Source organism: Chenopodium album, chromosome 22 (assembly GCF_948465745.1).
Source record: "Chenopodium album chromosome 22, dcCheAlbu1.1, whole genome shotgun sequence".
NCBI lineage: Eukaryota > Viridiplantae > Streptophyta > Magnoliopsida > Caryophyllales > Amaranthaceae > Chenopodium > Chenopodium album.
Window position 1 is genome coordinate 14,202,184 of NC_137855.1, and position 71,840 is coordinate 14,274,023.

A 71,840-nucleotide genomic window follows, 5' to 3' on the forward strand; every position below is an offset into this window, starting at 1 on the left:
ATCCACTAGGGATTGTGCATCCGACTGTGAATGTAATTGTGGCCAATAGAGCTGCTACCACAAACAATGATGTTCGCACGTCCAACAAATTCGCCTTATGTTGTAAGTATGTTGTTTTTATCATTGGATCAAGTCCATTTCTTTTGCACATGAGGCCCTATAATTAATGATTTCAAAAATTGAAAGTGTCATTCCATATTGGTCAAAATCAAACGAATAACTGAATATATATATACGAAGTAAGAGATTTCCCAAAGCAATTACCATCATAAGGTCATGCTCATTTTTCATAATTTTTTTTTTAATTTTTTTTAATAAGGTCATGTTCATGTAAAAGGTCTTATGCATAGAGAAATTTTTTATTGTATATAGCTTAAATAAACCTTCATGATTGATCATTTTTGCATAGAAGTGTCAAAACCAACCTAATGCGGAAAAAAAACCATTTGTTTTGATTTGTTACCGACCAATACTCAACCCGACAGTCCGACACCAGGTTAAACACGTATTAAACACGTCACTCACAAATTCAATTCAATTTTAAATAGTTAACTCGATGCATGATTGATTAAAAAATTGGATTATAAGTTAATTTTTCCATTTTATTTACTTTAATCTCATTTTAATTATATTATAAAACTCAACAAAATGGGTCAGCCTATTCCTTAAATGGTACTCCGTAGTATCAAGGCTAAAAAAATGACACTAAATACAAATACGTTTGGCTAATTAAAGGGGTAACTGTTAGGCTCATTCTAGCTTATACAATTTCTAGACATACACACCCTAATCATTAAAAAAATTGTACAAAAAGAGCTTTGTTTTGTTTAAGAGAGGTCATCAATCAAGAATTCAATTTCATGTATTAAATTTGAATACGTGGATAAACATTAAGTATTAAACTAGTAAAATATCACATTTTGGTTATTTTATTTAACTAAGTTAAAGTTCAAATTTAATTACTGATTAATCTGCATTTCACTCTGCTTATATAATATACAGTTGCTAAGTTTAGCTTACCCAATAGGCCAATGATCAATAGCGTATTATAAAATGATTTTCAATCGAGAAAAGTTACAGAAAAGAGTTCATACCCATGCTATATTATTATTCTCGAATGCATGTGCAAGCAGGTCCATGGCAGATACATTTTGATTGTCGTTGATATTATAAAGTATCTTTTTCTTGTTGAGCAACGTTTCTGTTAAGAATATGTCTTCTTTTCGTATTGCTTTGTGTAAAGGCGTTTCTCCCAGAGAATTTTGAAGGTTTATTAGATCTTTCATGTGTCGAATCTTGAGGAACTCTTCATACTCTGTTAAACTTGAAAACTTAATATGATGCAAAGGAGAATCCTTATGTATTATGCAAAGATCTCGACATGCTCCAGGATTATGGCCGATGAAGGCACGCAAAGCTAAAACATGACCTTTCTCACATGCTTTAATCCAAGCCAAGGGTGCTTTATGAAACACATCTTTATCCTTTATCAATACAGCTTTTATAAACCATGCAGGACCAATTTCATATGCTGTATCCCAAGATGTTTTTTTTTGTTTTTGTCTTTTTTGGTGATGAACTTCGGTGCTTCATTAACTAAGAATGTCCCGAACTTTACATCTGCATGCATATTTTACAAAAATTACTAAAACCCTTTACTTCGTGAAAAATTTACAGTAGTCTTTTGAAATATGACTACCATAATGTTTTAATGATTATATAGTTCATAATTGACATTTTTCAAACGACTGTTGTAAAATCATCCTTTACTTCGAACATCCTTTAGTTCGGCCCCAATAAAGTTCGCATTTCCTATTAAAATAAAATAAAATAAAAAATAATCTCATTTCTTAATGAAACTTATAAAACTAACACACTAAGCTACTCGGGTATTCGCTTTTGATGACATGCTTGTTACTTTTCTTTTTTTTTTTTGCTTTTTTTTTTGATTTTTTTTTACAGGGACAAGCTTTTTTTTTTTTTTTTTTTGAAATAAATCAATTCATTAATAAAAAGTCATCCGACATCTACAAATGAAATCTAAATTAACAAATACATAAATTTGAATTAAATTAGGGTTTCCTTCATCAAAGCTACGATCGTTGAAAAGATCTTACACTGTGGTACATCTCTCGCACACATCGCTGGAATATACAACCTTTTCGGAGAGACGGTCTAACGATTTGTTGTAGCTGTAAGGATGATTTTCATCTGATTCGCTTGAACGCATTTGAAAACTTGACAACCGTTGTGATCCCGAACAAATCTTTACCAAAAAACTGACAATAGGGCAAAAGATGATCACCTTTTTGATAAACCCTAACACACAAACAAACCCTAAACATAAACAAACAACTAAACTAACAAAAACTAACGACTCCACCATAGGGAGACACTCCACCATAGGGAGACGGACGAATATCTACACTACTTGTGTAGATTTATTGAAACCTAAATTGCAAAACTAAATAAAATTTAGGGAAAAGGGTCGGAAATAGTCTAATAATTTCCAAAGAAATTAGACTATTTCCGGCCTAAATGGCCAAGATTTTTGAGAAACCCTAGAAGAGAGGAGAGGCGTAATTTTTTTAAGCTTTCTTTATTTAACCAATCCTCCACATGTATAATTTTTAGGGACAAGCTTGTTACCTAGCTTATAGCACAGTAAAACAATTTATGAACGGAAAGATGATTATTATTATTATTTCCAATTTGTGGCAGTAAGTTCAACTATTCTCTCCTTTTTTGAAATGTTACACTTATTAAATGCGGCTATTTATTTTACCTGTTTTTTTTTTTTTTTTTTTTTGGTTAAAAAAAAAATTTATAGTGGTCACTTAAAATATGACTACCATAATATTTTACAGATTATGTAGTTCTTAATTAACTTATTTTTCTCCAAGTAATTAATTTAATTACTTTATTTTTGTACAAAATATTATTATCAACATTTTTTTAATTTATCAAAAATTTAGTTTTATTTATGTAATTTTTATTCTTATTTAATAATTTATCGAAAAATATATATTTTTTGTTGGATTAAATTTTTAAAAATTACATATTTGCATTGTAGATATTAGAATACTTTGTACTGTGTCCATTTTATAGTGTGAAAAATGGATCTCTGATATATTTATTATTAAAATAATATGGTAGTCATATTATTTCAAACGACGCTGTACAAACATCCGTTACTTTTTTTTAGGCAAACTAATATAATCTACATTTTTTTTAATAATATGTATCTCTCCGATCCTCTCATGAAATTTACACTGTACACCAGGGTGTACCATGCTCATGGTACACCTGAATGAATATGGTGTACCATGCTCATGGTACTCTAGTAGCTATTAGAAATATACTTAGTTTTGATCTGGGTGTATCATGCACATGGTACACTCGGGTGTACCAACCAACGATTACTCCTCTCATCCCCCACCCAAACCGACTAATACTTTTTGTTTTAATTATTTCCAAACCTCTCACATCCTTAATTTACATTTTAATAAATGTTAATCCCACTTACATCTTTTAATACTTCATTCGTATTGAAATCAATCAATCTACTTAAAATTATGTGTCACTGAAAAAAAAAAAAAAAAAACTAAGTATTACAAATAGCTTAGCTTACTTAGCAACATAGCATGCAGTTGATAGTCAAATACTGCATAACTGCAATAACATTATGTGCCATGATAAGTGCTAAACATATAATACGAGGGAAGGAAATAAATTGCATCTATCTACTAGAGTTTATCAAATCTTACCTGTCAAACTTGTGGCAAGATGCAGTATATTCCGGCCATCAGAGGGATCCTTTAGATATTTGGTCCACCTTTCCCTATCCAATCTAGACAATATCTTTTCGGCTACTTGAGGGCAATTTTTTTGTATAGCAAGAAACAAAATAGTGTGCTCTGGCTTATAAAAATCTAGTAATTCATTAAATATATTCATCCTCATGTATATATTAATGACAATATATGTAATATATTCCGGCCATCAAAGGGATCCTTAGATATTTGGTTCTGCTTTCCTTATTCAATCTTGACAATATATATTCGGCTACTTTAGGACAATTATTTTGTATAGCAAGAAACAAAATAGTGTGCTCTGGCTCATAATAATCTAGTAGTTCATTAATATATTCATCCTTATGTAATGACAATATGTATAATGCAAGTTCTTAACGTTGGCTGCGTATTGCCAAGTGCAATGGTCCTTCCTTTTCTTTATTCTTTGTAAACCATGGAAAATGGAAAATCTTAAATGTTGACATATTAAGACATTTTTCGTTGTAAGCTTCTACAAGGAGCTGTACAATTTGAATTGTTTCTTAATGGGTGGTAGTTGCAGCAACATGAAAATGATTGTTTTGGTCATTATAACCCTTAGCATCAATAAGTTTGACGAACGGAACCTTCCACTTACACTTTAGTATGAAGTCAAATAACCACTTTTTGTCACTTTTTATCCAACTATGAATTATTGTGTATCCTTCTTTATCAACTCCTTTGATTAACTCAGGATGTCCTTCGATCAACAGTGAACAAAAGTTTTCTGAAATTGATATTCATAAATCAACCACTTATAATCTAAAACATTAAGTAAAGTACCATAACTACTTTAATATTATTATATTATTTGAGTTAGATGTTTAGGCTCTGTTCTATTCACCTTATTTTCACTTATTTCAGGTCTAATAAGTTCAGTTAAGTTCAGGAAAAATAAATTCTGATAAGGGTTGCTCAAATTCAAATTACAACTAAAATAAGTTTTAATAAGGTCTAATAAGTTAAGATAAGTTAAGATAAGTTTAAATAAGATCAAATAAGTTCATATAAGTAAAAATCAGGTGAATAGAACACACCCTTAATCCATATAGACTTATTTTAATGTGAAGACAAAATGTTTTGACTTTTAGCATCTTTTAAGGCTTTATTTATTTATTTATTTATTTTTTTTTAATTTGGCACCACTGCTTAACATGCTCCCTCAATAAATCAATTAATTGGTGGCAAAATAAAAAAAAAACAAATATGGTGGTAAATTACAAAATCGTAATAAAAAATTGATAAAATAGTTTTTTTTTCTTCTTTGTACTTTACCACTGTAAGTAGTGGAAAATCAAAATGAATGATATTTTAAGGTGGTAAAATACAAAAGGAAAAAAAATTAGGTGGTTTTTAAGGCACCAATTTTTTTATTTTTTTATTTTATTTTATTTTATTTTTTTTTTGAGGGAAAAAGTTTATAATACTTAAAGAAAAAGGAAAAAAAGCTTTAAAAAATGATACTTAAATAAAAAGGAAAAAAAGAAGGATAATAACTCACCTGTGCATAATGGTGCAAGATGTAGGACGTTCAGATGTTGATCATTAGTAAGAAGTTGAGTTCAACCTTTGTTATCCACTATCTTTAATATCTCTTCGGCAACTTTATGACAATCATTCTCGATAGCCAAGAACAAAACATTCTTCTGATGACAGATTCAAGTTTAATATGAAGAATGTTGTGTAAGAGCGGTAAATAATGTGGGGAAAGATTGAGTCTTTTCTATTTCATTCTTATTCTGAAAAACATAAGCTGCATGCGTACATCACATTCACCCCCTATATATACATAAGCACACCAATCCTTAGAAAGATTACCCTAATAGAAGAAAAGGACAGTTGGCTGTACAAACCAGTCAAGGGAAAATAACAGAAAAGACAAAGAAAATATAAAAGTAGGAAAGAAAATAAGAGAGTAGGTATATATCCCCCTTTCATCACTCCCCCTCAAGCGAGGTGTGAGAGGAACGAACACCAAGCTTGGGAAGTAATAGATGTTGCTGAGAAATAGTGAGTGCCTTGATGAAGATGTCAGCTAGTTTCTCTCCTGAGGGAGTATATTGGGTTTTGATACACCCTTCATTAATCTTGTCTCTGATAAAGTGACAATCAAGTTCAACATGCTTAGTTCTTTCGTGGTGAACTGGATTGGCAGCTATAGATAATTCTGCCTTGTTGTCACATTTCAAAATTACAGGACCAAGTTTTTTCAGCCCCAAATCTTTCAGCAATTTAGTGAGCCAAGTTACTTCACAAGTAGTAAGAGCCATGGCTCTATACTCTGCTTCAGCAGAGGATCTAGTAACAGTTGCTTGTTTCTTGGATTTCCATGAGATTGGTGATGAGCCTAGTAAGACACAAAACCGGGTTGTTGATCTTCTTGACATAGGACACCCTGCCAGTCACTATCAGTATAAGCTATGAGGAGAGCAGTTGATTTAGAAGCTAATAGGACTCCTTGTCCAGGTGCATGATTGATGTACCTTAGTACCCTTTTTGCAGCTTGCATATGACTTGTAGTCGGTTTGTGCATGAACTGACTTAGAATGTGAACTGCATAGGCTATGTCTGGCCTCGTAATGGTCAGGTATATGAGTTATCCCACCAATCTTTGATACTCGGTTGATTCTGGTTGTGGAACTCCCAGCTCATGTGTCAATTTAGTGTGAGCTTCTAAAGGGACTCTAATTGCCTTAGACTTATGCATGCCATATTCCTTAATCAAGTCAAGAGCATACTTCTTTTGGGACAGAAAAATGCCTTGATTTGTTCTGTCAGCTTCTATTCCCAGAAAATACCTGAGAGCTCCCATGTCTTTCATGTGAAAAGTGGATGAGAGGAAGGCTTTCACCTTTTGTATTGCTGCATGATTATTCCTTGCTATCAGAAGATCATCCACATAGACTAAGATAATCACGAAATTCTCCCCCTTACTTCGAGTAAATAGAGAGTAATCTGTTTTGGATTGATTGAATCCATAGTATTTCAAGACTGTGGATAACTTAGAGAACCATTGCCTGGGTGCTTGTTTCAAGCCATACAGGGATTACTTCAGCTTGCACACTAGTTGCTTCTTGTCTGTGCTTTGATGCTTCACAGAGCTGTTGGCATGAATTCTACTTTTCCAGCCTGTGTATCCTGCTGGGAATGTCATGTACACTTCTTCAATAAGATCACCACGCAAAAATGCATTCTTGACATCCATTTGACATACTTCCCAATTCTCCATAGCAGGTACTGCTAGAAATGATCTTACAATTGTCATTTTGGCAGCTGGAGCAAATGTCTCCTCATAGTCTATGCCATGTCTATGTCTGCATCCCAATATCACCAGTCTGGCTTTATTTCTTTCAACACTTCCATCTGGGTTAAATTTTTTTTTTATACAACCATTTGCACCTTATGGCTTTTTTTCCACTGGGCAAGTCAGCAATCTCCCATGTGTCATTGCTTTCCAAAGCTTGCAACTCCTCATTCATGGCAATAACCCATTTCTCATCTTTAACTGCTTCTTTAAAATTTACTGGATCTTGAGTCAACTCAGCTTGACTCAGATAAGCTACATATTCAGATCTCACAGGTGTCATTGTAAGATTCACCACTGGTGTAGCATTTGCTTCAGTTTCACTTCTCTGGGTTCTGCTTCTCTTTACACCCACTCTGCGATTATATCCCATCAGCCACTTTGGTGGTCTATGTGGCCTTGTTGATCTTCTCAACCGAGTTTTGGGAGCAGTCTCATTTGTATCTGGGTGAGATTCTTCAATATGTGCAGGTTTATCAAGAGTTTGCACTTGAGCATCTGAACTTGTTTCAGTGATGATCTCTTCATGCTGTTGAGTATTAGGATCAGCAATCTCATGATTCAAGGCTGGATCATTTTCATTCTCCTCAACATTGATTGATATTTGATCCATGTCAGGAGCAAGTTGACCACCATCATGACCTAACTCAGGCATGGAGATTGGCAGTGGTGTGCTGTAACTGCCACTACTGTTGGCTTTGTTAAATGGGAAAATTTGCTAATAGAATTTCACATCTCGAGACACAAAGCACTGCATATTTAACAAACTCATCACCTTATAACCCTTAGTGTCTTGAGGATATCCTAGAAAAACACATGGTATACCTCTGGGTTTGAATTTATCACCCATCAAATTGGGGTTATAAGCAATAGCAAGACAACCAAATGTTTTTATACATGCAAAATTTGGTTTCTCTCCAAAAATCAATTCATATGGAGTTTTGTTTTCTCGCACTGAATTAGGCAACTTGTTTATGATATAAGTTGCTGTTAATACACAGTCACCCCAGTACCTCAAGGCCAAACCTGCTTGAAACCTTAAAGCTCTAGCCATTTCAAGAACATATCTATGCTTTCTTTCAACTCTGCCATTCTGCTGGGGTCTGTCAACACACGATTTTTGGTGTATAATACCCAAATTCCCAAAGTACTCTTTGCACTTAGTATCATCAAATTCTAGGGAATTATCAGACCTGATAATTTTTACAGCAGCATTGAATTGATTCTTTGCAAATAATATAAACTTCCTGACAGCACTATATATAGGCTTCTGATTTCAATTTCAATAATTGAACCCAAGTGGCTCTAGAGTAATCATCAACAATAGTGAGAAAATATTTATAATTTCCTTAAGCAGCCACCCTATATGGTCCCCAAATATCAATATGTATCAACTCAAACGCAAATTTGGCACAAGCATTACTCACAAAATAAGGAAGTTTATTGAATCTAGCCATTGGACAAATCAAGCAAATGGAATTGTTTTTACATTTTCCTGAGACACGCCCAATTTTAACAAGTTTCTCAATTAGTGTATGCCCCAATCTATTGTGCCACAAAGTACACTGATCTACGTTAGCTACATTACATTCAACAGACTCCTTTTTTACAAAATCACCAGCACTTCTGTCAACATTCAGTGTCTTTGAGCCATTATTTCTCTTCACCTCTTCACTCTTCTTCTTGCTTGCAAGATCAAGCTTATCATTCACTAGATAGTATAGTCCATGGCTAGCTTTCCCAAGTGCCCTAGTTTTCAGTGTGGCTGAATCCTGAATAACACATAGTTTAGGATAGAATTTAACATTGCATTTTTCATCTCTCACCAGCTTATTTATTGAAAGAAGATTGTGCCTAAATTCTGGAACACATAGAACATTTTTAAGATGCAGGCCATTTTTTAACAGAACATTGCCTATGTGAGTTATTTTTACAGTCCCACCATTAGGCAAATTGATTTTTATGTTCCCTTTCACAGATATAGATTCATCAAGCATTTTATCATCAGAATTCATATGATCACTTGCCCCTGAGTCTAGAATCCATTCATTCATACTACTAGAAGCATTATAACAAGTAATCATACCTGCAAATCCAGACTCTATCTCTTCTTCAGTGTCATAGCCTGTTTTGCCTGCCTTAGAGCTTGATGGCACCAGTTTTAGCAACTTCTCCAATTGCTGAGCTGTGATAAACACACTCTATTCTTGAGCCTGAGCATTAGCTGCAATTTTCTGACCAGTGAATGGTTTTCTTTTGTTCCATTTTGCTACCGAGTTGCCTTTCTTTCCTTTCTGCCTCTGCTGCTTTTTATACTGAGGATGCCATGATGGATATCCTATCACATTCCAGCAGTGTTCTGTAGTATGAGATTTATTGCCACACACCGAACAACCTGCCTCTTTTCCTCGTTTCCCATACATAGCAGTTGGTGGTTCAGGATCTGGTTTTCCTCCTCCCTTCAGAGTTTCTCTTTGAGATTCTTCTTGCTGCAGTGTGCACAAGCAAGTTCTATAGTTGGCAGAGGCGATTGCATAAGAATCTGACTTCTCAATGTTGTATAGTCTTCATCTAGACCATTAAGAAACTGAAATAGATGGTGTTCTTCCTTCTGCTGGTTGAGAGCACTTATAAAGGCATTCACCTCACTGTTCATCTCAGTTATTGGTGGTAGTAAGTTCAGCCCTTCAATTTCTTCCCAGAGAGAACTCCTCTCAGTGTAATAATCACTCAAACTTCGACCATTTTGCTTCAGGTCATGGACATCCCTGCACAACTTGTATTTTCTGGCTCCATTGGTCTGAGAAAATTTGATCTCTAGGTTCTTCCACACATCCCTTGCAGTGTTTAAGAACATCACAGACCGCTTAATAGAGTCACTCATGCATGACATTAGCCAAGCAATCACCATGTTGTTGCAAGTGTCCCACTGGTATGCTTTCACATCATCTTCAGCATCCTTCTTCACTAATCCAGTGACAAATCCCAACATTCTCTCAAAGGCCAGTACTATCTCCATAAATATTCTTCACTCTCTGTAGTTTGCAGCTCCAGTTAGCTTATCAACAGATACCGAGGTGTGACCATCTCTTGGATGCAGATACAGAGGATTCTGCATATCCGCCAGAGAGATTTTGGACATCTTGATGAAAAAAAAAGGAAAAAGCTTGAAACTTTGAGAAGGGAAATATAAATAAGTGAGAAGGCAAAAAAATCGAGACTTTAGGGTAGATTTGGAAACAAAGGATGAAAAATTGCCAAAATTAGCAACCTGGCTCTGATACCATGATGACAAATTCAAGTTTAATATGAAGAATGTTGTGTAAGAGCAGTAAATAATGTGGGGAAAGATTGAGTCTTTTCTATTTCATTCTTCTTCTGAAAAACATAAGCTGCATACATCACATCCACCCCCTTTGTATACATAAGCACACCAATCCCTAGAAAGATTACCCTAATACAAGAAAAGGACAGCTGGCTGTAAAAACCAGTCAAGGGAATATAATAGAAAAGACAAAGAAAATATAAAAGCAGGAAAGAAAATAAGAGAGTAGGTATCCCCCTTTCATCATCTTCTAACATTCAATAACTACATTTTCTTCCACTGACAAGAAATAAATTGCTAGATTTTCCTTCTTATTGGTTATGGCCAATGACAACGGTGTATCTCCATATTTGTCCTCCACTAACCAAGGGTTTTTATTGTCTGAAAGGGTTGATGAATTGTCTTTGTAAATTCTTACAATCAATTCTGCTATTTTCACAGCATTTTCTTTAGATGGGGCAAATTCAGCCAAGTCGTGTAATGGATTGTCCCCATGTTAGTTTGCTGAAGATATCATGTTTGTGAAAACCATATTTACATCTTCGAAAATCTCGTTACATTCTAGAAATAATTTAAATGGCCACATTTTGCCATCAACTGCCCATGAATGGAACACAGAACTTTCATGTATATTTTTTTGTTGAATTAGCTCTGGTTCTCTTTCAAGTAATAGTCGAAAGATTTCTTCTGACCCCTCTGCAATTAGAAAGTTTTTCCAAGATTATGTTTATGCAGTATTTAATACACTACTAGAATCCGCCTAAATAACGACAGTTAAGCACCGACAGCCATGAAAAACTGTCGTAATTTTTTGATTTTGCGACAGTTTCATAGGCTGTCGTACTTTACGACAGTTATTACACAGTTTACGACGGTTTATTTGTCGTTGAAATGCTATGATTTTTTTTTTTGGCCGGGTTTACGACAGCCAATAACCATCGTAAAAATTACTTTTTATTTTTTAAAAAAATTCGAAATTCTGCGACAGCCTTAAACTGTCGCATAAACTGTTGCAGATTTTCGAATTTTAAAAAAAAAAATTAATTTCATTAAAACAGCCTTATTTCCCCCAATTTCATTTTATCCCCCAATTTCACATCACTGCCGCTGCGACGAGAAAGGAACGAGAGGAATTCCATCAACACTCCTCTCGTCGATCCGGCGTTGGGAATTCGATCCTCCACAATCGTCTAGTCGGTAATCCCCTTTCTTGTCTATTATTATTAATTATTTTTAATTTTTTCATTTTATCAGTTAAACCCTAACTGTTTCGTTGCTCGCGTAAAGCCAACGGAGGGCCACCGGAGTGCCGCTCCATCTGACGTCGGTGCGCCGCCTGCCCTGTCTTCGGTGTGCGACCTCACTAACGCTAGAGCTCCGACTACCCAAACGCCAGACTGGTTTTGTCCTTTGACGCCGGTTTGAGGTAAAAACCGACCTTTATCTTTCAAGATCTTTATTGTTTTCGCAACTTCTTAGAAGTATTGGAGTAATTCTATAAGTGTTAAATTTGGATTCTTGAAAATTTTCTGATTTATGGGTTGATGATTATGTGAATTGGAAACATGCTGAACATACTAGTCTAGAGTTTAAAGTAATAATATTTAATTTATCATGAATATTATGATAAATTATGAAATATGGAAAATTATGATAAATGTAGAAATCTGGAAAATTATGAAAACCCATATAATCTATATTTTTTTTTCCTTAAACTTTTTACTATTTTTATCAAAAATATTTATAATAGTTCGCAACTAATTATTTATTTTTGCTAATTTATGTAGGATTTCAGCAAATTGGTGTGCTTTTCCTTTGAGTTGGTTTATTTCTAAGGTGAGTTGTGCATAAATTTATTTTGTATGCTTCGAATAAATTTTTTTTTGTTACATTTGTATGAGTTATAGGAGTTAGTATGAGTATGAGTATGAGTATGAGTATGAGTTATAGGAGTTTGTGTAAAGTGTGTATAAGTATGTAAAAGTTTATACTAAAATATGTATGTTATAGTTTTAAATTCAAGTTAAAGTATGTAGCCATATTGTTTAAAGTTAGTATGTATGTAATAGTTTAAAATGTCATTTATAAAATAATTCCATGTTTAAATCTGAAAAAGTATAAATTATATATAAGGTAAAAGTTTACAATAGTGAATGTCATGATTAAAGCTTAGAATTTTGTTTATGAAATATTAATTTATGTAATGTATGTTATGATTTCTTCTTCAAATTGGAGATTCTTAATGCTAGGTGATTATTAATGTTTGTGATTAAGTTCTGTGATTTATCGATTTTGAATAGTGTTGTAGAATTTGTCACCATGAAAAGGAAGGAGCGCTGGTGGATGTATGATAGATATGACGGCCGTAACTTTAGGCCCCAGTTCTTGAAAGGAGTCGACGAATTCATTACGTTTTGCAAAGCAAATCCCGAGAGCCCGGGGTTAGATGAAGTTAGATGCCCTTGTGTGAAATGCAGGAATAAACGTTTGTTACCCGCTGACATGGTGAAACTTCATTTGTATAAGAAGGGGTTCTTACCTGGGTACTTTGATTGGGTTTCTCACGGGGAAGGGTTCCCTCAATCAACTGATGAGCAACCTAATCCATACCGTCAAATGGTCTTTGATGCTCATGGGAATAACCTTGAAACGTTGGGTCATACAGAGACTAGTGATGGTGTTGAGGAAGAGCCTAATGATCAAGACAAAGAGTTTTTTAACCTTTTACAGGCTTCCCAGAAACCACTGTTCGAGGGGAGCTCCATGTCTGTGTTGGAAATGGCTTCTAGAATTGTATCTATAAAGTGTGAATACAATTTGCCTCATCGGTGCGTTGATGCATTTGCTTCTTTACTAAATGAGGCATTACCTAACAACAACATGGGTAAGACATTTTATGATAAAAAGAAGATTCTTAAAGGTTTGGAGCTTCCCCACGAGAAAATTCACGTGTGCCCGAAAGGTTGTATGTTATTTTGGAGAGCTGATGCACAGTTGGACAAGTGTAGAGTGTGTGAAAGCGACAGATACAAGAAACTTCACAAGGGTCTTTGGTTCCGTTGAAAGTCCTCACTTATTTCCCAATCACTCCTAGGTTGCAAAGGTTGTTTGCAACCAAGAATGTCGCTGAAGAAATGACTTGGCACTCTAAAAATCCCCGAGTCCAAGGCATAATGGCACATCCTAGTGATAGTGAAGCTTGGAAGCACTTGGACACATCATTTCCTGAGTTTGCATCAGAACCTCGTAATGTACGACTTGGATTGTGTATCGATGGGTTTGCTCCACATGGTAAGTTTGGTGGTCAATATTCATGTTGGCCGGTGATTTTAACCCCTTACAACTTGCCTCCTTCAATGTGCATGAAAAAGCCATTCATGTTCTTGTCGTTGCTTATTATGGGTCCTAAGAATCCAAAAGGGAATTTGGATGTTTACATGCAACCTCTAGTCTATGAGTTGAAGCAATTATGGGATGTTGGTGCACCAGCTTATGACATCTCTAGAAAGCAGAATTTTAATCTGCGTGCTGCCATTTTGTGGACCATTAGTGATTTTTCGGCCTATGGTATGCTTTCTGGTTGGTCTACAGCCGGGAAAAAGGCTTGCCCTTACTGTATGGACAAGGCAAAAACACTTTGGCTTGACCATGGGGGTAAAGTCTCCTGGTTTGATTGTCACAGAATATTCCTTTCTGCTGATCACCCATTTCGTAACAATAAAGTCACCTTCTGTAAAAACAAGGTAGAGAAGGGTCATCCACCACACATCATGTCCGGTGAGGAGTTGTGCCAATGTGTTAAAGACATGCCTAAGGCTACCGATGGCCCTGAAGCTCTTGCAAGACTTAAAAAGTCGAAAAAGGGTTGGTTCAAACAAAGCACTTTATGGGAGCTACCGTACTGGAAGACTCTATTGGTACGCCATAACCTAGATGTCATGCATATTGAGAAGAATTTTTTCGACCAACTAATTCACACTGTTATGGATGTGAAAAATAAGACTTGCGACACACCCGCCTCCCGAAAAGATATTGCCAAGTTTTTTAAACGTCCACAACTCCATGTAATGGAGGATGCTTGAGGAAACGAAACTCTACCAAAGGCCCCATTCATCCTCAACAGGGCCCAGAAACAAGTGCTATGCAATTGGGTCAAAGATTTGAAGTTTCCAGACGGTTATGCTTCTGACTTGGCAAGGTGCGTAGACTTACAATCGTGCAAGCTACATGGTATGAAAATCCACGATTGCCATGTCTTCACGGAGAGATTGTTACCGGTTGCTTTCAAGGAATTGTTGCCTGTTCATGTGTGGAAAGCCATTACGGAGATAAGTTTATTCTTCCGTGACTTGTGTTGCTCCACTATCACCTTGAGTGACATTGAAAGGTTGGAACACAACATTGCTGAGATATTGTGTAAGCTTGAGAAGATATTTCCACCATCATTCTTCAATTCCATGGAACACTTACCTGTCCACTTGCCATATGAAGCTCGTTTATGTGGACCTGTTCATTACCGTTTGATGTATCCATTTGAAAGGTAATGTAAATTACCGTAGCTTTTTTTTTTTTTTTTATCTACAACAATTAACTACTATAGTTATTTCCATTTCATACATTTGTAATACCGAGTTAGTACTTATTTCAGGTTCCTTAATCATTTGAAACGCAAAATCGGCAACAAAGCCCGCGTTGAAGGGTCCATTTGCATGGCATACCTTGCTGAAGAGATTTCAAACTTCTGTAGCAACTACTTCCAGGATGGTGTAGATACAAAAACTAGGGACTTACCACGAAACGTCTTTCCTGATGTTGGGAGTACCTTAGATGAAAATGTACCAGAATGCTTTAGGGTTGATTGCGGACGTTCTTCCACCGGTGGTGTTCTACGGTTCATGGATGAGGTTGAACTTATACGGGCACACTTGTATGTGTTAGAAAATACTGGAATTTTAGAAGATTACGAGAGGTACTTGATTGTTACATGTTTTTATTAAAGTATTTCATATTGGATGATTAGATAATCTGAGTTTTAATACACTCACAATGATAATCATTATGGTGCTTAATTTAAGGGGTTTTGAGGAGTATATTGTACAAACCCGACCTACAATCTGTAAAGAAGATGTGTGGGTTCTTCATGAAGTTGAGTTCCTTGAGTGGTTTAGGAAGAAAGTGAGTATTATTTGACTTTCAAATGTTAAGTTTTCTTCATTATTTAATGAAGTTATGATTCATGACATTTTAATGGCTAATCAGGTGATTGAAGATAAGCCAGATAATGATGTACTATTTGCTTTGGCAAAAGGTCCATCTAAGCGAGTGCGCACTTGGAACCAATACTATGTGAACGGATACAATTTTCAGACTCATGAACAAGGAAAACATAAATCCACCCAAAACTACGGTGTATGTGTGTCAAATGAGGAAGGTGGAGACTACTTCGGTATCTTGCAGGATGTCATTGAACTCGAGTTCACTAGTGCCAGCAGAGTTTATAAAACAGTGTTCTTCAAGTGCAGTTGGATGGACCCTATGAGGGGCATGAATGTTGATCATTATAAGCTCGTAGAAGTCAATCATACAAAGAAATACCCGAAGTACGATCCTTTTGTGCTATCTTATCAAGCACAGCAGGTGTACTTTGCACCCTACCCTAGTCTGAAAAAAGATCGTTGTCAATGGTGGGCTGTGTTTAATTAAGACAAAGGCAAGATCTCTTGTTGATGCTCCAGTAGACCTCGACTTTCTACAAGAAACACATTTAGAGGCACCTACCCTGAGTGCTCCAGAAGACATTCCTGGGTACGAGAGCGGCGTTGATGATTCGGATGATGAAGATATCCAAAACCATGAGCTCACTTCAGAGGAGTCCAATTTTGAGTCAACCGATAGCGATGATGACGAGGACGATCTTTTTTTGGATGATGATAGTGATGAGGATTATTATAGCGATGACGGGGATTCTTGAGAACTTCTTCAGTTTGTGTACTCAGATAACCACATATGTAATAATATGAACAATGAAGTGTCTTTGTAATGTGGAATATCGTTCTTAACCTAACTGCTTAATTCGTTATTTTTTACATTTCTCTTTATTAGGATTATACCATCTTTAATTGATTCCTTATTGTTTATACAGGTATACCGTAGTTGTGTATATATATATATATGTATGTATATATATACATATGTATGTATATATATATATATGTATGTATATATATATGTATGTATATATATATATATATATATGTATGTATATGTATGTATATATATATATTACTGTGTGATAATTATTATCCCGAAACTAGTTTATGTTACTTGAAGAAGAGGCTTAAACGTCCTAACTCACATTATATGTTTTTTTCTTAGGTTGTTATGGCTGGAGGTAAGCGACGAGTTTTGGGACGGGGAGTACCTGAACACAGGAAGGAACTATTTCCGTCGTTGGAGACACATGACAGCCAGGATAGCCATGTACCAGAGACCCCGATACCAGAGACCACATTAGATGATTCTGAGACACAGTATTTTGGGTCCCCTATAATTCATACCACTACACCTGAAACCCAGAATACTTCTACACCTGATGATGAGCATGTTGGGAGTTCTGCCCAAGGGGCGAGACGGACTTTACACCCTGATGGGTTATGGTAAGTATGCTGATAAGTTACACGGTTAATTCATGGATGATATACGCATATTTTGAAATTTTAACTATTTTCTATGCCTTTATTCACAGGTTCGATGACAATACAATAGCCAATGTAATCACAGACATTTTCCAGGCTCATTTTCGTGGTCCATGGATCAACTACAAGGAGGTGGACGATGCCACTAAGAATCATTGGTGGAACCAGTTTAAGGTTAATTTGTATTCTTGATGATGAACATGTTTACCATCACAGACACAATTGCATTTACTAACTAATTCATTGTTGTGCCCTTGGTCTAGGCTCGATTCACTTGGTCTCGTGACTTGCAGAATATTGTGGAGAAAGAGTACTCGAAGAAGGCGGCAAAACGGCTGAGCGACATGTTGTACACTGTCAGTGTCAGAACTCCAGGCCGCCCATACTGGATGGGAGAAACTGTATTTGCAGATTTGATGAAGAAACGGGAGGATGAAAAGTTCTTAAAGAGGTCTGAACAGGCTAAAAAGAACAGAAGGGGCGGTTCCCTGTCTAATCCAATTGAACCGTCACACTTTCAAGGTTCTATTTCGGCGGCTCAGCATGCTAAGAAATTGGTAAAGAATTAGTAATGGATAACCATTTTCATGTCATAGTTATCTATTACAATATCAAACTAATCTATTGCATGTAACTGTGTATAGGCAAAGACTGCTGGTGGAGTTCTCCCATCTGCCCCAGAGGTATTCTTGAAAACCCATTTCAAGGATGTTCCCGGGGAAGGAAAATTGCCAACTAATAAGAGAGCCAGGGAGATCGCGGTAATATGCTATATTCACTCGATTCATTACTTGAATTATACAGAAAATAGGCCCATGTTAATTTAGGTTCTTCGAAGTTGTAAACATATATGCTCTTTTTCAACTAGTTTGTTGAGACTTGGTCCTAAAATGTTAGAATTATGATGAAGAGGCTTATTTTAAAGTATGAGGAACTTATATATACCCATATAAGGCATGAATGAAGACTTGTTTCATTTTTTAAATTCCATATAAGAGTTATAAGAAAGTTAGTAGCCATATATGCTCTTTTTGAACTAGTTTGTTGAGACTTGGTCCTAAAATGTTAGAAATATGATGAAGAGGCTTATTTTGAAGTATAAGAAACTTATATATACCCATATAAGACATGAATGAAGGCTAGGTTAATTTATTTCATTCCATATAAGAGTTATAAGAAAGTAAGTAGCCATATATGCTCTTTTTGAAGTAGTTTTTTGACACTTGGTCCTAAAATGTTAGAAATATGCTGAAGAGGCTTATTTTGAAGTATTAGAAAATTATATCTACCCATATAAGACATGAATCAAGGCTTGTTTCATTTATTTCATTCCATATATGAGTTATAGGAAAGTAAGTAGCCATACATGCTCACTTTGAGCTAGTTTGTTGAGACTTGGTCCTAAAATGTTAGAAATATGATGAAGAGGCTTATTTTAAAGTATAAGAAACTTATATATACCCATATAAGGCATGAATGAAGGCTTGTTTCATTTTTTAAATTCCATATAAGAGTTATAGGAAAGTTAGTAGCCATATATGCACTTTTTGAACTAGTTTGTTGACACTTGGGTCCTAAAATGATAGAAATATGAGGAAGAGGCTTATTTTGAAGTATTAGAAACTTATATATACCCATATAAGACATGAATGAAGGCTAGGTTAATTTATTTCGTTCCATATAAGAGTTATAGGAAAGTAAGTAGCCATATATGCTCTTTTTGAACTAGTTTGTTGACACTTGGTCCTAAAATGTTAGAAATATGGTGAAGAGGCTTATTTTGAAGTATTAGAAACTTATATCTACCCATATAAGACATGAATGAAGGCTTGTTTCATTTATTTCATTCCATATATGAGTTATAGGAAAGTAAGTGGCCATACATGCTCACTTTGAGCTAGTTTGTTTAGACTTGGTCCTAAAATGTTAGAAATATGATGAAGAGGCTTATTTTAAAGTATTAGAAACTTATATATACCCATATAAGGCATGAATGAAGGCTTGTTTCATTTTTTAAATTCCATATAAGAGTTATAGGAAAGTTAGTAGCCATATATGCACCTTTTAAACTAGTTTGTTGACACTTGGTCCTAAAATGTTAGAAATATGAGGAAGAGGCTTATTTTGAAGTATTAGAAACTTATATATACCCATATAAGACATGAATGAAGGCTAGGTTAATTTATTTCATTCCATATAAGAATTATAGGAAAGTAAGTTGCCATATATGCTCTTTTGGAACTAGTTTGTTGACACTTAGTCCTAAAATGTTAGAAATATGTTGAAGAGGCTTATTTTGAAGTATTAGAAACTTATATCTACCCATATAATACATGAATGAAGGCTTGTTTCATTTATTTCATTCCATATAAGAGTTATAGGAAAGTAAGTAGCCATACATGCTCACTTTGAGCTAGTTTGTTGAGACTTGGTCCTAAAATGTTAGAAATATGATGAAGAGGCTTATTTTAAAGTATTAGATTCTTATATATACCCATATAAGGCATGAATGAAGGCTTGTTTCATTTTTTAAATTCCATATAAGAGTTATAGGAAAGTTAGTAGCCATATATACACTTTTTGAACTAGTTTGTTGACACTTGGTCCTAAAATGTTAGAATATGATGAAAAGGCTTATTTTGAAGTATTAGAAATTTATATATACCCATATAAGACATGAATGAAGGCTAGGTTAATTTATTTCATTCCATATAAGAGTTATAGGAAAGTAAGTAGCCATATATGCTCTTTTTGAACTAGTTTGTTGACACTTGGTCCTAAAATGTTAGCAATATGATAAAGAGGCTTATTTTCAAGTATTAGAAACTTATATCTACCCATATAAGACATGAATGAAGTCTTGTTTCATTTATTTCATTCCATATAAGAGTTATAGGAAAGTAAGTAGCCATACATGCTCACTTTGAGCTAGTTTGTTGAGACTTGGTCCTAAAATGTTAGAAATATGATGAAGAGGCTTATTTTAAAGTATTAGAAACTTATATATACCCATATAGGGCATTAATGAAGGCTTGTTTCATTTTTTAAATTCCATTTAAGAGTTATAGGAAAGTTAGTAGCCATATATGCACTTTTTGAACTAGTTTGTTGACACTTGGTCCTAAAATGTTAGAAATATGATGAAGAGGCTTATTTTAAAGTATTAGAAACTTATATATACCCATTTAAGACATGAATGAAGGCTTTTGTTATTCATTTAAATTCATATAAGAGTTATAGGAAAGTAAGTAGCCATACACGCTCACTTTGTGCTAGTTTGTTGACACTTGGTCCTAAAATGTTAGCAATATGATCAAGAGGCTTATTTTGAAGTATTAGAAACGTATATCTATGTTTATTGTGCATGATTGAAGGTTTCTGTCTTTCATTTCATTCAATATATGAATTTTAGGAATGTTAGACTTCGCTATAAATTGGAGACTTTGAGCTAGTTTGATACAAGTTGAAACTAAAATTTTATACAATTATTAATGTAAGTATTTTCAAGTGTTAGAAACTTAAACATTTATGTATGTGTGTGTATTTTTACAGGAAGCATATCAGAAGAAGCTGGAAGAATGCAGTTCTCAGGGTTCGCAACCTAACCCAAACCAATTGTACTGGGAGACTGTTAGCGGTCGAAAGCGGGGTGTGGTAATGGGACTAGGTCAGAGTGATCGCCTGTTCTACGAACCTCATTCTGGTCAGGGACACGGTTCGTCACAACCGTATTGTCCTTCCTTTGTCTCTCAGGTTGAAGCTCGGGTACAGGAAGAGGTTGCACTAGTAGAAAAAATGCTATTTGTAACGGCCTATTTGTAACCAACAATTGGTTTTAAGTTACAAATACTATATTTGTAACCGACATTAGTTATGTTGGTTACGAATAAGATAGTATTTGTAATGGACAATATTTTGTCAGTTACAAGAGCTATATTTGTAACCATCATTAGTCATGTCCGTTACAAATGGAATAGTATTTATAACGGACAATTTAATGTTGGTTACAAATATATCCTACGGAGTATTTCTATACCAATTCCCTTAATCCCAAAAATATAACCTTGCTTCACTCTTCTCTTTGCTCTCTATCCCTCCCCCTCTCTCTCACTCTCTCTCTTTCATACACCCCTTTCGCCGTCACCCCTCCACCCCCGCCGCCCACTCTAATTCTTATTCCCTCTTCTCATTCTCTCTCCTCTGCTCGCCGTCACTCATTGCTTTCTCTATATATCCTCACCTCAAAGTCTCCAAATCTACTCTCCATAATGAATCAAAGTGCTAGTTATTCATCATCTTAGGCCTCCACTCATGGAGGAAAGGTACGCCGATTCTTTTGCTAATTTTAATAACCCTGTAATGCCTTTTCATTCTCGTTATTTAGGGGTTTCTTACTTTTTTAGATTGATTTTTGTTTTAGGGTTTTTTTTTCTAATTTCTTTTTTTTTTTGGGTTGAATTATGATCGTGTCATGCTGCTATTATTTTGCTAAATTTGAAATTGTGGTTCTTTTCATAATTAAAGTAGAATTGTTTATGTTATTCGATTAATTATCTTCTTTTTCATGTAAAATTAAATTTCATAAAATTATGCTTTTCTCAATTTGATTATTGATCTATGTATTATTTGATAATTTTTAAAAGACAAATTCATGAAAATTGTTTAATTTGTCGGTTTGGTGAAGTGAAATGATTTGATTTGATAAAACAAATACAGAGGAGCGTAGTTCGTGGGATCTCGTTGAAATTGTGAGTGAAGAGAAAGGAAGTTCTATTATTGAGGTTCATAAGGAAAACCATTGATATGTTGGCTTCTCCTCGTATGACTGTTTCGTCTGCTAGTGTTGTTGAATTAGATGTTGGTCCTGTTCTTCTTGCTGCTGCTTGGTGTGGTAGTGGTACTTTTGGTTCTAGGAGGTAATAATCAATTGGATTTAGAGTTTTTTATTTTAATTTTCTGTGATTTGAGGAAATTGTTATGTTTTTATGTTTGGTTGAAGAGTATGGATTGATTGACATGCAGTTCTCTAATCTTTAATCTTGCAACGCAATACTATTTTGAGAGATTAAGTTCTAACTACTGACAGTGTTCTTGATTATGGTATCTTGGTCATTCTTGTTAGAATTCAATAGCTATTAAAAGAGGCATGTCCTGTACTAGTCTCTTGCTCACATTCAGGTCATTCATGCTGGTGTATAGCCTTTCATTTTGTGGTGTTTTTGCTTAAAAGTTAAAAATGTTGTGACTAACTTATTACTCATTTTTACTACGGAGTAGTTTGCTAAATATTCGCATTATTGGTGACTTGGTACTTAATTAACCAATGTTGCTTCTTTCATATTTTCACCGTAGTAATACTTTGATCTGTGCTTAGGGCCCAAAATATACTCTAATAAAATTGCAAATTTAAGAACTTGTTTCTTGTAACTTTCTTATTTGTGTGTTACTCTGATTTGAGAAGCTAATGAATCTGATCCATAAGCATTTGAGGCAGTTTATATCAGTCTTTGTCAAGAAAATATGTTAATGGGAGGAAGTCCTATCTCTTTCATCTTTGTGGTGTGTAATATTAATGCTTGGCACTTGTGGCGGTGGTGGGGTTGTTAGCTAGATGAAAATTACTAGTGCTTGATTAAGATGTGCTGTAAGATATTTTCTTAAGATTCTAAGAAAGTAGTATGGGCAATTCTGATTTGCTTCAAGTTATTGTTACAGATTGAGATAAATTGTGGTATTAATTTCATTGAATGATCTCATTTTATTATGTTGAGTGAATCTTGTTTTGTTATAAATATATTTTTAGATGTACAGTTTAAAGCAATATAATCCTCTATGGACTAATCATTGAATCATGCAATAGTCTTGCATCATGTTTTTTTATAAAAGCCTTATTCCATTTATAATTCTGGTTTGATATTTGTTTTTTAAGGATGTCAATGAAGTTTTCTTCTGAACCAAGAGGTCCACCCAACTGAAGAAGCTGGTTAAGTATTGTACCTGCATTTTCTAGGCTATTTTTTTTTTAATGTTTTGAGATAAAGGGGAACTAAATTTAGTTTGTATCTATAGGAATGATTATTGTTCCCCTTGTATATTTACCTATTTAATTTAATCTTTTTGTTAGTTTGTGAATTGTTATCATTATTTTTCGTTTGTGATTAAAGTATTACAGAGTATTATTTAACATTTAAACATCTCAGCCTAGCATTTTGCTAGGTAATTCTTTTTTTTTTTAATATTGAAAACGTGTATTTGTAACCGACATTTTATATGTTAGTTACGAATAGGTACCCATTTGTAACTGACATATCAATTGTTTGTTACAAATAATTAACCTTTTGTAACGAACATATTAAACGCCCATTACAAATACATAACTATTTGTAACTGACAGTTGAAATGTCCATTACAAATAGATATCTATTTGTAACGAACATTGTCCGTTACAAATGACATGACTATTTGTAACCCCAACAGTTGTAACGCCCAATATTGGTTACAAATAGCCCATTTTTGTTAGTTACAAATAGCATTTGTTCTACTAGTGTTGCATCGCGCTTGGAGGACATAAATGCTCAGTTCAATCTCAGGCTACAAGAGGCACTAAAAAAAGAGCGGGCAGAGGCAGAAAGAGCGAACAAGGTTCTCATTGCAGACATGTTGAGGGGATGGTCTGAATTTGGCCACGAATACCTTTCTTCTTGCACTCCTACTCCACCTCTCCATCCAAGGCGAGAAGATGATCCTGACATGGGGGGTGGTGGTGCTAACCAGACTCCAGTGTCGTAGCTCTTAGGTTTTAATTAGTTAGTACTAACCTTTTGTATGGTAGGTGTGTAGTCCTAACCTTTTTTATGTTAGGTGTGTAGTCCTAACCTTTTGTATGTTAGCTGTGTAGTACTAACCTTTTGTATGTTATTTCTAGAACTAACCTTTTAATCACTACCTTATTAAACTTTAATGAAATTAGTATTTAATTCGATTTACGCTTTATACATATATTCATATTATGGAAGTAGGTTCAGCTTAGGATGATATATGGAATAAACGAATCATACACAGTAATTAAACAGTAACTTAATTACGCATTTTGCGACAGCTTTATTATGTCGCAATCTATGGTTTACAAACTGTCGCCATGCCCAACCTTTGCGACAGTTTTAGACTGTCGTAAATTGCGACGGCTTAAAAACTGTCGTACAGTCTAAGGTTTGCGACAGTTTTTGTCTGTCGTAAATTGCGACGGCTGTCAAACCTGTCGCAGTTTGCGACGGCTTTCAGCTGTCGTAAAGTTCGACGTAGCGACAGTTAGTAACTGTCGCAATTTGCGACAGATGAGAATCTGTCGTAAATTACGACAGTTTAGTGCTGTCGTTATACAATTATAGCGACAGTTTAAAAAACTGTCGTTGAAATTAGGCAAACTATCGCAATATTTCTTTACGACAGCCAAACTGTCGTAATAATGAATGGTTGCGATGTTTGTGATAGCGAGAGAAGTTTTGCGACAGTTGGCCATCATAATTAATTTTTGCGACAGTTTTTCATATTATTTGCGACAAATACAAGCTGTCGCAAAACTCTTGTTTTCTTGTAGTGATATTATTTGTACAGAACCCATCTGATACAGGGTTTTAAAATAAAAATTCTTAATTGTAGTGACATTTATTGTTAATAGGAGTTTATTATACTCTCTCTGTCCCGGAATACATGACACAATCAACATTGTACACATGTCGATGCACTAGTTTGACTTTATTTTTGTATAATTAAATATTAATGAAAGTTAATTTTAAAAATTATATTAAGAAACTTTATATTAATAACTATCTAACAGCATATTTTTTGATAAAAATGTGTTTTTATAATGTTAGTAAAAAATTATGGTCAAAGCTAATGCATGAATAGTGAAAAAAGTCCAACGTCTCATGTATTCTTGGACGGAGGGAGTAATATAGTATCAAAAGGGATACGTTTACCTGAGCCTTCTATAAAATTTATCTCGTGAAATGGAGTGAAGCCATTTTCGGATCCGCCACAGTTAATTGAATGAGGAGACCTCAAGATCTCCAAAGCTAATCTACTCATCTTACCATGTATCGCTTCGTATACTAAGGAAGCACCACGATAGCTAGGCATATTAAAAACAAACTCCATATCCATTTTAAATATTTCTAGCGCACATTCTTCGTGATTATTAATAACAGCCAAACAACAAGGATTATCTCCAATGGAAATCTTCATTAACCAAGGTCGTTTAGAAAGATCAGATGGTAATGTTGGTAAACATCGATACACATCTAAAAACATATTCACTATCTCAAGTGTTAGTTGAGACGAACACTACAAGAGGGGGGGGTGAATTGTATGTGAATTCCTATTGACTACTTTTGCGGAATTAAAACAGAATATAAAGGAACTTAGCAATGCACACAAGATTTTACGAGGAAAACTTCCAAGGCCCAACTAGAAGTAAAACCTAGACCCTCCAAGGGATTTCAAACACCAAACCAATCCACTATAATAGGGCAAACTCTCCTAGTTACAACCTATAATAATCAGACCTTTACTCACAAGTTCCAGGCTGAACTTAACTTGCTACACAGTAGAACCCTATTCTACCCAACCTAAGTCCCTGACTTAGATTCACTCAGCACTCCCATAGTATTCTCACACTCAGCTTCAACCTTGAAGCCTACAATCTGTATGCAATAAGCTAAACACTCACCCAAACCAAAACAATACAAACACTTTGAATCTAATATGTGATTGAAAAGCTATACATGGAATCCGAAACTAATATGACAAAGTTTAGACTTTGCAAACTTACACTTTAGAGCTCTCTTCAGAATCTTCACGCATAAACTCACAAGTTACGTAAATTATGGATTCTACTTTATACACAAGAAGATAGAAATTATAAAACTACCATTTTCATAAAACACGTTTTTATGTAAATCATTTGTAAAGAAAATCATTTAGAAAACTTGTCAAAGATATAATTTATGAAAAGAATAATATCTTGTAAAACTGGATTTTATAAAATATAATCTTTAGAAAATATTTTCATAAATTAAAACTTATCTTTTATAAACTTTTCATTTTTAAAGCTTGCCAAGCTTTATCACGCTTCTAATAAATTCCATGCATAAAAAGACCCAACATATTTACAATAATACTTAGATAAATAAACTTAACAAAAAGACTTATATTCTCTTGGTGGATTATCTCATCATAAGCTGTATTGTTTAGGATACTTGGGCTTCACGCAGACCAGGATTGAGTTCTGGCTATCCTTCACTCTCCAGCTCCTTGCTGGAACTTCGCAGGCCAAGTTCATGTAGAACTTGCTGTCTTCAACGTAGACCAAGTCAAACTTCTCAACTTGTTGTCAAGCTCCTGTTAGAGAGCTTATCACCATGTTCCTGTTAGGGAACTCAGTTACTTCAACTGAGGAACTCTTCTTCTACTTTCTTTAACTTTCCTTGGAGTCTCCTTGTGTCTTCATAGCCAGATTACTCTTCCCCTTCCAAAAACAATTTCATCTGTTCTAATTACAACACTTAGAGAAATCGCATTAGTTGAAGTTTGCCTTTTATTCATCATCATCAAAACTCTTAAGCTTCATTAATTTCCCCCTTTTTGATGATGACAAACTTAGAAAACTTCTAGTAGGAAAGTTAAATAGAATAGAAGGACATATTTTTGTATTTTTGAATTTTTTAACAAGAAAAATAAAAACACACATAAAACGTAGAACAAAAATAAACAGAAATAGAACAAAACAGAACTAAACTATTTTATACATAGCATCAGAGAAATTTCTGATACTTTATCAACTGGAACCCAGAACAACTTTCACTTTCAAGTTTGCTTCTTCTTTTCCCCGTTTTGGCATTATCAAAAATTCCTGCAATTCAAGTTATTAGACAGCTAGCCACAGCCCCACAAGCAATTCATCGAGTGTGGGAAACTAAAGGCAGCGCTGGCTAGCTCCCTTTAGCTAGTCCCTTCACACAATCCTGCATATATTTTCATAACATACAAAGCACACATGTATAGGCAAAGTTCCAAAATAGCATATAAAACCAAAAGATCATCCTATTTTAAGTGATTACAGACCAAAGTTTTTCCAAAACAAAACATAATAAAATTGTTCATGACATAAATAGACGAAATAGGAAATGACTAAGGCTAGGCTGGGTAAGGCTAAGAGAGGTAGGCAGGTTCATTCCTGCAGAATTGCAAGAATCTTCTTGTTATCTTCCTGATACTGGTCAATACTCGCGTCCAGCTTTTCTTCAGACTCTTGATAGTCTTTCGGAACTCCACCTTTTGTTCCTTAAGACTCTTCTCAAGACTTAGAATACTTCTCTCTAGCTTCTGAATTCTCCCATTGGCCTCCTTAAGCTGTTTTTCTACAAGATCAGCTTGTCAGCAAGTTCTGCAATTTGCCTTGTCACCACATTCTCATCAGTATCTAATTCCAGTGGTTTCTCCATACTGGTCTGGGGAAAGGAGCTTGTTGTAAGCCTTCTACTCTTCCTGATTGCCTCACCAGATGCAGCTCTCTTCTTCCCACTTGTCGTGCCTTTCTTTTCCTCCACCTTTTGTATTTTTCCTCCAACCACAGCCAGACTAATTCCTTGCAGAGTTTCCTCATTTAAAACATTCTCAGCTTTTTCTTTCAATCCTCCATACTCTCCCTTAAGTTTCACTCCTAAACTTTCAAACACTGTTGACAACAAAGCTCCATAACCCACTTTGTTCTTATTAGGAACATAGTGTGCTAGGTGTTGATACATAATAGATGGAAAATTGATTTTTATCTTCTTCACCATGCAGAAAATCCCAGTCATTTCCAACGAACTAGCTTCATTTTTCTTTTGTGTTCTTGGCAAAATTGTTTTCCTAACCAGATTAAACAACAATTTATTCATAGGACTTAAATTGTTGTGATTCATGATATTTACCCCCCTTTTGCCTCCCAAGAACTCAACAATGTCTCCCCCCAAATAATTTCCTACCTACACTCCAGACTTTCCCTTTACGTAAGCTTCATAACCCTCTGTAGGAACTTTCAGAATTGTTCCCAATCTCTCAACATCAAACTCAATCGGAACCTCATTCACTTTACTCGAAATAATTCCCTGTTTCACCTAAAAATTCTTGCAAAACTCATTCATAGCAATTAGATACATAACATTATTTGAAGATTTAGATAACATATGTTCCCAACCTTCGAAACGCACCAAATCAAGAAATTCCATAAACCTAGCTTTTCTACACCATGTAAGATCAAGTCTGTGACTGACAACATACCTGTCAGCGAACTTTTCAAAATCCTCTAGAACCTTGTCCTCCTCCATAGGATCATCCTCAGTTTCTGATTGCACTTCCCCCTCAGCAAAATCCTCTACCTCTTTGATATGTTCTTCAAGAGACTTCTCCTTAGCCTTCCTGTCTTTCCATTCTTGAAGTCGTTTCAGCACAGTTGAAGATGATGCTTCACCACCTCCAAATTTTTCTCTATTTCTTTAGGGTTTTTCTTGATGGTTGAGGTGGTAGGTGTGGGTATTTCAGAAACTTCGTCTTCCTTATTTGGGGCTTCGTACACTACTGTTCCGGGTGTAGCTCCGGAGCCTAGCTGGGTGTTTGTCCTGGACATTGGTCGGGAGTCACCTGCACAATAACGGTAGTTATGCCCTCGGGGGTGGCTTCGAGGAACCCCCCTCCGATGGTTAAGTTAGTACGGTATTGAGTGGATAATAATCGACAAGTGATGAAATGTATGTGTCTAACCTCTTTCTCGTTGTATTTGGGTTACTATTTATAGTTGTTCTATTCTTGGTGCTGCAGGCTGAAGCCTGCTGAGGCCGGCCCTGATGCTGAGCCCCTAGGAGATTATCCCTGACTTTGAGATGGAGCCCTCTAGGGTCAACCGTGAGGCTGAGCCCCCTGGAGGGTTTTTCCTTGCCTTGGAGTGGACTGGCCCGAGTGCGTACCCCTCAACTAGTGCTAGGAGCGCAGGGCAGCTCAGCGGAAGTTACCCTATACAAATAGCCCCTCAAGAGGTGGTCTGAGGTACTCAGGCCAGCTCTTGCTGACTGAAGACGTTCTTCTGCCCTGAGGGTAGGAGCATGGGAAGAGCTCTGTCGTAGCTATCCCATACAACTAGTCCCCCAAGAGGTGGTACGAGGGACTCGTGCCAGATCTTCCAAGTATTTGACTCCTGTCAGGTCATTACTTGGCTAGATTTGTTGACCAAAATCTTCCTCATACGACTAGCCCCCCTGAGTCTCACATCTACACTCAGCTGATTTGAGGCTAAGCGAGGAGCTTTGATTACTCATGCTGAAGTTATTTTAAGGCGACGCGTTGAGTCTAATCGAGGAGATTTGATTACTCCCGCTGAAGTTATCTCAAAGCGACGAGCTGAGGCTGAGTAAGGAGCTTTGATTACTCCCGCTGAAAATAACTCAGAGCGATGAGTTGAGGCTGAGCGAGGAGCTTTGATTACTCCCGCTGAAAATATCTCAGAGCGACGAGCTGAGGTTGAGCGAGGAGCTTTGATTACTCCTGCTGAAGTTATTTCAAGGCGACGCACTGAGGCTAAGCGAGGAGATTTGATTACTCCCGCTGAAGTTATCTCAGAGCGACGAGCTGAGGCTGAGCGAGTAGCTTTGACTTTGTCAGACTGATTTTTCTCTTCCTTCCCCCCCCCCCCCCTTTTTATTTTTATTTTTTATTTTTTATTTTTTACGACGTGGCTATGTTTAGTGGGTGGTTATCTCCCTTTGTTGGGTAGGTAACTGTCATTTAATGCCCTTATTCAGTTTCCTCTCTCCTCTTTTCGTATTCCGCGTTTTCACTAAACCGGTTTTCATCTTAGTTTTGAAATCATTGTTCCTTTCTCTTTTCTCATTCACTCTCGTGCTTTCTCCAGTTATTCTCTTCTCGCTCTAACTTCTCACTTTCCTCTCCTTTATTACTCTTCTTGCTCTGGGTTTCGCAATTTGCTTAGGTGTCGCTTGCCGCAAGTTCGTCGTTACTAGCCTGTGTTTGCTCCACATTTGTTGTTCATTCCTCACAAGGTACCGCCCTTAAACCTTCTTCCATCATTTTTGTACTTTCATTTGTAAAATTGAGTATGCTTTTGTCGAAAGATCGTCCTTTTTTCCCTTTGATGTGTTGTTAATTAGCCCATGTATACTTTCTTTCTTATTTAAAGGCTAATTCTTGCTTTGTTGTTGTCATTTTTGTCACCATTGTATTTCTATTGTTCATTCTTTTATTGGTTTATTGGAACTTTTTGCTCTTTTTTCTTTTTCCAAGTTTCGATCTTTTTCGCCATGTCGGACGCTTTGATAGTCAGAATGATTCCGCCCGCTCTTACGGCGATGGTGGTGAGTCTGAGTCTGCTTCTTCTTCTGAGTCAACTCGCTCAAGTGAGCCTTCCAGGCCATCTGTCCCTTTTCCTTCTCCCATTTCTTGTTCCCCTCTCCAAGTCGTGTTTTGTTCCAACTACAATACTCCAGTGGGGGGTGTGCCTGTCTCTAGCGCTTCTGCTCGCGCCGCTAAGCCTAGCGGCAGACACTCTGATCCTAGTGCATTCAATCCTTACCTTAATGGTAGGGTGCGCAGCGATACTTTTGATCCTTACTGTGAGAGGGTCCTGATGACCAGGGGGGTTATGCTGCCTCACTTGCTGCGTCTGCGGCTGCGCGCTGCTCGCCATGCATAACTTGCAGCCGAGGTCAGGGCTAACCCTGCTGTCGATGCCCTTGAGAGCCCCTTTCCTGATGTACTTCCTTTACGTGAAGTTGCTTGGTTGGATGATATATCTAATGTGCACCGTTTTGATCATTATGTAGAGCGCAGCTCCACTCCTGTTGATACTTCAATGACTACTCCTCAACCCCAATCTCCTGGAGATGCTGCCTTAAATGCCTGTCAGCCTTGGTATGTAGACGAGGTGATCCCTCCAGGTGATCCTACCTTTTATTTGGATGACAAAGCTAATGGTCCCCATCTTTGCTCTTTAAGTTTTGATTGGCGGATGTTGGCTACCCGTTTGAAGTTAGTAGAGTGCAGTAAAACCTTCTACAGGCTGGGAGAAGGTTATGAGCTGGTGTTGCCCAAGGCTGGTTCCAACCTTGCCAACCCTCCAGCGGGTCATATTTCCGTTTTCGCTTCTCAACTGGATGTGGGGCTGAGGTTCCCTTTGGACCCTACCTTGGAAAAATTGCTGCGTGCTTTCAACATTCCTCTTTCCTTGATCCTACCTGCTTTTCTGCACACTTTGATATGTTTACTTTGGACAGTGCGTTTCAAACGCTTTCCAAAGTCGTGATCCCTGTTCCACCAACTGTTTAGTTTTAAACGGAGTGCTTTAGGCGCTGATTCCGGCTGGTTTTATCTTGCGCCTAAACCCAAGAGAGTTTTGTCTTACCCGAAACTAGGTCGCTTCAAGGATTGGCAGGGAAAATTCTTCCGACTGTGAGTCCCTGCTGACTTTGGGTGTCCTCATTCTTTTGGCTGTGTTAGATCAAATATGGGAGGTGTCACTCTACAGGCAGCTGACGCTGCCAAAGAGGCTCAGGCATTTGATCATTTTGAGGGTGAGTCCTATTCTCCTGGCGTTGCCTACAATGTAAAGAGAGTTAGGCAGCCAGATCTTAGGATACTTATAATTGCTTGTACCCGCTCCCTGCAACGCATCAAAAGCATGTGTCTCCCGGGTAGCCTTAGAGGGAGAAACACTGACCCCAGCCATGTTCGTGCGAATGAACCTGAAGTTGCGAGGCACTACAAAAGAAGAAGGGTCAAAAACCCAAAAGAATTTTCTAGTCCAATCCCTGGAACGACCAAGCTTGGGATAAGACAATACTCTCCTTTCCTTAGGGGCCACATAATACCAACCAGACTCAAATGAGCCTGAAGACGATCTCTTCAAGCTCATCAAGGACTTGAACAAGTTCAGCGATTCTAGGTAACACCGGAAACGCAGGAACCACAGCAGGCAGATTAAAGTGTGTAGGGAAGCAGGATGCAGCAGAGCGATACAAAGATTGAAAGCGCGAAAGCCCTTATCCAAAGTTAGGTCCAGAGGAAAGCGCAAGCCCAAGTCCAACAGGGAGGTAAAAACAGCAATGTGCCCAGCAGGAGGAGCAGACAACTTCGAGCCCTCAGCGGGAAGGACCAGCGTGTAGCCCGGTCTAAACCCATAGAATTCCTGGCCTACTGCCGCCAGATCCAACCTCTCAGCGTCTTTACGCCAATTGGAATCCAGCGTGCAGTTCATGGGGCCATGACACCTTTCATCAAGATAAAAGTCGGACTTCCCTTCCTCCACGGGCTCAACCACATAGATGGGCTGGCAGTCCTGAAAAGCTTTCTCGCTGGGAGACTCAGCAGCTTTGCCCATACTCACGGCTGGAGAAGGAGTTGGAGAACGACCACCCCACACTACATAGTGATCAAATCGATTCACGTCAGCCATATCATCAAGCCAAGCAAAACTGTTTAAAGGCTGAACATGGGGAATGGGACTAACAAGAGACATATCAGGGGGGTTAGCCTTAACCTTATCAGCTAACCGTTTATGACGCATCACGCGCATTCTCAAACGCATAAGATACGGGATGGCAACCCCATTGTAAGTAAGTTCCCGCTCACAATAAGGATCAAAGAAATCAGGAAGAGTTTTAGAGCGATAAGGGCGAAAAGCGTTGCCAATAGAAGGGCGACTACTGCCCGACCCGGATGCCACTGGAGGGGTTACAGCAGTACCCACCCCGCTCCCTGCAAGTAAGGTGTCACCCGGCTTAACTACTTGCAGGGGAATGGGCGGAGAGGCAGGAGAAGCAAAAGAAGTTCGCGCAAAACGCTCACCTGAGCGAGACAGCTCAGGGGAAGAATTGGACTCAGTGCGCGCAGAGGGGGAACTCGGATTTTGACTGTCAGTAACGTAAGATATTTTAAGATCTACAAACAACAAAAGATCCCCCAAAAAAGACGAAGAAAATTGGGAGCAATAGCGAACTCAGTTACGCTCTAAGAGTAAATACAGAAGGAACAGAGCGAGAACAGAGGAAAAATTGCAAAAGCAGAAGCAAAAAAGCACAGACAAGCAACAACAGAGGGAAAAATGGACAAGAACAAACAAACCCAAGAAAAGACTCAATCTTGCGAAAGATAAAACAAAAAGAAATGCAATTTAGTAAACAAAAATGAGAAAAAGGCACAAAGGAAGTACCTTTGCGAAGAAAACCACAAAAACAAAGGAGCACGGCAACAATGGCGACACCACAAAGCCGAAAGTGGGAACGAAGACTTCAAACTATAACCAAAGAAGAAAGTAGTCCCAATGTAGGACAAAAATTTGGGAGAAATAAGTAAACAAAAGAGAAAAATGGAAGAGAAATGAAGACAAAAGAGAAAAAGATGGGGAGAACTTACAACAACATAAGGGGAATGACGATCGTCTACAGAAAAATGGCAAGAGCGAAAAATTTGAAAAAGGAAGATGAAAAGTGAGAAATGAAAAGGGGGGAAGTAAAAAGGAGACAGTGAAATAAATGCAAGGGTTAATAGGCGGTTTAGCCAAAAAATAAAGCCAAACCGCCATGTCACTTCAGTAAAAATAAACTGACCCTCGGATGACTGACAAGCGTCCCACGCATGCAAGCACTGTTCCCACCCCAAAAAAAAAAAAAAAAAAAAATAGTAATCCGTTTCTTAGACTTCAACGGGAGTAATCGAAATTCCTCCCTACAAGCTCGTCATTTCTCAGAATTCAGCTGGAGTAATCAAAATTCCTCCCTGCAAGCTCGTCATTTCTCAGAATTCAGCGAGAGTAATCGAAATTCCTCCCTGCAAGCTCGTCATTTCTCAGAATTCAGCGGGAGTAATCGAAATTCCTTCCTGCAAGCTCGTCATTTCTCAGACTTCAGCGGGAGTAATCGAAATTCCTCCCTGCAAGCTCATTTTCCCTCTAGTGTCAGCAGGAATAATCAACATCCTCTGACACATGGATGATAATTCCCTCACAAATAAAAAACGGCCATCAACAACAAGTAACAACAAACTCCGTCTTCAACACTTCGCAGCATGACCTCCCAAGTCTCAAAATCGCATAAACAATCCTGAGACTTGAGGGGCTAGAGGTATGTAGGATGACTCAGCTGGACGACCCATTGACCAATTACCGATAAGGTTACGCGCTCAGAATAGCTGGCATGAGAAATCTCATACCACCTCTTGAGGGGCTAGTTGTACGGGATAGCTCCTGCTGAACTATTCCCTCCCAGCTAAGCTCATCCAGAGGGGGCACACCGTTCAGACAAGAGCCGGCATGAATGACCTCATACCACCTCTTGAGGGGCTAGTTGTATGGGATAGCTCCCGCTGAGCTATCACTAGGCTCTAGGTCTCACTCACGGGATGCGCACTCACCGCTAGAAGAACACCCAGAGGGGCTCATCAGCCCGATAGAGTCAGCACGCAGGCTGACCAAGTAGGACTCCTCTCAAAGGAGATCGTGCACCTATAAATAAGGGATCAAGTAAAACTAAAAGGACGTTAGACACACAAGTTATTACACTATCTCTATCTCTCTAAGTAAACTTTCTCTCTCTAAACACATTCTAACTTAAGCATCGGAGGGAGGTTCCTCGAGCCACCCCTGAGGGCAGTCACTTGTGTTCCCTTGCGCAGGTTACCAGCTGGACCCAGCCTGCCCCAATCTGAACCCTTGGATCCGTGTACCCAAAATAATACCCACCTTGGGTAATGGGATTATACACTTGAGTTGAACTCAATAAGGTCTCTCCCAAAAAGTGAGAAAGCCTTTAAGTTCGTAATACTCTAGTTTATTTTGGTCTAGCCTCGTCTAAGCTACAAGGTAGGGGCCGGTTCGGGCGCAAGGGTGTGAGACGGAGGAGGGCTTGTACTTGCGGGTCTAGGACTTTCCGTGTTCGTGCTTGGGGTTCGTGAGAAGCATGCGTCAAGGGTGAGCAAGTCTTATCCTTACCTTCTCTCTCTTCCCTTTATGTGTTTATGCTTTCAATATAATTGTATGTTAATTTGTTTAGTTCTAATTATTATGCATGCGATCCTTTTGCGGGATTTGTTTCCGCGCGGTGTCGGACACCGCAAAACCCAACACCTAAAACTTGTTGGCGACTCTTTTTCTCTAGCTTCTTTTCCTTACCCTACCATGCTTAAAAATATGAACCACAGTAGGGAGAAGAGTTGAAAAATTCCCTACCCTACCATATCTAGCCGCCGAGACATTCCTACTCGGTGGCCGCCTGGGTAGGTGAGGGGCCTAGGAGCAAAAGCTTCAGCGTTTACCGCGCTGCCTTAGAAGTTAAGTGGGCCTCCGCTTCCTTCTGCATCCATTCGTCCGGGAGTTGCTTGACGAATACAACATTTTCTTTTTCCAGATGGTGCCAAACATCTGGGTAAATATATTCGTCTACTTGGTGATGTGCCTTAGGCAAGGCTTCACCCCCAACGTCCCTGTCTTTTGCGAGATGCACTCGATGGTGCGGCTAGATGCAAAGACAGACAGCTGGCTCATCTTAAACACCCTTAAGGACTACCTGGTTGTTATGCACAAGCCGTCCAAGTGGCATGATTGGAAGCATCGATTCTATCGCATCAAGACAAGTGACAGGGAGTTCAACTTGCGAATGAACTACTTCATTGCCGAGCCTATTCAGCTCCGGCATGGGAATCACAAACTCACCATGCCACCTGTTCACCCCGACCACGAGTTCCAATTAACTTGATTATTTTAAGGTCAAGAAGTTAAATATATATGGGAAGTTGGTGTCCGTATCGTCCAACTGGATTCCGCTAGCCGACTGGCTCAAGGATCCGGTGTTTATGTCGGCCTGCAGCGTGTACCAGAACTACCTTCAAGGTGGAACCTTGTGACTTTAGCGTCCGAGTATTATTTTGTGCACGAAAATATTCTAACACTTTATTTTCTCTTCTCATCAGACGAAGCTTTCTTGAAGTTGGACGCTGGACAAAAGGAAGAGACCAACATGTCCGACTTCAGCTTGGAACGTTACAAGTCTCGCCAGCAACAATACGACCAGGCTAAGGAGGTAATTTTTTCTAAATATGTCTGGGCTGGTTCTCTTGGAAGGGAGTCTTTCCTAGTTCACTCGACAACCTTATTAATGATTTTTTTTTTCTTTTTTTGCCGAGCTGCTATGTTGGGAAGGGTTTCCTTTCCAATTTTACTTGGACATATCATCTCACTTTGCTTTTTTCTTTCTTTTCAGGCATCGACTCCCAATCCCGGACTCTGCTTCCAAGGACGGCCAGGCGTCCAAATCCTGGAAGACTGTAACTACAAAGGCTAAGTCTTCCTCCCAGGCGGCTAAGACTACGCCGCAGACTGCTTCGAAGCAGTCTAAAGGAGAAAAACCCCAAATAACACCTACTGGGGGCTCCAAGTCCTTGGAACCGCAAAAAATGAAGCGGTCAAAGTAGAAATCGTCCAGCTGGATGAAGAGTGAGAGCCGTCCCCACACCAAACGGCCGGCGATAATGTCTCGACTCCGCATGTTGAGGACCTAACTATGTCTGAGGAGCAAAGGCAGCAAGCTCCTTAGGCGGCCGAGGAACAGTAGGGTCAGCCCTAAGAAACTGAGGAGCAGCCGCAGCCTACATACCTAGGCGGCTAGGATTCGTCCGCAACCTCCTTCATCCTCTTCGGCAGGTATCAAGATTGCTTACTTGCTTGGCACTTGCACATTGACTTAATAATCTAACTCACTTGCAATTGACGCAGATATTGCCGATGAGATGAACGTACGGGCACCCGACCAGTCGCTAACCAGAGCTGGCCGGACGAACATTAGGGAGGCCATTCAAAGGGCCATCCCCAAAGAGTAGCAGGACAAGTTCCGCATGATTGACGAGGGCTTCCTTGGTCCTATGCTGAACCTTTTCTTGAACCTTGGTACTTAGTATATTATTTTTTTGAACCGTGCAGTGCAGAGGTAGCTAAGCTTTTCTTGAACCTTGGTACTTAGTATATTATTTGTTTTTAGTAATTTTTGCTAACTCTTTCTCGTCCGAATACAACTTAATCGATCGTCTCGTTAGAGGGCAACTAGCCCAATCCGAGTCACACCAACCCGTCAAATGAAAATCACAGTCACAACGCAAAAGAATACCGTGGCCCGAACAACCTTTCAAGTAACGCATTGTACGAAGGGCCACGTCCCAGTGCTCCTGACGAGGTTGTTGCATAAATTGAGCCAATATATGTACTGTGTAAGCCAAATTAGGATGAGTGAATGACAAATAGATTAATCGACCCACAAGTCGTCTATATATCTCGGGATCATCAATATAAGCACCATTTGATTGAGCCAAGGTGTGATTTTGCTTAATCGGAAACCCTGCCGGATGCGCCCCTAACAATCATGCTTCCTCTATAATATCAAGAGTATATTTCCGTTGACACTAGAAAATGCCCTCGGTACTTCTAGCAACCTCAATGTCGAGAAAGTACTTCAACACATCCAAATCTTTCATATGAAAGCATTCACTCAAATATTTTTTAAAGGCAGAAATTGCAGAAGTTGTGTTACCAGAAATTATCAGATCATCAACATACACCATAACACTCAGATGGACATATCCTTGATTAAGATTAAACAGGGAATAATCAGAGTACGATTGTGTAAAACCATACCTTTTGAGAGAGCCGACCAGTTTTGCAAACCAACAATGTGGAGCTTGACGTAGACCATATAATGACTTCTGTAATCGACACACCATGCCCGGTTTCCTCACATGAAATCCAGGATGAGGTTTCATATATACTTCTTCATCGAGGTCACCATGGAGAAAAGCATTGTGGACGTCCATCTGATGCAATTCTAAATTTTTCGCGCCAGCAACAGCTAAGAAAGCATGGACTCTAATCATTTTAGCCACGCGAGCAAACATCTCATTATAGTCAATCTCTTCGACATGATGATTTCCAAAAATAACAAGGCGAGCTTTTAAACGTTCAATAGTGCCATCTGAATTGTGTTTTGTCTTATAGAACCATATGCACCCGAGAGCTTTCTTTCCCGGAGATAACTCCTCCATGACCCAAGTCTCATTATCCTCCAAAGTAGTGATTTCTTTTTGCATTGCCTCTCTCCATACCGCATCCTTCATATCTTCTTTAATTTTACGGGGCTTAGTGCCTGCAAGAATAGCTGCAAGAAATATACAGTGTCTCACAGAAAATTTATCACAATTCACAAAGTGCGCAATAGCATAGGGAATACCTGAGGCGCATGGAGTAGGTGAACTAGAAGAAGGACTCGAATCTTGAACAGTATGTGCGACGTAATCACGATGCCAACCCGGTGGACGACGCTCATAGTGACCACGCTTAAGCTCAATAACTTCCGTAGACAAGGAACCCGTATCTAATGTGTTTTTGCAAGTGCAGGAATAGTTGCGGCAGATGCAGCAGCCCCTGGAATGGTCGTGGCAGTAGCAGCAGCCCTTGGCATGTCCGTGGCAGCAGCAACAGCTTCTGTCAACTCCAAAACAGCCTCCAAGTCCTCCAAAAAATCAAAATCAACTCCCACATTATCCTAAGTCGCTGCCACATTACTTTTGACTCCACACCCGAGTTTTTAACACAAGCAAAATGGAACTCATTCTCAAAAAATTGTACATTACGTGACACAAATATTTCATCCATCTCAAGATCATATAATTTCTAACCCTTTTTTCCATGAGAATAGCCCAAAAATACACACTTCTGGCTTCTAGGTGCAAATTTATCACCCTTTGCTTTTTAGTTATGAGCAAAGCAAAGAGAGCCAAAGACCCGTATTTCATCAAAACTGGGTTCTTTACCAAACAAAATCTCATATGGTGTCTTGTTTTTCAACAATCGAGATAGAGTAAAATTAATCAAATATACCGCCCTAAGAAGACACTCACCCCAAAAACCAATAGGCAAATTCCCTTGAAACCTCAAAGACCGTGCTACATTCATGATATGTTAATGCTTTCGCTCAACATGACCATTTTGTTGGGGTTCCTAACACATGAAGTTTGAAAAATAATGCCGTATTCATTAAAGCATGGAAGCATGCAATTGAATTCAGTACCATTATCACTCCTCACCAATTTAACCGATGATACCTCAAATTGACGTTCAATCATAGCAAAAAAAGAACGAAATGCGGAATGAACTTCAGTTTTAGAATTCAACAAATAAACCCAAACACCTCTTGAATAATCATCAACCAAAGTCAAAAAATAATGTGCACCACAAGTAGAGGGAGTTTTGTATGACCCCCATAAATCACAATGAATTAATTCAAAAATACGACCTGCTTTACTATCACTGTTAGGAAAACTATCCCTAGATTGTTTAGCTTAAGGACACACATCACAAGCTTTATTTAATGATTTTCTAGCAGAACTATTACGAACATTAGGAACTAACTTGACCACTCTATCCGACGGATGTCCAAGTCGTTTATGCCATAGCTCAAAATTAGACACCTCAGAAGCTTGCACCGTACATACTGTAGGAATACGTCGAAAGTAGTAGAGTCCTTCCTTTCGTTCACCGGCTCCAATCAGGCTCCCCGAATGTTGGTCCTGTATAGCACACAAATAATCAGTGGATTGGACAAAACAATGTGAATTATCAATCATTTAAGACACCGATATTAAATTGCATTGTAATTTAGGAAAAAATAAAACATGCTCCAAGATTAAGTCATCGGTCAAAATAACACGACCCTCCTTCAAAGCCACGGCTTGATCACCATTAGGGAGACCCATAGGACACGACGAGATAGAACACACATCCACCAAACAAGATTCATTACCGGTCACGTGATGAGACGCCCCCGTATCAATAATCCAAGAAGAAGACAAAGACTCACCTTGCATCCTCTCTTGTTGATGATGATTAGCCATATTGACTAAAACCCGAATATCCGCAGGTCTAAGTCTGTCAGGGAAATATTATCACCACTCTCAGAAGCTACCACAGTTGATGAAAGCAGCCCACTCACAGCATTTGCACGGACTGCAGCAGGGGCTTTCCCAGTAGACGAAGTAGCAGGCTTGGTCGCCTCCTTCTTGCGTTTCAGTTCATACCACCAGTCGGGAAATCCATGAAGGACAAAGCATCCCTCATTATTATGGCCGGTTTTCTTGAAGTGAGAACAAAATAGTTTTTATTTATCCCGACGATCCGGGATCCCTCTCGAGCGAACAACAGAAACCGCAAATGCATGAGCATCCTTCACCCCATCCTTCTCTGCTTTTCCCTTGGCAATACCACGTGACTCCTCCTCTTAAAGGATGGCTGGTAGGCGTAAGTAAAGTCAGCAGGGGGCTGTTGTGATAATAAATTTGTACACACGGCAGCATACTTATTGTCGTCAACACCGGTCAAGAATTGATGTAGCACCTCTTCTTCCCTGTCCTTGGCGAATTAACCCGCAAAATTGCACGAGCATAGCCCACATTCGCAACCATGAAGTGGCTTGAGTCCCATGAGATCATCAAACAAGCCCATCAGGGTTGTGTAATGTCCGAAATTGACATACCCTCGGTCTGCCGGCAATCTGTTATCTTCGACCAGAGCTGTTGTAGCTGTGGTCCATTAGAGATGCAAAATCTCTGTTCTAGGTAATCCCAGAGGCGTTTTTCCTCATCAAAGTAGGGCAATGAAGCTGCAATTTTAGGGTCCATAGACCTCAATACCATGAGACAAGCATTGGATTCACCGTCTCCCAATCTAGCAATTTCTTTTTCTCAGTCGGTTTGGTGATCGTTCCATCGACGAACCCAAATTTTCTACGAGATAGAAGAGACAAAGTGATTGCTCTCGACCGTGCCAAGTAATTGTCTCCTAACAAGACCACGTAAGTGATCAAATTTCCCGGCTGATCAACGGCGCCTAGGTATAACGGAGAAGAAGGATCAAGCTTCCCATCGTCAGTCATGGTAGATGATCAAGCGTAAAAAAAATAAATAAATAAATAAATTATAAAATTAATTAGATTTTAGGGTTTTTGGAGTGTTTTTGTTCGATACCATGTCTTAGGGTGAAAGAGTTAATATTAGAATGGCTTGATTATTATTCATCAATAGGTAGAGTATTTATACAAAACCTAAGATCATAAGATAGGATACCATCTTCCTAAAAGATATATCACCATAATTATAAATATTAAACATATAATCACTAAATAATATATTTAACATAAATAAACCTAAATATATTATTCAATTTTTTTTTATTTTTTTTTTCAATGATGAGAACGTTCATCTTTTTCGAACTCTACAGTCATCAATCAAGCAGGAACGTCATTCTTTTTGAACCTGCAAATATAGCAATTTTGGTTTTTCCTCAGCAAATCCGAGCTCCAATCAAATATTGGTTTTTCAGAGCAAACCACAATCATATCTCTTATTGGTTTTATTTTAGAGCAAAACCAAACTCATATCCAAAGGAGCAAAATCATGCTTCAATCAAATCACAAACCTTGTCTCACGGCATAAGAAGAACTAACAAATAAACTCTGTCTCACGGCACAAGGAGAACCAATATATCTTGTCTCACGACATCAGAGAGCTTTTTTTTAATTTTATTTCATAGGTCTAAGCTTAGACCCTCAATCACCTTGTCAACTTCACAACTCACAAAAAAATTCATGATTAATTTGAGCAAGTAGCATAAGCCACAAGAACAAAAGTCACCCATGATCAAGTGATCAACATGCACTAACCAAGATTCTTAAATACTTGGAAAAAAAAATAATTTATAGTTGGCTAATGGTTTATCCCACCGGTGGGTTTAATTTTCTAACCCACCAGCAGCCAGGGGGAAAATTTTTTGAACACTTCCAAGATCTAACCCGCTCTTGATACCATTACAAATTAGGGTGAAAGAGTTAATATTAGAATTGCTTGATTATTATTCATCAATAGGTAGAGTATTTATACAAAACCTAAGATCATAAGATGGGAAACTATCTTCTAAAAGATATATCACCATAACTATAAATCTTAAACTAAAAATCGTCGAGGACACACGAAATCATTAATTTGTTGTTGATGCCCCAGCCTTGGTGTAATACCCTGTATTTTCATACGTATTTTTAATTTAAATAAGTATTTTTGTAAAGTATTTAAATAATTCGAAATGAATTATTATGGTGTTTTAATTATTTATTTTAATAAATTTGAAATATTTTATAAAAGGAAAGTTTTATTTAATTAATTATTTTAATAAGATGGGATTATTTTAGGAAAGTTTTATAAAAGGAAGATTTTTTAAAAAAAGTCAAGTTTTATTAGGAAAGGGATTAGTAAGGATAGAAAAGGAATTCAAGGGTAGGAGGGATTCTAGAGAAAAGGGGTATAAATATTCAACACATGGGCAAATTAAACTTTGCCCAGATTCAGCCTGGGGTATAAAAATTCTTGAAAAGGTAGTGAGCATCACCCCTTCGTGGCCAAATTCAGCCTCTAAATATGATTTTCGGGCAGTTTTTGATTTTTAACGAAGTTTTTTTTATTCTTTTGTTTTAAATCCTAAATCTAATTATTAATTATGGGTTTTGTGATGATGTTGTGATGTTTGATTTAAGTATGGTGTAAATAAATTTTTAGATTTTAATTTTAATTAAAAAGCCCCAAATTTGAAACCCTAGGTTTGTAAAATAATTTAATATTAAAGGAATATGATCTAGGGTGGTTTAAACCTTTGATTTAAGGGTTTTTAAACATAATTACAGCCATTATAAGTGATTTAATAAAGCTGGAATTTTTGTATATAAGCTATAATTAAGTTTCTTGAAAGGATTTTTAATTACCCATTAATTGGGAATAAAAGTAAGGGTTTTTAATTAAATTTCAGCTTATTTTAGAGGGTTTATGAGTGATTTAAAGAGTGTATATATTGCAGGAAATTTATATTGAATAGGTAGTAATGTCTCTTTGTAATTTTGGATTGTAGGAGACTTTCAAGTGAGTGATTTCATATAGTTGTGGCGATTTTAAGATCGTATTCAAGGTATGTTCGCGTACTTGGTATTTATTTGGTGATATAGGAACATGCTAGGTTTGAATAATTAATTCCAAATAGTATCATGATAGGTTTTGATTGGAATTTATTATTTGGTTGATGTTGGTGATTGAATTGTGAAGCATGGATTATTTGTGATGGATTAGTGATTTAAAATAATTATTTTGGCATGTTATATATGAACCACACTTTTATTATTGGCATGATAGAGAGCATGTTTAATTAAACTAAATGTTTAATTTAGTTTGGAATATTGAAAAGGAATTTTATTATGGTTCATATAATTTTTATTGATGCTATAAGCATGAGGAAAGAGCTATTTAAGTGTCTATGTACACGAGGAATAATTTGTATGTTGGTGCCTTAGTGCACTTAAGGTGTTTTTAACACCGAGGGATAGGAATTTTGGAGCATTATGCGTTTAAGGTGTCTTTGACACCGAGGTAGATTAAAAAGGGGTTCAACATTAAATATTATGTGGTCACTAATTATTCAAGAATTAAATTGGTATGTTTAATTATTTGAGTAATTATAATGATTGATTGTGTTATGGTTTAAGAGTCATCACCAAGTTTAAAAATATGTAAATAACGTAAAGTGAAAGAGATTACACACCAAAACTCTTGGAACGTATATACCTTGAGTATGAACACATGGGGGGAGTTATGTGACTTTATATTTGAGCATGACTTCTACTGGGAGTATAGGACGCTGTATTTTCCTTTTTATTATTATGCGCAGGAATTCCGCCACTTACAAGTGGTTCTTTTATACTGACACGGTTAGCTCCCGTGTTAGTACCCCTTTATTGGGGCAGGTTAGGGGGAAACCGTTCGATGCGTAATCAATGCTAAATGAATCAATTAGCTATTTAATTGAGAGTCATGTTGTATGTTGTATGATTGTGAACAGGTGCAACAAGGTAAGTTGTGTGTTGATAGGTGAAAGCATGTTAGTGTGTTTAAATACGCTTATGAACTCAGTTTTGCTGATTGTGTGTTTGTATGTTTGTTTGGCCTTATCTTTACTTTGGCCCTATGATGACCCATTTTTAATGGAGAGTAATGGAAACTAGTAGAGAGAAACTTTTCAGGGGATGAGGCATATTCATGATGGGCATGAGTGAAGAGCGAATCATGCTAGTTTTCCATAAGTCTATGATGTGTTTATTGCTTGAATATTTTATCATATTATGCTTGTGAGACTAACGCAAAGGTTTTTAAGTCGGTTTGGTTAAATAAGGGCCTACGATGGTTCCAAGTTGTAGGTTGACTTCGTTTTACTTAAGTTTGACTTTACTTTCGTTTGGTTGACATTTTAAAGTTGAATTGCTTTGAATGTTTTTAAAATAGTCTTCCGCTGTGTGTCTTTGATATTTGCCTTAGCCGTTTTCTCGGTGGCGGTAATATCTTAGGTTTTCCTATTTCGTATTTTAAAAAGGGGAAAACAAGTATTTTAAAGAAAAGGAATTTCTAGGGTGTTACAAAGTTTTATCTGGGAGCTTTGGTTGAGATTTTTATTACCACTAAAGCCAAAAATATGTTTTCAAATGTTTTGTTTTCAAACTTGGCCAAGTGTTTATTTAATCAAGTAATTTTAAAAAGTGAGTTGTTTTATTTTATTTTGATTTTAAGAGGACCAAAAATTTTATCTATTTATTTATTTTTTTTAGGGTCCGAAATATTTTTTTTTTTTTTTTATTTGGAGAAGTCCGATTTTTTTTTTTTTTTTTTTTTTATAATAAGGTGTCCGATTTTTTTATTTTTTTTTTGTATTATTGGCTGAATATTTTGCTTTTTCGGAGCTTATTTTCGAAAATATTTTTTTTTTAGAAAAGAGGAGTCAAAAATATTTTTAGTTTGTTCATTTTGCAGGAAAGCGAGGATTGAGGTAAGTATTATGTGTTAAAAGCTTTTAAAAGCATGTTGGTGAGCTTGGGTAGGAATGAATTTGGGCATATAAGTGTGAAATAATCATGTTCTTGTGTGCATTAATATTTAGGTTGTGATGTTTAATCATGTGAATAGATTGCTTGTGAGCATGTAATTATGTGATTAGAAATAAGCAAAAATTCATGCAAGAACTGTATTATTTTATTGTGTTGGGAAGGGAATTCTTTTCTAAGTCTTGTTCCTTATAGGATGCCGATTCTTCCTAGCAAACATTCCCAAATTGGCACTCTAGTTAAGAAAAGTAATGAACACCCATTTGACTATGTCAAGAAAATCCAATTCTATTGCTCCCACATGAGCGATGTCTTAGGAGACAAGCACTATGATCTTCCCGATCGTGTTTCTTCCATTTTTATTCATTGTTTGACAGATGAAACCCCATACCTTGATGTTAAATCAAGATTCTCTGACTTTTATCTACTTGGAGACATCCCAAATTACTCTAAATACAAAAATTTCTATGGACAATGGTACCCTGACTACAGATACTTGATTTCTTACCTCATTAAAGTTGAAAAAGATCATTGTAACCACTTGCACATTCCATGTCCCAGTTATTATTATGCAAATCCAGCAGGGAATAATTCTCCTTACACTAGTCATCACTCAGGAAGTTCTTCTCCTACTCAGGGTAATCAAACAGGATCAGATGGAGGGCAAGAGGAAGGAGAGTTAATGGATGAGAGTAACAATACTGTTGATAGTTCCATTATGGAAATTCCAAATCCGAATCCACCTCCAACCCCGATTATAATTGATATTTCATCTGATGATGAGGATGATGAAGAGTTTGTCCAAGTAGAGCAAGAACCAGAGTCACCTGAACCAATGGAGGATGAAGATGACCATGAGATCGATCCTGGAAGCTACAAACAATCTGTTCCAAAGAAGAGAAAGGACTAGATTTTTGTAGTTTCATTTCTTTAGGGATTCTTAGTTTATTTCCGCTTATCGTTTCTTTCAGTTTTAGTAAAGCAATAAGTGGCATGTCCACAGTGAGTCAGTAAACTTTTGTAATTGCATAAGTTATTTTAACTCATTTTATTTCAGTATTCCATTCATTTTTCTTACTCAGCAATAAAATTTCATTTATTCCTTGTCAATTAATTCATTTTATTGACATATAATTCATTTCGTTCCCAAATCATTCATTTCGTATCACTACTCCAACAAGCCATTTCTTACTCAAAAATATTCCAATGAATTATTTCTAAGCTCTGGGAATCCATGGGAATTATTTTTATTTATCAATGTGATGCTTTATTAAATGTATGGTTGGTTAGCAATCAATATTTGGTTGACAAAGCTGCAAATTTAGGGAAATTTTCACTAGTAGAAAAAAGCATTTGGCCACCGGTTCAAAACCCCCCTATGCCACCGGTTTTGAACCGGTGGTCATTTGGGGGGTGGCAATATTCTGATACAAAGCCACCGGTTCAAAACCGGTGGCAAAAACTAGTATTGCCACCGGTTAACCGGTGGCAATATCTTTACCGCCTTTTTTAAAAGAGGTTTTTGGCACCGGTTCTTGTTCAAAACCGGTGCCTTTAGTGGCCAAATTTTTTTTTTTATTTTATTTTTTGCACTAAAATTGATATATATACACTAACATATATATAAACTTACATATTTTCATTAAAAATGCTGTAAAATTCCAATTTTTGTCCAAAAAATTTAAAATAAAATACAAGTTTAATATTACAATTTTCATCCAAAAAATTAAAATACAAGGTTACAAAAATACGGCAACAAAGCTGCTGCAGCAGCCTTGCGAGGCAGCAAAAATACTGTAAAAATCCAATTTTTGTCCAAAAAATTAAAATAAAATACAAGTTTAATATTACAATTTTCATCCAAAAAAGTAAAATACAAGGTTACAAAAACACGGCATCAAAGCTGCTACAGCAGCCTTGCGAGGCAGCAGCAGCAGTGTTGCAAGGCAGCAGCTTCTCTGTTTCGTTTGATTTCAACTGTCTTCTCGGCTTGCTTCTCGTCTCTCTCTTGCCACATCTTTGTTTTCTTCTTTTCCTCACTCCATAAGCACTCTCCAGTTTCAGTTGTTGGTCAATCTACAGGGTATACTTGTTAATATTGCTCACAAGAACAAAAATGAAGACAAGCAAGCATGAGCAAGAGGAAAGGGAGAGTGAACCTCTCAATTGAACCACGAGCAGCCATACTGCTCATACTAACTGGGGGCGAACTTGGTCAGGGGCTCCACCTGAACCAACGGAAAGTCCTCCTGGCAAAGGTGCAGGACGATAAGCAAGCAATCATACGGGTCTGACTGAAACACCATGCTTCAAAACAAAAATAAAAGCATGTAGCTCATTTCGAGAAAAGCTCATAACATAGGTATGCTCTACAAACCGGGCAAACAAGGAGACATAACCCACTAAGTACTCTGACAGATACGCCAAACACATGACAAACTTGTAAGTTCAAATGGGATCAACATATACCCATACCATAAAGTCCATAATAATATATCTAAACAAATATATACCCACAAAACCAAATTAAATGACAACCAATACAATATTCACAATACATCCACAAATCAAACTACTGAAATTTCAAGATTCAAGTATCAAATACTCAAAAATACTTGTATTTAGAGGCACAAATTGATTTTTACAAAAGAGCCAAAGTATCCAGAAAAAAAGATTTTTACCGGATCCACGAGGCAAAAAATCCTTGCCGACAATGCTCTCCAAAACTGAGGACTTCCCCGAACTCTATAAATCAACAAAACATCCCAGGGGTAAGAATGTACGGTACTACAGTATGAAGAAAAGCAAGACAGCATGCTAAACTTGGACCTATGTGCATCACTATCCATCCATCATCACTCTTAAAGCTACTTATTCATGGAATCAACAACATAAATACAACTAATCATATACTATCCACACTTCTCTTCCATTCATTCCATAAAATCAAGCCCTATATCGAACATCATCTCCAACCAGAGAGATACACAAAGCACAACAAAGAGAATCACTAAGTGATTATCAAGAAGTAAACAGGCTTAAGATATAAACTTTACCAACAAGCTAAACTTTTGAATAATCCAAAGTAGAATACGCTCAGCACTTTCGACCTAAAATGATCACCATTCTCTTCATTTTGGTTTGTTAACAATTCGATTACCCTAATCTATGTATTTAAATCGGAAAACTCAATCACCGACTCCACCTTAATGGAAAATCACAATCATTCATAAAATACTAAGTATTCTAATTGCGTTTCTTTCAAAAAACACTTCTTATACATGGGGAATTTCATTATTAGAGCAAATTTCTGTAAAAAAGTTGAACCGCCAAGTGTCGGTGATGGATAAGAATCAATGCCATAGCTAAAACACTAAATCTATAAAAATGGCATCAAACCAAATCACAAATCAATAAAAAAAGCTAACATTCTAGCATAATTCGAGCACAGTGAGCTACTCCAAGCAACAAATGGAACAAACTTCAAATCAAAATAAAAAAAATCCATCTAAAACAATCAACGATTCAAAAAAAAATAACCCTAATTACCAAAACCAAATCAAAATGAAAGCAAATAAAAAGTAGGATCTGAGAGGAATCGAAGATCTGAGCAATACCTGACCTCCGACGATAGCGATGGCGGGAAGAGAATCCCAAAGAGTAGGAAGAGCGCTTTCATCACCATGATCGCCGAGAGCAGTACAAGCTCTCTGAATCTTGTTAACAAGAGAAATTGAAATATTGAATCTTGAAATTGATCCTTAAATTGAAAAAATCAGAAACCCTGGATCACTAATGGAAGAACAACATACCTTCATGAATAAATCCACCACATCTGCAAATAGAAGGCACCACCACCGCCAATTACGATGGTCGCGGAGAGAAAGAGTGAGGCGAGAGGAGATTATCATCAATTAGGCCCTAAAATTACAAAAATAATTTTTTTCAACATGAAAAAACATAAATTACAGTTTCTTATCTACTAAATACAACAATTAAACATAAAAATTCAAATATTAAACATGTATTTCGACAAGTATTATCAACGCATAAGAAATTGCAGTAAGATAGAGGAATTAGAGGTAATTACCAGGCCAGCACCGAAGTGAAGGAGAGAGAGGCGGCGAGAAATTTGCAAGGAGGAGAGAGAAAATACGATGCGAGAATGAGAAGCGAGAATCGTTGAGTTGGAGAATGAGAAGGAGAGAGAAAGAGAAGTAGCGGCTGAGAAGAGAATGGGAGAGGAGTGAGTTAGGGTTTGGGGTTTATAGGGGGGCGGTTTTTTTTAAAATAATAGAGCCATCGGTTTTGAACCGGTGGCAAAAATATTTGACCCACCGGTTCGGTTTGAACCGGTGGCAATATTATATCCTCACAATCCCGCCCATTTTTTCCCCTTTTTTAACCACCGGTTTTTAAAAACCGGTGGCCATTGAGCGGTGCCTTTTTGCCTTTTTCTACTAGTGTTTAGCTCTTGCTATCCCAATTTGTTAGCTTCAAATTTATTGTGTATGATTTAAGGGTGTTAACCAATAGATGAGTGTATACCTTGAGAGCTAACCAAGACCATATTTCATATAGACCCTTGTTTCGAATTCAGGCAAAGAAATATGGCAGGGGGAAGTGGTAACAACAATGATGGAGGAGAGTTGAGTGAAGTTGTGAGGCAATTAGCAGCTGTTGCCCAACAGTTGGCAAGGAATTCAACTAACAATGGGGATGCTCAAGGAGAGCTTTTCAAGAAGGTTGCACAAAGCAAGCCACTAACTTATCAGGGAGAGCCTGACCCTACCATACTGGAAAATTGGTTAAGGGAGTTTGAGAAACTGTTTGGGGCAGTTGGATGCCTAGAGAATTCTAAGGTGGCTTGTGCTACTTATTATCTGAGAGGTGAAGCTGACCTTTGGTGGCAGCAAAACGAAGCTACCATTAAGGCATTACCTGGATTCAATTGGACTAAGTTCCAAGAGAAAATGAGAGATAAGTTTTACCCTAGCTTCTTACAGAAGCAGAAGGCTGAGGAATTTTCAAACCTTAAGATGGGAGGTATGTCAGTCACTGAGTACTATACAAAGTTTATCGAGCTGTCTCGATTTGCTGAGGAGTCTGTTGCTACGGAGAAAGAAAAGACTATTGTTTCGAAACTTAAAGACTGTTTGAAAACAATAGAATTAGTGGACTTGCCTATAACCATTCCCACGGGTGGGGTAGTGAAATGTACCAAAACCTTTAGAGACGTGCCTTTAGAAATTGAAGGGAAAGTATTTCTGTCCGATCTTATCGAGTTTGGACTAAGTGATTTTGATCTTATTCTGGGAATGGATTGGTTGAGCAAGTATAGTGCAGAAATCAGTTGTCGATCGCAGAAAGTAAAAATGAGTACAAGTGAGAATGAGTCAGTGACATATTGGATGCATGGTGAGACCAAGTGCCCAAAGTTGATATCCGTGCTAAATTTGGCAAAGTACATTAAGAAGGGACACCCCGTGTATTTCTGTAGTGTGAGAAACATGGATCATGAGGAAACAACTAAGCCAGAGAATATAGAAGTGGTAAATGAATTCCTGGATGTGTTTCTAGAGGAGATCCCTGGAATGCCACCTAAGAGGGCAATTGATTTCACAATAGATTTAGTCCCTGGGACAGCACCAATTTCCAAAGCACCATATCGTATGGCACCTGCAGAAATGAGTGAGTTAAAGGAGCAATTGCAGGACCTATTGGAAAAGGGGTACATTAGACCGAGTGCATCACCTTGGGGAGCGCCAGTCTTATTTGTTAAAAAGAAAGATGGAAGTATGAGACTGTGTATCGATTACAGAGAACTGAATAAGGTAACAATAAAGAACAAGTATCCGTTACCAAGGATTGATGATCTGTTTGATCAGCTAAGAGGTGAAACAGTGTTTTCTAAGATTGATTTGAGGTCTGGGTATCATCAATTGAGGATTGCAGATGAAGACATTCCTAAGACTGCATTTAGGACGAGATATGGACATTATGAGTTTACACTGATGCCATTTGGATTGACAAATGCACCGGCAATCTTTATGGATTTGATGAACAAGGTGTTTCATCAATTTATGGACAAGTTCATAGTAGTATTTATAGATGATATATTGGTGTATTCAAAGACCAAAGAAGAGCATGTAGAACACCTAAGGGCAATTCTGCAAACACTAAGAGAAAACCATCTTTATGCAAAGTTCTCTAAGTGTGAATTTTGGTTGGAGAAGGTAGCATTTCTGGGTCATTTTGTGTCCAAGGATGGAGTGGAAGTAGACCCAACAAAGATAGAGGCGGTGAAGAGTTGGCCTACGCCAAAGACAGTATCTGATGTTCGGAGTTTCTTAGGTTTAGCAGGGTATTATAGACGTTTTGTGAAGGATTTTTCGAAGATTGCTAAACCTATGACCACTCTAATGAAGAAAGATAAAAAGTTCGAGTGGGATGACAAGTGTGAAGAAGCATTCCAACTCTTGAAACAGAAGTTGATCACAGCACCAGTGCTTACACTGCCTGACGATAGTGGAATCTATGATGTATATAGTGACGCATCCAAGAATGGCTTGGGATGTGTGCTTATGCAAAATGGAAAGGTGATTGCATATGCATCAAGGCAGTTAAAGACTCATGAAGTGAATTACCCAACTCATGACTTGGAATTAGCTGCAATCATTTTTGCTCTAAAGATTTGGCGGCATTACTTGTATGGAGTGAAATGTAGGATTTATACAGACCATAAAAGTTTAAAGTATATTTTCACTCAAAGGGATTTAAACTCACGCCAAAGGAGATGATTGGAATATACGACGGATTATGACTTAGACATTCAGTATCATGAAGGGAAAGCAAATGTAGTTGCAGATGCTCTAAGTCGTAAAACCAGTCATGGATTGAATACCTTGATAGTGGCCGATGAGTTATGTAGAGAAATGAGGAAAATGAATCTAGAAGTTGTAGAATGGGGAGTGCCAGCAGGCATTCTTGCGAACCTAACCATCCAACCAACAATATTCGATGAAATAAAGGAAAATCAGGAAGGAGATGTGAAGTTGGATAGGATTCGCGAGAAAATAAAACAAGGCAAAGCTACAAATTTCAAAATTCATGAAGATGGGAGTTTAAGGTACAAAGGTCGATGGTGTGTACCGCAGAAATGTGAGGAAGTTAAAAGAAAGTTAATGGAAGAGGGTCACAATACACCATACTCAGTGCACCCATGAGGGGACAAGCTATACAAGGATTTGAAAAAGGTGTATTGGTGGCCTAGAATGAAGAATGAAGTTGCGGAATTTGTAGCGAAGTGTTTGACTTGCCAAAAGGTGAAGATAGGGCACAAAAGACCCTAGGGGACTGTGCAATCATTGGAAATTCCTGGATGGAAATGGGATTGTATTTCAATGGACTTTGTGACTTGCCTCCCAAAGTCAAAGAATGGAAATGACACCATTTGGGTAGTGGTGGATAGACTTACAAAATCTGCAGTGTTCATACCAATGAAAGAGACTTGGAAGATGGAGCAACTTGCAAAAGCTTACATCAAATATGTTGTGAGGTTACATGGAGTTCCAAAGGATATTGTGTCTGATAGAGATTCTAGGTTTCTTTCGAAATTCTGGAAAAGTGTACAGGAAAACTTTGGTACAACACTTAAGATGAGCACAGCGTTTCACCCTGCCACAGATGGACAAACTGAGAGAACAATTCAAACCTTGGAAGACATGTTGAGAGCTTGTGTTATAGACTTCCAAGGGGGATGGGAAGATAGCTTGGACTTGATTAAATTTTCCTACAATAATAGTTACCATGCGAGCATAGGTATGGCTCTATTTGAGGCTTTATATGGAAGAAAATGTCGCAGTCCAATTTGTTGGAACGACATAAGTGAAACAATGATTTTAGGGCCTCAAATAATCGAGGATACAGTAGAGCAAGTGAGGGAAATTCAGGCTAAAATTCAAGCAGCTCAAGATCGTCAAAAGAGCTACGCAGATTTGAAGCATAGAGAAGAGGAATTTGAGGTTGGCGACAAAGTGTTGCTGAAGGTGTCACCAATGAAGGGTGTAATGAGATTTGGAAAGAAAGGAAAGCTAAGTCCAAAGTATATTGGTCCATATGAAGTATTAAAAAGGATAGGAAAAGTAGCTTATAGGTTGGCCTTACCTATGGAACTTAGTAAAGTGCATGATGTATTTCATGTATCTCAGTTAAGGAGGTATATTCCTGATAAGTCCCATGTGCTACAACCCGAAACCATTGAGTTAGATCAAAGCTGGACCTATGAGGAAAGACCTGTCAAGATCCTTGACAGTAAAGTGCGTAGTACACGCAATAAGGAAGTTAAGATTGTAAAAGTGCTATGGTCCAACAAAGAATATGAGGAAGCAACTTGGGAAGCCGAGGATGAAATGAAAAAGAAATATCCCGAGTTGTTTAAGGTATGTTGAGTTACGGGGACGTAACTCGTTCTCTTTAAGGGGGGTAGAATGCAGTAGAATCTCGCTCTTTTTCCCTATATTTCAGTTATTTGTGTGCTTTTTGCACAATTTCAACAAGTATTTTGAGCAATTGTGATCTTAAAGAAACACAAAAAGGTAAAAGTATGACAAAAAGTACAACAATATTATACAAAGTGAGGAAATAGTTTGAATTTCGTTACCCAAGTTTCGGGACGAAACTTCTTTTAAGGGGGGTAGACTGTAATACCCCGTATTTTCATACATATTTTTAATTTAAATAAGTATTTTTGTAAAGTATTTAAATAATTCGAAATGAATTATTATGGCGTTTTAATTATTTATTTTAATAAATTTGAAATATTTTATAAAAGAAAAGTTTTATTTAATTAATTATTTTAATAAGATGGGATTATTTTAGGAAAGTTTTATAAAAGGATGATTTTATAAAAAAGTCAAGTTTTATTAGGAAAGGGATTAGTAAGGATAGAAAAGGAATTCAAGGGTAGGAGGGATTCTAGAGAAAAGGGATATAAATATTCAACACATGGGCAAATTAAACTTTTCCCAGAGTGGAGAATACCCAAAGTAATTTTCTCTCCCTTCCCCTTTATTTTTCTTTTCTTTTTCTTTCTTCTCCCCTTCCCCTCTTTTTTTTCTTTCGAACCTCTTTTTAATCCCGATCAGATTCTGAACTCATCCGATTTTTATAAAAAAAAAAGTAGTGTTTTCCATGTGGAAACAACGTTTTAAGAAAGACTCACTACCTATGGTAGTGAGCACTACCCTTTCGTGGCCAAATTCAGCCTCTAAATATGATATTCGGGCAGTTTTTGATTTTTAACGAAGTTTTTTTTATTCTTTTGTTTTAAATCCTAAATCTAATTATTAATTATGGGTTTTGTGATGATGTTGTGATGTTTGATTTTAAGTATGGTGTAAATAAATTTTCAGATTTTAATTTTAATAAAAAAGCCCCAAATTTGAAACCCTAGGTTTGTAAAATAATTTAATATTAAAGGAATATGATCTAGGGTGGTTTAAACCTTTGATTTGAGGGTTTTTAAACATAATTACAACCATTATAAGTGATTTAATAAAGCTGGAATTTTTGTATATAAGCTATAATTAAGTTTCTTGAAAGGATTTTTAATTACCCATTAATTGGGAATAAAAGTAAGGGTTTTAAATTAAATTTCAGCTTATTTTAGAGGGTTTATGAGTGATTTAAAGAGTGTATATATTGCAGGAAATTTACATTGAATAGGTAGTAATGTCTCTTTGTAATTTTGGATTGTAGGAGACTTTCAAGTGAGTGATTTCATATAGTTGTGGCGATTTTAAGATCGTATTCAAGGTACGTTCGCGTACTTGGTATTTATTTGGTGATATAGGAACATGCTAGGTTTGAATAATTAATTCCAAATAGTATCATGATAGGTTTTGATTGGAATTTATTATTTGGTTGATGTTGGTGATTGAATTGTGAAGCATGGATTATTTGTGATGGATTAGTGATTGAAAATAATTATTTTGGCATGTCATATATGAACCACACTTTTATTATTGGCATGATAGAGAGCATGTTTAATTAAACTAAATGTTTAATTTGGTTTGGAATATTGAAAAGGAATTTTATTATGGTTAATATAATTTTTATTGATGCTATAAACATGAGGAAAGAGCTATTTAAGTGTCGATGTACACGAGGAATAAATTGTATGTTGGTGCCTTAGTGTACTTAAGGTGTTTTTAACACCGAGGGATAGGAATTTTGGCGCATTATGCGTTCAAGGTGTCTTTTACACCGAGGTAGATTAAAAAGGGGTTCAACATTAAATATTATGTGGTCACTAATTATTCAAGAATTAAATTGGTATGTTTAATTATTTGAGTAATTATAATGATTGATTGTGTTATGGTTTAAGAGTCATCACCAATTTTAAAAATATGTAAATAACGTAAAGTGAAAGAGATTACGCACCAAAACTCTTGGAACGTATATACCTTGAGTATGAACACATGGGAGGAGTTATGTGACTTTATATTTGAGCATGACTTCTACTGGAAGTACAGGACGCTGTATTTTCCTTTTTATTTTTATGCGCAGGAATTCCGCCACTTACAAGTGGTTCTTTTATACTGGCACGGTTAGCTCCCGTGTTAGTACCCCTTTATTGGGGCAGGTTAGGGGGAAACCCGTTCGATGCGTAATCAATGCTAAATGAATCAATTAGCTATTTAATTGAGAGTCATGTTGTATGTTGTATGATTGTGAACAGGTGCAACAAGGTAAGTTGTGTGTTGATAGGTGAAAGCATGTTAGTGTGTTTAATTACGCTTATGTACTCAGCTTTGCTGATTGTGTGTTTGTATGTTTGTTTGGCCTTATCTTTACTTTGGCCCTATGATGACCCATTTTTAATGGAGAGTAGTGGAAACTAGTAGAGAGAAACTTTTCAGGGGATGAGGCATATTCATGATGGGCATGAGTGAAGAGCGAATCATGCTAGTTTTCCATAAGTCTATGATGTGTTTATTGCTTGAATATTTTATCATATTATGCTTGTGAGACTAACGCAAAGGTTTTTAAGTCGGTTTGGTTAAATAAGGGCCTACGATGGTTCCAAGTTGTAGGTTGACTTCGTTTTACTTAAGTTTGACTTTACTTTCGTTTGGTTGACTTTTAAAGTTGAATTGCTTTGAATGTTTTTAAAATAGTCTTCCGCTGTGTGTCTTTGATATTTGCCTTAGCCGTTTTCACGGTGGAGGTAATATCTTAGATTTTCCTATTTCGTATTATAAAAAGGGGAAAACAGGTATTTTAAAGAAAAAGAATTTCTAGGGTGTTACACTTGGCGTCGAGGCTATAGCGTCGAAATAAGGCTCCTTTTGTAGTAGTGTCTTAATACCATGATAAATTAGGGTGAAAGAGTTAATATTAGAATGGCTTGATTATTATTCATCAATATATAGGTAGACTATTTATAAAAAACCTAAGATCATAAGATAGGAAACTATGTTCCTAAAAGGTATATCACCATAACTATAAATCTTAAACATATAATCACTAAATAATATCTTTGACATAAATAAACCTAAATATATTATTCTCCGAATAAGATCTATACGAAAATATATCACACATATATTTTCTGATAATATTGATTATCTCATATCTCAAACAAAAACTAATCAGTCTTTTGACTATTCAGTTTTCCCATTTCCATTGAATGGAAGATCACTGTCTAGGTGGCCATTAACATTGTGCACCACTCGTTTGCTGTCAAATTAAGGGTGTGACATTATACTGTCTGATTTTTCTCACATGTAGTAACTCACTAATTCACTAGTACAAAAACTTGTGCCTTCCAAATAGAGGTTAGTGAGGTATGAGTAAATGCATAACGAGGGCCATGAGGGTCATTTCACAAAAACGTATATTTTGAATTTAGTAGTATCATTGGGTGATCAATAGTATCACTGGATGATCAAATAGTACCATTAAACATTCAGTGGTACTATGTATATACGTAGTGGTACTATATATTCATTCAGTAGTACTAACTACATGTAGAAATAGTATCACTACATAGTCAATGATATTATATAAGCTTTCATTGGTACATGTAAAAGTGGTCCCACTTATCAATCTCTCTCCTCCTTTTTCTCACCCCCATGTGCTTTTCAATATTTTAGTATTTGTACTTCCTCGTTGTCACTTTACTACTGATTCTGAAGCTTTCAACTTGATTGGCTATTTACCCATTAGATATTACTCCCTCCATTTTTAAATTCTTGCTCCATTTCTCCATGCGCGGAGTTTTAGGAGAAATTGGAGAAAGTAATAATATATAGAGGTAGCGGGGTTAGTGGAAGGTAAATTGGAGAAGAGAGAATCTAAAAGTAATAAAATTGGGTCCTACTAGTTGAGAGAAATGAATTAAATATTATGAAAGCTTTCCAAATAAGGAAATGAAGCAAGTATTTAAAAACGTCCGCAAAAAAAAAGTGGAACAAGTATTTAAAAATGGAGGGAGTAGTACTTCTAAAGGGATTCATTTCGATTTAACTTTGTTGCATTTAAGTGATTTAACTAAACAATGTGGAATAGTTATAGTGCAATTGTACTCCAAACACAAGCAAGCTACATGATGTGTAACTGAGTATTAACTAGGCTTCTCCGCGAGAGATTTTTATATATCCCGGGTTCACGGTCCAATTTATGATATACGGAGTATTTTTTACATTTGGATGATTACTGTTTATTTAATCATCAAATGAACAGTAGAAGCTAATATTGAACTAATTGAGTGTATCATTCACCCAGATGTATATTATAAAAAACTTCGTAGGAGAGATTATGGATATGGATATAATCATGCAAACACAAGTGATACGGAGTATAACAAGTATGAGGGTATGAAAATTGTTGCACCACTAATGCATACATAGAGTATTAAGAAAAATCAAAATTTGCTTATGCAATAATAAAAAGACAATTTCCCGTCAAAAAAATAATAATAATAATAATAAAAGACAATTTTTAGAAACTGAGTCATTAAAATTAATTCAGACATTTAGTTGGAGACCATGAAATATAATGTGTACGTAGTTGTTTAAAAATCAAAAACCAAAAGGCAAAGGTATATGTGACTATGTACATGTGTTAGAGAACATTTTTTTTGCAACATGTGAGAACATATGATCCAAATTACAAGTTAACAATAGGAAAAAGACGACATATGATCAGACTTTATTCTTTACAAATTCCTATTATTATCATCTTTCGTTATTAAGATATTGATTCATCTATCACCTCAATTAAACAAGAAGATAAGCTATGATAATAAAAATTTTGTAAACGCATGTATGATTTGTCTAGGTCATCTACGTCCTTCGACCTTAACATGAACCACTGCATAAAGTCAAGGACTTTCTAAAATTATCGTATGATAATGCATTTCTCGTTGAAAATTGGTAGCATAGAAAAACAACCTAACCTTTTTCAGTCATTCATAATTGCGACCTAGTACAGTAGTACGTACAAGTCACTGCCCTTTTTTCGTTCTTTTTTTCCTCTTTTGGTGTTTTTGGTGCGTGAAATTAAGTAGACTTGCTGCTTAGCTTCATCAGTAAGCAGTAATATTAATTGTGTTATTTCATACCCTTATATGATAATTAGATCAAAAACTTTTGTATACATCCGATGTACAGTAATATTACTGTACATCGGGGTAACTTTTGTTGAATTTAGGGTAATTTTTACACTTTTTTGGGTAACTTTTATCAATAAAGCATAAATAACTTTTATTTATATCAGGGTAACTTATATATAATGGGTAACTTTCATTCATTAAAGGGTAACTTTTGATCATTTTAAGGTAACTTTGTAGCGGATGTACAATATTTTATTGTACATCCGATTTTTTAAAATGTTTGTGAATTCTGATAGATGCATGCAGAGTAACTCAACCGTAGAGTTATGTTACAATAAAGGCTTCAAATGTACTGCGATGATAAAGCATGCATGAGATCGAAATTAATCTATCCCTCCGCTCTTTTTTATTTGCTCTATTTAACCATTTTGCAATTCACATAGTTTTTCATGCACACACGCATCTTTGCTTCTATATTAAAAGCGTTCTAAAAACGTTTATATTCCACGTGGCAACCTCGCCACGTCATTTTTTAACTATTAGCATATTCTAATGAAAAATGTTTATCATGAGATTTGAACTCACAACCACTAAAACATGCATCATAAGTCTTACCATCTCATCTAACGATTAATCATGTTTTTATACTCAACTCATGAATATATATGTGGAATGGAGATATGAACATTTAATAACTACAATTTAAAAAAAGAAAATTAAAAACAGATTCTAATATTTGCTAATAATACTCATTAAGGTAATGATCAATACAAGAAGAATTAACAATTGTTATAAACTTATTTAATTGTTTAATTATTTTGATAATAATTATGTCTTTGTTTTTATTATACAATAAATTATATACAAACGACATGTTTATCTAATTAGTCAATAGTTGTTCTCAAAGGTTTTATGAAAAACTATTTTAAATAGGACTATAAATAAACAAATAATAAATAAATAAAGAATAAAGAATGAGTCTATCTATTTAATTACAAGTGTTCAAAGTCACAAGCTCACAACCCGAGACATCGCCCGGACTACACACTACTTTGAGTATTATTCGACTTCGTGTTATAAAATGTTCGTTATAAAAATTATATTCTTTTAAACTAAATAAAATATTGAGACAAATTTAATTAATAAGTTGTAAGATCTTGCATGAATTATTATGTATATGAATTTATGATGAATATTTTATTTGTGATCAAAGTTTCTCTGATCTTGTTTAAATGAAATATTCTAAATAAGACAAATAAAAAAGAACAAAGAAAATAACATTATTAAGGGTGTGTTATCTGATCCTTACCTTATTGGACTTGACATGATCCAAACTACTTATTATTGGATCTGATTAAAACTTTTTTGACTGGAATAAATCCTATCTATTTGGAACTTATTTAAAATAATTAAACTTATTTTGAATTTATTAACCCTGATTGCAAGAGTGTAAACTTATTGGATTTTATCTGAACTTATTAGATCCAAAACAATTTTTTTTTTTTTAAAGTTAAAGAGACCGCATACTAAGTACTCATTCCGTCCTTTAAAGATTACCCCAAACCAATAATCTCCCTTTTTTAAGAAACAAACCAATTTATGCATAGGTAGGTGTACATAATTTTATATCGTAGAATTGTTAGTTGGAAAATTTACCGAGTAGAGACAACAAGTGTAACAAGGAGGAAACAATATTGAAGCTGTCTACAAAATGAGAGACAGTAACAGTACATATTGGCATATTGTGCATTCATTCATTACATGCTTAATAAATTTCAAGCTTTGAAGGTTCAACTAAACTACAGTACGGAGTAGCTATTCACCACTATCAAGTTTGTTGGGTTTTAATTTTGTTTGGTTGTCTCTTAGCTTCCATATGTATGTACTACAACTTGTTAATCTCTTTTGGATTAACAATGTATATACCCTGATTCCAAGTATAATTCGTTTATTATCCATTTATTAATTAGACATTTTGGCAAGAGATTCTGCTTTGACATTATATATTTGTTCTTGACGCGTTATGCTACTGTGATATACACCCGGCCGGGTGCACGGTGTTGTGCACCCAAGGGTATTTGTTTGCTCGTTTAATGATAAAATGAGCAATAATCATCGAAATGAGCAAACAACCCTTAGATACACCGTATACAGTGACGGATCCAGGATTTTATGGGTGCTGGGTCACCGACTCACCGTCACCAATCGACCGCATACAAATCAATAATTAATGCATAAATATTCTAAAAGCTAATAAAAAAATATCAATCCAAAAGTATTAAATATCTTGTGGGAGAGGAGGAGGATTGTGACTGATCGGATAATGACAAACCCATAATGAAATTACCAAAAAGAATTAGAACGATGAGCTTTTACAAGTTACCTAGTGAAAACTAAGGGGGTGTTTGGTTCATTATGTTGGAATGGATTGGAATGGAATCTCATACTAGAAAGGTATGGATTCTAAAATCCATACTAGCCTAAAGTTGTTTGGTTTATTGTTGGAATGAATTGTATTCTTCATTAATAGAATGGAGTGTGAATCTTAGGAGGAGGGGTATGGGATTCCATAGGTATGGGGGGGAGTTAGAACCCCTTCGGTATGAGATTCTATTACTAAAAACTTCAACCAAACAAAAAATGGGATGGAATGGATTCTAACTCCATTCCAATCCATTCCAAATGATCCAACCAAACGACCCCTTAAGAAGGTAGGATTTGAGGGATGAAGTTAATAAATAAAAAATAAATTTCAACAAGTTAATTACCTATTGAGAACTAAGAATACATGTTTAAAAAAAATATATTTTCATGTTAATTAATAAGGATTTGAGCCTTTGAGGGATGAAGTTAATTAATATATAAATTAAATATAAATGCTGCCTGCTGCTCGTGGGTATCAAACCAATGTCCTCTGTTTAGAGATGTAAGGCCTTAACCACTACACTGATGAGCACATATGGTTGTTGGTTGTAATGTTTCATATTTAAAACCTCTTTTTTTTTTTTTTTCTTGCTGGGTCACGTGACCCACCATGCACCAGGGTGGGTTGGCCACTGACCATGTACCCGGATGTATATAACAATTTCTAAAAAATTATCTTTTAAAAAAGTATTGACCAACTATATCTTGAAGTAACAAAAAATAAATATCCATATTGTTTATTAGAACTTTTGATAAACTATTAGTTATAGTTTTTTTTTTTTTTTTTAATCTACTCAAGTGATTGATCGATCATAATAGTACTCACCACTTTATATATATATATATATATATATATATATATATATATATGCATGTGATACTAATCGGTGTTGTGAATGTTATTTAGAAATTATATATGCTAATTGCACCTAATTAAAAACCCTATAACATGCATGCACACTTCATATCCAAATAACTTTCAAGCAAGAGAACGTAATAGAATATAAAATAAAACACGAGGCTCTAACCATATCATGAACATAAACTTTTGGTTAATAATTTGGTCCACTAACAATTATGAACACGGATCATTGCTTGCTTAAAATTTAGAATTGAAGTCAAGACTTTCTTAATAAAGTTGCCAAAATTAGCAAAATAAAACACCAACAAATGATCAAACCACTCCTCCAAAAAGACTCATACAATTAATTTCGATCTAAGTATCCTCTTCCTGCATTTTTGGATGGCCCCTGCCATATTATGCGTTGACCGCCTTTAAAACCTTTAAATGGCGGTAATTAAGAGTAGATTATTGCAGCTTCATAAGTCAAAAGCTAGCTAGTAGCCTAGGATCTTGGATAATTAGGGTCACAGCTCAAATTAATAAAAGTTTTTGTTTTTTTTGGTAGTGCCACGTTACACAAATTATGTTTTTCACACTTTCCGTTTTAATCCATTTTATAAAATTTCACACTATACTGGATTATTAGTTATACCATAACGATTAACGTTATGGTTTAAGATTGTAAATTTATCCACATGCCGCGATCTTTAGGCACCGTGGGCAACAACGTTGCGCATGCCATGCATGCCGGCCATCCGAGGGGCTAGTCCCAGACTCCTAGAGCACATCGCAGCCTAGCTGCATGACTGGCTGTTCCGATCTAAAGCCTACCTTAAGTAATACTTATAATATACTCTTCATCTCTAACGCATATTTTCCTTTAATAAAGACTTTAAAAGTCAACTGATATTTATGAGTTTCGCCAAAAAAAAATATTGATCAAGAACATTAGTCAAAGATAACGTTTTATAAAAGAAAGACGTTCATGATTTGTTATCAATGAAAAAATACATCGTTCATGTTATATGAAACGTAAAACTAACTACGAATATTGCAATGGAAATTAATTATGTCAAATTGCCAATCTTTTACTTAAAGTTGTACAAAGATATGATTGAATTTGAGATTGTCGGCTCATTACGTTCCACGTGGTAGTCATGGGCAATTTTGTCATACCCGTCTTATTCTATTGTCATCACTGTCTTCTATTTACAAAGTTACAAGGCTAAACATTTTCTTCAAAATCACACGTGAATTGCTCAAATGGGAGGGGGAATAACAAGGTGGGGAAAATGTACATTTTCTTAGCATTCACAAATCATTTTCATGCACGAGAAATGATACTTAAGTACTCAATTTTAAATGCAAAATTATGGACCATTAAAATGAGAAATACATGCATTATATAAGCAGTTGCTTACTAAATTAGGGTACATAAATTAATCACTATTATTTAAATTCGGCATTAATGAATATTGTTGAATCATCCCTCAAAATTAATTATTTTCACCTAACTAAACTAGCTGACTTGTCCTTTTCTACCAATCATATGTACTCCATTACTGTAGTAGCACATTAATCAATTCTTTGCTAGGGTTTTCACGTGGATATTAATTAACACAAACTATAAAGAAAATTTAAGGTACTTTATATAGAAATAATTCAATATTTTAAACTTATTTCTTCGATCTGGCAAAGTTAATTTTGCAATGAAATACCTGATTTTTTCCAAATAGTCCAATATGTTTCAAACACACAACAGTCAACAACAATACTAAATTGATTGTCTTAATCACCACAATCTAATAAGTACCTAAATTATTATTACAAACCAAAAGTCTTCCTAACAAATCATAAACCAAGTTTCAAATGCTACTAAGTTTTTAAAATACAAGTTCACATATAATGTTTACAAATAATATTAGACAATTCTTGCTCTTCCTCCTAGTCCTCTCCCAAAGAAAGTTCTTGAATATTGGTGGCCATTACTTTCTGCCAAAAAATTTTAACAATTAAAACATGCTCCTTAATTCATTAAGTCACAAACATGCAAGCTGAAAAACGTGCTCACCACACTGACACGAAAAATAAAAAAAAGTTAAAAAAAAATAAAAAATAAAAAAAAAACTAAAACTAAAACTCTCCATAAAAATCAGTTTATAAAACAACACAAATTAGCATGAACAGCAGGAACATATTATTATACGAACAACAATAGAAATTAGTATGAACAACATAAATTGGCATGAACAACAACATAAATTGGCAAAAACTGTATAATAAGAACGAAAAACAAAAAATAAAAACATAAACAATAATCGTAAAATAAACACGAACAACAAAAATACAAAAAACAATAATAACAACAAAAATTAGCAAAAACAACGTATAATAAACACAAAAAAAAAATAAACAACAAAATTTAGCAAAATCAACTGTATAATAACATGAACAACAACATTATTTAACAGCCGAAATCAGCATGAACATATGAATTAGGTCATTGAACCGTATTTAAAAAAAAATGAAAACATGTAAGAAAAATGAAGAAGCAAATTACCTAGATTGATGAAGGAGATGACCGTGTGGACTCTTGAAGGACAAAAAGAGCAAAAAAAAACCGTATTGAATGTTTGAATTTTTCAGAAATCAGAAAAATGAGAAAGAAAGATGAGAAATACGAAAGAGAAGAACAGTGAAAGTGAGTAACAGCTCCTTAGGGAAAAAGAAGACATGTGGATTTTAGGGTTTTAGTTTTTATAAGGTGACTTGGTTTGGGTTTGGGCTTGGGCTGAAGAGTTTTAACATTCAAAAATCTCGTACTCTTAATCTTAATGTTTACTTCCAAATTCAAAGACAAAATAAAGTTACGACATATACTACCAAATTTTTTTTTTTTTTTTTTTTTTTTTTTTTTGAAATAAGTACACTGCCGAATTTTATTCTAATTACAATAATAAAAACATTATTATAATATAAACTCATTTGTACAACCCTTACTTTAAGAGTAAGTTAAACTCAAGAAAGTACCTAAATAAAGAAATAAAGATAGTTGAAAGAAAGGATTGCAACTCACATCAGTTTTGGCCCCAAACACTTGGTATTAAAGTGCTTTCATCATCATTAGTACCAACGGGGTTAATTAATTGGTAATTCCCATTACGTGGGAGAGGGTTAAATATTGGATTCATGTAAAGTTTGTTATCCATCCTGGAACATCTGCAATAAAGTTGTAACAAATATATTAAGTTAAAGTAAAAGATAATAATTATCAAAATTGAAGAAAAAAAATATTTATATTTGGCTTAGATTTCAAACACACCCTCTGTTTAATTGGATTCGATATCTATGTGCCGATCGAATATATCGAGGGTCAATCCGATCGATAAATGCTATCTCCGCTTGATCTCGGTGATTATAATTAGTACCTAAAGTTTCAGCAGCACTGATTCCTCCGGGAGCATAAATTTCATACTTGTACATAATCATATGCCGCTCACGAATATCAGGATTGGGCGACCAAATTCGCGAATGCGTAGTACTGATGAAACCGTGTGCTTGCCGAGGCGCATAAGCCGGTCGTCCACCATGGTTGATATGGTGTTCTGCATTAAAATAGATATAGTCGGCCGGGACAAAATCACAAAGATTGTAGTTTTGACTCCTTGCACTAAATCCTACCTCAAAAACCCCATTTCTTTCATTGCTATAAGGTGGACGTCTATCCCAACGGTACACTGGGGTAAGCACGTCTAAATTATTAGCAGAACTTCGATAAATAATATTATGACGCGGGGGTTGTAAAGTATGTAGTGGTGTGTTTTGATACACCAACGAAACAAGATTTGCAGCTGCCAAATCAATTTGAGGATTATCTTCTAGTCGTGGATCAAAAGCCGAAGCGGCTCCCCTCCCAATGTGACCTCGCCGAACAGGCATTATAGGATGAAAGTGGTGAAAGATGGAAGGAAAAAAGTTGTGATGCAGTGAAAAAAGTTTGTGATAAAGTGGAGTATAAAATGAAGGTGGTGAGTGACCTGTAGCTTCGGGGTATTTATCTGTTGAATGGAAAACTGATCAGTCTTTTCACTTTTCAATTTTCCCATTTCCATTGAATGGGAGATGTGGCCATTATCATTGTGCACCACTCGTTTGCTGTCAACTTAAGGGTGTGACTTTATAATGTCTGATTTTTCTGACATGTAGATGTAGTAACTCACTACTTCACTAGTACAAAAACTTGTGTGTTGTCACTTTACTACTGATTCTGAAGCTTTCAACTCGGTTGGCTATTTACCCATTAGATATTACTACTTCTAAAGGGATTCATTTCAATTTAACTTTGTTGCATTTAAGTGATTTAACTAAACAATGTGGAATAGTTATAGTGCAATTGTACTCCACAAACGAGCAAGCTACATGATGTGTAACTGAGTATTAACTAGGCTTCGTGAGAGATTTTTTATATACCCCAGGTTCACGGTGCAATTTATGATATACGGAGTATTTTTTACATTTGGATGATAATTATTTATTTAATCATCAAATGAAGAGTAAAAGCTAATATTGAATTAGTTGAGTGCATCATTCCTCGGATGTTTATTATAAAAAACTTCGTAGGAGAGATTATGGATATGGATACAAACAGAAGTGATACGGAATATAACAACACTACTAGAAAACAGGCGATTTCTGACGGAATTTTTCCGTCGGAAACACCCCGTATTCCGTCAGAAATCCCGTTTCCGTCGGAAGCGGTTGTCGGAAGAGGTTTTGTAGGAAAAACGACCTTTTTCCGACGGAATTTTTCTGTCGGAAGACATTTTCCGGCCCGGGAAAGTCTGTCGGATGTTTTCGACGGATATTTTTCCGCCGGAATATTCCGACGGAAATTCCGTCGGAAAATCCTATTAAAAAAAAAACTGCACCACCACCGCCCACACCACCAGCCCCCACCCCAGAATCACCAGCCCACCCAACCAGACCCCACTGCACACCGACCCCAACCACACCACCACCGACACCAACCCTTATCCCACCTTCACACACCACCACCGACACCACCAAAAATTAACCCCACCTTCACACACCACCACTGACACCACCAAAAATTAACCCCAACTTCACAAACCACCACCGACACCAATCACACCAGCCCCTATCCCACCTTCGCACACCACCACCGACACCACCACACCAAAAATTAACCCCAAAAAAACGAAACTTAGCAAAAAAAACGCAAAAAATCGAAAATTAACCCCAAAAAAACAAAAATTAGCCCAAAAATACGAAAATTAACACAACAAAATCGAAAAATACCACACAAAAAAATCAAAACCAGTAGATCTACATATTTAATCAGAATTTCATAAAAAATTAAAAAAAAAACGATAATTAAACAACAAAAATTAAAGGAAATATATAAATATACAATTATCTAATAAAATTTATAACTTAACATTACAATTACATAAAAAATTAACTAGATCTACAATCTAACCTATTTTAAAACTAGATCTACAAAACAAAAACCTTGAGAGTGGGTGGCTCGCAACGGTGGTTGTCGGCACCGTTGTTGCTGCGCCGTTGTTGTTGGTGTTGATGTTGGTGGTGGTTGACGTTGGTGGTGGTTGTCATAGCGTCGTTGTTGTTGTTGATGGAAAGGAGGACGGAGAGAGAGAAGAGGAGGACGGAGAGAGAGAAGAGAAAGAAGACAAGAGAAAGAGGAGGGAGAAGGAGAAGAAGATCGAGAAAGAGGAGGAGTGAAGGAGAGATCGACAAGAAGAGGAAAGAGCAGAGAAGAGGAAAGGAGAGGAGAGAGAAAGAGAAGGAGAAAAGGGAAAGAAGAGGCAGAAATGAAGTGAGGAGAGGGGTTTTGGCTGTTTTAGGGTTTGGTATTTTTTTTTTTATAAATTAGATTCCGACGGATATAAATTCCGTGGGATATTTAGTGTTCCGATGGAAAAATCCATCGAAAAGTACATATTTTCCGACGGAATAATTTTCCGTCGGAAATTTTCGACGGATTTCCGACGGAATTTTTGAATTCGTCGGAAATATCCGATGGAAAATAAATCCGTCGGAAATTCCGATTATTCCAATGGAATTACGTGTCCGTCGGAACCTATCCGTCGGAATTCGACCTGATTCTTGTAGTGCAAGTATGAGGGTATGAAAATTGTTGCACCACTAATGCATACATAGAGTATTTAGAAAAATCAAAATTTGTTTATACAATAATAAAAGACAATTTTTAGAAACTGAGTCATTTAAATTAATTCAGGCATCCAGTTGGAGACCATGAAATATAATGTGTCAGAGTTGTTTAAAAATCAAAAACTAAAAGGCAAAGGTCTATGTGATTATGTACATAGAGTTGTCAATTCGGGTAAATGGGTCGGGTTAGTGTGGATCGGGTCAACTCGGGTCGGGTCATATCGGGTTAACGCCGTAACCTATGCGGGTCGGGTTCGGGTTGGGTCATGCTTGAGTCGAGTCACGTCAGGTCGTACATCTTATTGGGTTTTGGTCGGGTCAATAGAAGGTCGGATTACATTCGGGTCGGGTGAATAATAGGTCGGGTTTAATTCGGGTTTTCACGGGTTAAAAGGAGTTAGGGTCATTCTCGGGTTCGAGTCGGGTTCGGTTTAAGTCAATAACTTGTGGGTTATAATCAGGTCGGGTCATTCTCGGGTTCGAGTCAGATTCAGTTCAAGTCAATAATTTGCGGGTTATAATCAAGTCAAGTCATTCTCGGGTGCGAGTCGGGTTCGGTTCAAATCAATAATTTGCGGGTTATAATCAAGTCGGGTCATTTCCAAGTTGGGTCATTCTCGGGTTCAAGTCGAGTTCGGTTCAAGTCAATAATTTGCGGGTTATAATCAGGTTGGGTCATTCTCGGGTTCGGGTCATTTTCGGGTTCAAGTCGGCAAGTCAATAATTTGCGGGTTATAATCAGGTCGGGTCATTTCTAAGTCGGGTCATGTTCGGGTTCGGGTATCAAATATTGGGTTAATCTGGGCTTCAGGTTGATTTTAGGTCTGGTCATATCGGGTTCGGGTACATTTTTTGGGTCGGTTTGTTAATAGTTTATGTAATGACGTTCACAATTAATCATTATCAATTTCTTCATTTATTGTAAGAGAAATAATTTCGGAGAAGTTTAAATTCGAGCTAATAAGTTCACGTAACTTTAGATAAGATATATATATATATATATATATATATATATATATATATATATATATATATATATATATATATATATATATATATATATATATATATATATATAAGTTCATATTAATTCCAGTAAGATAGGTTTAGTTTAGATTTTTAGAAGATAAGTTCAAACCCTATTCTGATCTATTCACATTGTTTCCACTCATTTTAGGGGTAACAATTTCAGATAAGTTCATGTTCGATATGACATGTTCAAATAAGTTTGGATAAAACACAATAATTATAAGTTCATATAAATTCGGATAAAATAGGTTTAGTTTGGATAGGTTAAAATAAATTCAGTCTTTATTGTATTCACAATGCTTCTACTCATTTTAGGGAAAACAATTTTAGATAAGTTCATATTTGAGTTAATAAGTTCAAATGAGTTTAGATAAGACAAAACAAATTCCAACTTAAATAAGATATCCGAGTTACTTTATTTGAAATTATCTAAACTTTTTTTTTTTTTTTCTAAACTTATTTTATTTGAAATCATCTAAACTTCTTTCTCATTTTTTATAAGTTCATATCGGAGTTAACGTTTTTTTTAATGGCATTATTTTATTTTTTTTGAAACATTTGAATGGCATGATTTAAAACGTTTAAATAAGATTAAATAGGCAAGTGAATAATAAAATTAGAAAAAAAAAGACCAATAAAAAGAGCTTAAATAGTTATATGGTAGTTTCTTCAAAAAAAAAAATAGTTATATGGAAGTTGAAGATAAATTTAGGAAAAAAAAAAAAAACAATTTGGGTTGAATTTGGGTCGGGACAATAACAAGTCGTGTTGATTTCAGGTCGGGTTAGTAACAAATGGGGTTGAATTTCGGGTCGGGTTAGTAATAGGTCGGGTAAAATTCAGGTCAGGTTAGTAATAGGTCGAGTTAAATTCGGGTCGATTTAGTAATAGGTCGGGTTAAATTCGGGTTGGGTTAGTAACAAGTCGGGTTAAATTTGGGCCGGGTTAGTAACAGGTCGGGTTAAATTCGGGTCGGGTTAGTAATAGGTCGGGTTAAATTCAGGTTTTGACGGGTTAAAACGGGTTTGGGTTAATCTCGGTTCAGGTCGGGTTCGGTTCAGGTCAATAATTTACGGGTCATATTCAGGTCGGGTCATCTCCAGGTCGGTTCATGTTTGGGTTCGGGTCTCAAATACTCGGATTAACTCGGGTCTAGGGTTGGTTTCAGGTCGAGTCATATCAGGTTCGGGTCACCACTTTTTCGGGTTCAAACGGGTCGGTTAATAATCGGATTCGGGTCGGTATTTCGGGTCGGGTCAGCTTTTAACAGCTCTATATGTACATGTGATAGAGAACATTTTTTTTGCAAGATGTAAGAACATTTGATCCAAATCACAAGTTAACAAGTATATAACCAATAGGCAAAAGACGACATATGATTAGACTTTATTCTTTACAAATTCCTATTATTATCATCATTCGTTACTAAGATATTGATTCATCTATCACCTCAATTAAACAAAAAGATAAGCTATGATAATAAAAATTTTGTAAATGCATGTATGATTTGTCTAGGTCATCTAGGTCCTTCGGCCTTAAAATGAACCACTGCATAAAAGTCAAGGACTTTCTAAAATTATCGTATGATAATGCATTTCTCGTTGAAAATTGGTAGCATAGAAAAACAACCTAACCTTTTCCAGTAATTCATAATTGCGATCTAGTACATTAGTACGTACAAGTCACTGCCCTTTTTTCGTTCTTTTTTTCTTCTTTTGGTGTTTTTGGTGCGTGAAATTAAGTAGACTTGCTGCGTAGCTTCATCAGTAAGCAGTAATATTAATTGTGTTATTTCATACCCTTATATGATAATTATGATAAAAAAACTTTTGTATACATCCGATGTACAGTAATATTACTGTACGTCGGGGTAATTTTTGTTGAATTTAAGGTAACTTTTACATTTTTGGGTAACTTTTATCAATAAAGCATAAATAACTTTCATTTATATCAGGTTAACTTATATATACTGGGTAACTTTCATTCATTAAAGAGTAACTTTTGATCATTTTAAGGTAACTTTGTAGCGAATGTACAATATTTTATTGTACATCCTGTTTAGGGTATTTTTACCCCGCCATGTGGCCTAATCAGAGGGCGACACGTGTCAGCCCAAGGATGGTCCAAAGTGGACCTATCCCTGCTTGACACGTGTCATCCCAGATATTTGGGGAAAATGTCGGCCTTCAGGGATTGAAGCCCGAGAAAACCGTAAAACGGCGCAGCCCACCACTGATTAGGGTTCGGTGACCTAATCAGGGGCACAATTCCCAAGGACCCTATAAATAGGGAGATTCCCCTCTTTTGGAGGGCACGTTTTTCCATTAACTACAAATTGTCCCTTTGATAGAGACAACTGAGCTAGAAATACTAGCAGATCCCCACCTAAATTTCCGCACCATTTATTCTCCTTCAAGTTACTAACTTGAGCGTTGGAGGCGGAGCACCACCCAACCGGTGTCTCCGTTTGTCTTGCAGGGGACGTTGGACCGTCTGGCTGACAAAG

At 36.3% G+C, this 71,840-nt stretch overlaps 5 protein-coding genes and 1 long non-coding RNA gene across 9 annotated transcripts; 3 read left to right on the forward strand and 3 right to left on the reverse strand.

Moving 5' to 3' along the window:
- Nucleotides 1–9,598: 9,598 nt before the first annotated feature.
- Nucleotides 9,599–10,156, reverse strand: LOC145603997 (uncharacterized). Its single transcript, XM_081659956.1, has one exon. It carries the CDS (start codon nt 10,154–10,156, stop codon nt 9,599–9,601), a length of 558 nt encoding a protein of 185 aa, XP_081516082.1.
- Nucleotides 10,157–14,557: 4,401 nt separating this feature from the next.
- LOC145605135 (uncharacterized) lies at nt 14,558–16,951 on the forward strand. 2 transcript variants are annotated; one of them, XR_014105005.1, is made up of 5 exons: nt 14,558–15,002; nt 15,111–15,431; nt 15,538–15,637; nt 15,722–16,470; nt 16,838–16,951. XR_014105005.1 is itself a non-coding variant. In XM_081661159.1 (4 exons), the coding sequence occupies exons 1-4, from the start codon at nt 14,695–14,697 to the stop codon at nt 16,163–16,165; spliced, it is 1,173 nt and encodes a 390-aa protein (XP_081517285.1). In that variant the 5' UTR covers nt 14,558–14,694; the 3' UTR covers nt 16,166–16,548. The 2 variants fall into 2 exon arrangements, 1 of the variants encoding a protein (XP_081517285.1); XM_081661159.1 differs by lacking the exon at nt 16,838–16,951 and having other exon boundaries at nt 15,722–16,548.
- On the forward strand, nt 16,417–23,343 carry LOC145603998 (uncharacterized). Its single transcript, XM_081659957.1, has 9 exons — nt 16,417–16,470; nt 16,605–16,619; nt 16,838–17,118; nt 17,208–17,331; nt 17,421–17,714; nt 17,802–17,918; nt 20,710–21,479; nt 21,874–22,073; nt 23,087–23,343. The coding sequence occupies exons 1-7, from the start codon at nt 16,417–16,419 to the stop codon at nt 20,977–20,979; spliced, it is 1,155 nt and encodes a 384-aa protein (XP_081516083.1). The 3' UTR covers nt 20,980–21,479; nt 21,874–22,073; nt 23,087–23,343.
- Nucleotides 23,344–46,868: 23,525 nt separating this feature from the next.
- Nucleotides 46,869–49,431, reverse strand: LOC145605634 (phragmoplastin DRP1A-like). 3 transcript variants are annotated; one of them, XR_014105121.1, is made up of 6 exons: nt 49,294–49,431; nt 49,016–49,124; nt 48,821–48,913; nt 47,885–47,948; nt 47,363–47,510; nt 46,869–47,279 (listed from the first exon to the last, which is right to left on the reverse strand). XR_014105121.1 is itself a non-coding variant. In XM_081661707.1 (6 exons), exons 2-5 carry the CDS (start codon nt 49,112–49,114, stop codon nt 47,394–47,396), a joined length of 321 nt encoding a protein of 106 aa, XP_081517833.1. In that variant the 5' UTR covers nt 49,115–49,124; nt 49,294–49,431; the 3' UTR covers nt 46,869–47,279; nt 47,363–47,393. The 3 variants fall into 3 exon arrangements, 1 of the variants encoding a protein (XP_081517833.1); XR_014105120.1 differs by having other exon boundaries at nt 48,821–48,919; XM_081661707.1 differs by having other exon boundaries at nt 47,363–47,452; nt 48,821–48,919.
- A 3,595-nt stretch (nt 49,432–53,026) lies between these two features.
- On the forward strand, nt 53,027–53,780 carry LOC145603999 (uncharacterized). The gene is made up of 3 exons (XM_081659959.1): nt 53,027–53,269; nt 53,414–53,644; nt 53,730–53,780. The coding sequence occupies exons 1-3, from the start codon at nt 53,027–53,029 to the stop codon at nt 53,778–53,780; spliced, it is 525 nt and encodes a 174-aa protein (XP_081516085.1).
- A 10,045-nt stretch (nt 53,781–63,825) lies between these two features.
- On the reverse strand, nt 63,826–66,096 carry LOC145605991 (uncharacterized). Its single transcript, XR_014105180.1, has 3 exons — nt 65,412–66,096; nt 65,166–65,308; nt 63,826–64,081 (listed from the first exon to the last, which is right to left on the reverse strand). It is a non-coding gene; the product is annotated as an uncharacterized LOC145605991 (long non-coding RNA).
- Between the last annotated feature and the right edge of the window lie 5,744 nt (nt 66,097–71,840).

Excerpts from the sequence above, each read along its gene's own strand:
- LOC145603999 (XM_081659959.1), top strand. The coding sequence starts at position 53,027 with ATGGCTCTATTTGAGGCTTTATATGGAAGAAAATGTCGCAGTCCAATT. Across the intron at positions 53,270-53,413 it reads AGGTGTCACCAATGAAGGGT|TTAAGGAGGTATATTCCTGA; the intron begins GTAATGAGATTT and ends CATGTATCTCAG. Across the intron at positions 53,645-53,729 it reads AATATCCCGAGTTGTTTAAG|TTATTTGTGTGCTTTTTGCA; the intron begins GTATGTTGAGTT and ends CCTATATTTCAG.
- LOC145605135 (XM_081661159.1), top strand. The coding sequence starts at position 14,695 with ATGAAAATCCACGATTGCCATGTCTTCACGGAGAGATTGTTACCGGTT. Across the intron at positions 15,432-15,537 it reads ATTTTAGAAGATTACGAGAG|GGGTTTTGAGGAGTATATTG; the intron begins GTACTTGATTGT and ends GCTTAATTTAAG. Across the intron at positions 15,638-15,721 it reads TTGAGTGGTTTAGGAAGAAA|GTGATTGAAGATAAGCCAGA; the intron begins GTGAGTATTATT and ends ATGGCTAATCAG.
- LOC145605634 (XM_081661707.1), bottom strand. The coding sequence starts at position 49,114 with ATGATAATCTCCTCTCGCCTCACTCTTTCTCTCCGCGACCATCGTAAT. Across the intron at positions 48,920-49,015 it reads TGGTGGATTTATTCATGAAG|ATTCAGAGAGCTTGTACTGC; the intron begins GTATGTTGTTCT and ends CTTGTTAACAAG. Across the intron at positions 47,949-48,820 it reads TCGCTATCGTCGGAGGTCAG|AGTTCGGGGAAGTCCTCAGT; the intron begins GTATTGCTCAGA and ends GTTGATTTATAG.
- LOC145603997 (XM_081659956.1), bottom strand. The coding sequence starts at position 10,156 with ATGGAGATAGTACTGGCCTTTGAGAGAATGTTGGGATTTGTCACTGGA.
- LOC145603998 (XM_081659957.1), top strand. The coding sequence starts at position 16,417 with ATGACGGGGATTCTTGAGAACTTCTTCAGTTTGTGTACTCAGATAACC. Across the intron at positions 17,119-17,207 it reads TTACACCCTGATGGGTTATG|GTTCGATGACAATACAATAG; the intron begins GTAAGTATGCTG and ends CTTTATTCACAG. Across the intron at positions 17,919-20,709 it reads AGAGAGCCAGGGAGATCGCG|GAAGCATATCAGAAGAAGCT; the intron begins GTAATATGCTAT and ends GTATTTTTACAG.